This window comes from Corticium candelabrum, chromosome 1 (genome assembly GCF_963422355.1).
Source record: "Corticium candelabrum chromosome 1, ooCorCand1.1, whole genome shotgun sequence".
NCBI lineage: Eukaryota > Metazoa > Porifera > Homoscleromorpha > Homosclerophorida > Plakinidae > Corticium > Corticium candelabrum.
The window spans coordinates 3235372-3297397 of record NC_085085.1 but is presented as its reverse complement, the minus strand read 5'-3'; the positions used below and the strand labels follow the sequence as shown (position 1 = coordinate 3297397).

The window sequence follows — 62026 nt, the reverse complement described above, 5'->3', positions numbered from 1 at the left end:
TTGGGAGCTTTCTCAAGCAACAGCCACTTTCGGATAGATGGACATCAGGTTGGTTGGTTGGCGTCATTGATTTTAAATTTTATGTTTGACAGACAGACATACCAAATATTTCTAATCTTTGCTCCAGTAGCAACCATTTGGTTCAAATAGTGATACTGGCAGATCGCCATTAGGCAGAGCCAGTTCTTAGGCTCTCACAGTAAGACGGTTTGGGTCGGCCAGGCTCGGTGAGCTCCAAAGCTAAAAGGCTTTGTTCTTACTCACTCTTTCTGTGGTTAGTGATAACCCCATGCAAGAATACTATATAATGTATCTTGGAGTGTCAAATGATTTGTAGTTACATGTACACTTGTAAGATTATACTGAAATTCTCTCAAATACCAGACTTCTTTGTCGAAAGCATGGCAAAAGAGAAAACCTAAGCAAACAAATTACGTAAACCAAAGACAATGTTGCTGATTTAGAACGGTCGATCACCCAAGTATACTCCTCACTAAGAGCGGTCAATCATATTTCAATTAATTCAATTAATTGACATCCGGGAATATGCATTTCCACAGCGGAGCAAGACCGCTGTACAGCTCCCACCCACCCGAAAGTGTGCTGATCTGTGGATACTGCAAATGTATATGTATCGCCATAAATTTAGTAATCGTATCCACAAGTTGGACTCGAATCGGTTGCATTTCAGTCGAGAATAGTAGATTAGAAGCGTGCACGCTTGCATATATACTTTGCGTTAGCTATGCTAACTGCAGGAAACTCAACCGTAATGTATATATATATATATATATATATATATATATATATATATATATATATATATATATATACATACATACATATATATAACACTACACTACTATTAGGTGTAGATTCCAATGATCAACATACTGTAAACATACTGTACTTGAAGCTGGATTTTCTTGTCAATCAAACAATTCATTCTTGCATTATGTTTTCACAGTTGAATAAACAGCTGTTCCATCATACTTTAAAAAGCTTGCCTACATTTTAGACAGCTGTATCTATATAATAAGTAATAAATATGTACATATTAAATTTTAGACACTCTTGCATTATTTTTCCACAGTTGAATAAACAACTTTCAATCATAGTTTGAAAAACTTGCTTAAATTTTAGACCGTTGTATTTATATAATTAATAAATAAATATGTATATATTAAATTTTAGACACTCTAGACCGAGATATCTCAACCTTGAAAGTCAACATCACACTCTAAGTAATTGAAATCATTCTAGAGTTATGCTGTCATAAATATTCAGACAACTTTTGCACTAGTCAGTTCCTAAAAGCTACACTTTAAAACATATATCTCGTGTATATATCGCTCAAATTGTCTAGCGTGTGAAGGAACTTACTCTTCCAGCGCTTTCGTTTCTCTCCAAATTTTGATTGCATTGCACCAAATCCAACCTACACATTTTCTGAACCAAGCGCTACACTGAGAGTGTGTCGATTTCTATCGAAAAAAGCGCGTTGAGTAAGATTCGAATTCATTTAGCACATCCGGGACCCCTAACAAAGATTGCACGTGACGTGTTCACACTGCGTCAATATCTTGTTCGTACAAAGGACGGGGCATGAATGTAGTTGTATACTATAGGTGTACTGATTACACTAACGGCTTTTTTAAAGCTGCTTCTAGTCAGCGGTAGCTAGAACGGCGCAACAGCCCTAGCCTTGGGAAACGCTAGAGTGTCGACGCTAGCGACAGTACAAAACCTGTTACCGTTCCACTTAAATAGCCATTTTTGCTGTTGTTTTACAGACATTGTTAACTTTCGTTTACCTTTTATCGTTATTTGAAAGAGGAAATTGCGGTAGTTAAGAGAATTTGAGCATAATCATCGTAAACAAACGCACAAGCGATCGATAGTGGTTCAGCATCTTTGATGTCTCTAGAAATTTGCAATTTTTCGTTAGACAAATTTATGAATTACACAGAATTGTTTAAAGATTAGATTTGCAAATATGAAGACTTGTGCCCTCAATTTTTGAAGCCATTATAAAAGCTAACATATATAGAAAGTTGCACCATTGGTAAACCGGCGTGCGATAGCACGGCCAATATCTACACGTGTCAGATTAGCGCTCAAATTGAATTGAATTACAAAGTAAGAAGCTGTGTCGAGCGCTAACAGCTTCGCCATTGACAGTGAGTCAATGAGTAATTGAATGCGAATATCATTGAAAGTGAATCAATGAGTAATTGAAATAATGATCTGGCCTGCCTCATGGTGATATGCCAGCATCATTTTTGTTTCTACCGTAATTTTCGTTTTAATGTCAATCGCACATTTCTCAAGTCTTAACTTATAGTTTCATTTTTATCGATCGCGAGAATTGGTCGTGGCGTCGCTCACTCCCCGCCGATGTGACACGATCGCGAGCACTCATTAAGCGGCTCACTCTGGATGTCATGAGAAGCACCAGTGAGACTAGCTAAAACGAGATGAGTTGACACTGTCACAGCAATCAAAACTAATGCAAATGACATCCAGCCTAGCTGCTACAAACAACAACAGCAACAACCTAATTAGGCAATTTACAGTAATATATACAAAATGAGATCAGAACACAGTATCATGTACAATCAACAGAAAACACAATAGCTATGCGATCTTCTCCCCCTCCCCCCTTGGACTCAAAACACGAGGCATTCTTGAATCTTTGCGTAAGATGTAAAGTAATTTCTGTATATAGAGTACAATCTCAAAATTGATACAGTATAGAAATATAGCATAGACTTAGTATAGTACTCATATATATGAATTTCTTTGACGCCTACTCAAGGCATACAGCTAGTTCCCTCGGGGCATACGAAACAGTACCTGTATACAATTAAATCCACATACAAAAACGATTTACATATAGAATACATTCTTTTTCTTTTTGTACAAGGAAAATAGTAAGTAAAGGTAGATCAGTCCCCATCTTCAATTAATTTTCATACCCTAGATGACTTGCTGGTGCTTACAATAATCCCATTTATCAACACATTCTTGCTACAACAGCACTATACAAAAACATTAGTTGTTGTCTATTAATCACTAGCTTCTTTAATTAAACAACTCGCCAACTTTCTCTCACTGACACTGTATATCACGTACGTACTTAGCAATTTTGTAATCACACCTGGCCAATCAGAATTTAGTAGATAACACACTTCCCTGAGAGGACCTCCCTATCCAAGCACAGGGAAGACTTAGATATCATCATGTTGTCAAGCACCATACAGTATCTGAGTCCTCACTGCTGTTGTTCAGCAGGATAATGCTATTAACTAGGTTAAAGGCTCTTTAACTAATAACAAGTGACAATCTCAATAACAAGTCTAGCTCTAGTGGAGGCAGCCTTCCTTTCTTTACCATGTAATACACAGGTACTTTAAAATGCAATTTACTACTCTGAAATCGAACACAGTCGCTTTGTCCCTTGCAAAGCTGTGATATACCCCCTGTCAACCTGATCTAGTATTCCTAGAGCGTCAGCTGCCACTTGTAGCTGCCACTTGTAGCCACCGTAATCTCCGCCTATTGTGTCCTCAATAATATTCTGGGGACAGTGTAGCAATGAACCCTGAAAATATGTCCTTGCTGCTGCTGTGGTTTTCAGCTGCCCTGAAAGGTCTGACGTGACTGTCAAGGTGCAGGTCAGAAACCCATTTGAATCCTACAGAAACCTGGGTCAATGATACGTCTCTCTACAGTTATCAAACAAAACCTCACTAGTACATATTCCATCTTCCAAGTAAAAAGAAAATGACATGCCAATTCGTGAAGCTCAGCTTGCAGTATTGTAGCCATTATAGTCAACAATTTTCAGACTGAAACTGCCAAGACAGATTCAGTGGGAATGTTTTATAAGGGTACTAGAGGAATTCATGGATCTGTTTTGCAACTAAATGCGTGAATAGGGATAAGTAAGGAAGATAATATATACCATTCAGGACTTGAGCTTGTATACTGTACATTTAATCTTGCAAATAAATGTGTGACAACATCTCCAGGAATTGTGAAGTTGTGGTAGTAAACATCTGTTGTTTGTTTCTACTCTCAAGGAACACCTCATTAAACCTGGATGACATCACCCACATTCCTGTATACCAGTTATGTGGGTCTTGTGTATTCAGACTGTCAATTCCCATAAAGTCATGGATCAGAAATCCTGCAAATGTGAGACTATAGGTATGCCTAAGTCTAGATATATACACCTCATGCATTATGTTAGCCCAGATCAACTATTACCCACAGATACTCTTCCTCTCTAGTACACAGGTTCTGTGGGTGTAGTGTACTTAGACAATCAATTCCCAGAAAGTCACTAATCTGTAAACGGTAATGAAAACTCCCAGTCTTCACTCCAGCTCATACTAAACTAAAAAGTTGATACAAATTCACCTTAGAAACTGACCTCACAAAATGGAGGATAAATCCAATAGAGTATACTATATCGTCTACATGTAAATAGATAAATTACATGGCAAGGGCAGTATGTAAGTTGCTGCTGTTTATACTAAGCTACTTCCTAGTCACCCTCCCATATAATGTTTTAGGTAAGTGTGAGAAAGAAAGTCAAGATGTTAGGGCTGTCATTACTAGGTTTGCTTGAGTAGCAAAAATTCTTACTTGGCAGACCTATTCCAAGTTAAAAAGTAATGTCTCTAAGACACTGACCACTAGTTGATGCAGAAGGTATCTAAAACAAGAAAATGAGTAAGCAACGACGAGCAAAGCCAGACATGTCAAAGCAAAAAGAAGAAGATGACTTGTACGACCCATTTGATACATCATTTTTTTATCAGAGTGTTCATACTGCTGGTCCAAGTCAAGACTGGGAAGACATTCAACTCACCAACCTTGACGAGGAAGAAGCCTACCAGGCAGCGGTAGAGCAATCTCTCAGAGATGATCAGATCCAACCCACAAACCTTGAAGACAAAGAATTAAGCCTACCAGGCAGCAGAGCAATCTCTCAGAGATGATGATGATGATGTAAGGTCAATCATCTTGACAGTATCATAACTAATGCACTTGATGATGATAGCAGCTATAACAAATGTAAGAACCACAGGTAGAAAACAAGGGTCAGTCAAGCTATTGGATGCAGCAGTTTACAGCAACACAGACTCAAGAACATCAAGAGATCATTATTGTATCAAGTCCAGAATCACAGTGTTGTTCTTCACCCATGACTGTCCATGACACTGGATCGCCTCCACCTGCAAATCTTGAAAGTAAGTTGTTGCAATCACCAGTGGTTCCAATTTATACAAATTACTAGTTGGGTCTACTTGCAAGTCTAACTAATGGATCATTGTTCCTATTCCAACAAAGATGCTAAGAATCCATTTTACAACGGGGATAGAAATTACCCTGTCTGGAGTTGGCACCAAAGTGTTGCACTTTCCGCAGAAGATACGTTCAATACCATTGTAACTGCTTCTGTCCACAAATTGTACAAGTCGACACCAAAAGGAGTAGCACACAACTGCACTTTTCTCATAGACGTGACTTCTCTCTCCCACCCAAGAGACATTTTTAGTGATGATTCAGGAGCCTGGGAATGCCTAGGGTGCCCATCTACGTACTACAGCATGAAGTGCGACAGACAAGAACAAGTAATCAGCATCCAACCTTGTGGCAAGAAGAAGAGGAACATCGTGGCAGAAAATTCTACCCACCGAGTACTCAAGAACTACTCAAAAAACAAATCTTCACAAGACTTCAGAAGAGTAATCTACACTGCTTTTTCCCTTGGTAAGCCCAGTAAGAAACAAGATAATGATGGCATTCCTTTAACAAATAACCATGTCTGTTGGCAGACGACCATGGTCATGAATCTCAGCTAAGTGTTGCTATGTTGACATACTACTTCCCACACGGTGAGCATGAGATCCACGTTCGAAGACACAAAAACAGAAAACGAGGAAACATAGCCTACATCCGTACTGAAACCAGCACACTGACTGACATTCGTTAGCAACAAGCAACACCCAACCCAAGGAATTAAGTTCAAAAGTGTACTATGAACGAGGAGGAATCACCACATCATCCACAAGTAAGATGATACAATGTAGACAACAGGTAAAAGACAAGGAGGTATGGAACTGGCCATGGACGAGTGACAGGGGTCAACAAAGACCTCTTAGTCAGCATTATGATGATGGAGGGAACAGCACAGGATCCAACAAATGCGTTTGTCAGAGGAGTCAAAGCTCATCCAGAACCCATGTGCATTCTTGCTACAGACCAACAGCTTTTAGATCTCTGGCGTTTCTGTGCTGACACTTCGTTTGAATGCAGCATACTTGGAGTTGATCCAACCGTCAACTGTGGAAAGTTTTATGTGACAGTGACAACCTATGAACCTTTGATGTTGACAAATGTCAATGGTAAACACCCAGCAGTCATTGGTGCCATCCTGATTCATCAACAGAAACTGGATACCTCCTACCGCTATCTGGCTAACACCATCATAGATTGTCGCCCCTCTCTATCCGGAATTCAAGCTTTTGGTACAGATGGAGAAGACAACTTAGTAAAATGGCTGAAAAGACATTTTCAAAGTGCAATTCAACTTCAGTGTTCCGTTCACGCTGAAAAAATATCAAAAAGAAAATGAAGGACATCAGACTTTCTGTCTCTGCAACAAATGAGATACTGTCAGATGTTTTTGGCAAGAAATCCGTTGACTCAGGGCTGCATGAAAAAGGCCACATAGATGCAAAATCAACAGCAGAGTTTGAAACCCACCTGAATTCATTAAAAACAAATGGGACACCTTAGAACAAGATAATCGACAGATACCAAAATTTCATGATTGTTTCACAAACTACAAGGCAGACATCATGAAAACGACAATGATAGCACCACTGCGTGTGCAGGCAGGTCTAGGACATCCACCAGCTCGTTTCACTACAAACTGGAATGAAGCCATCAACAATATGATAAAGAAAGCTTTAAACTACAAAGAGACTGACATGGTTACTTTCTGTCAGCATATGAAGAACTTGATTCAACAGCAATATGACGACGTTCACAAGGCAATTCGAGCAGTTGGAGAGTTTCAGTTTGTAGTGGTGTTTGCATCAAAGAAGTGTATGGCTTTAAAATGCGAAAGGCTCAATCACCTACTCTCGTGTTAGTGCCAGACTTAATTTTTGCCCTATGTCAATCTTGCCTCCTGTATGAGCCACGTGGCCATCCATCTATGACTGTCGTCCTACAGGAACTAGCAACAGTCAAGGCATCTCAGTCCAACTGACTAGTTGCTGTTTAAACATAACTAGTTGTTCTTGAGCTATCTTCTCTGTTTCGACTACAGTATTATTGCATGCAGTTCTCTTAAACAGTTCTTCATAACCAGTTGGGTTTTTTCTGTTGTCTTGGCTCTCATTGCAAGCAGTTAAGTTTGTATGTTACCTGTTGTTTTTCTGTTGTGTTGACTATCATTGCAAGCTAAGTTTGTATGTTCACAAAATAGAGAAGGGATTTGCCGTGGTACAAGAAACTCTGTCCTACGAAATCATTCTTGTTTCTTACTGATAACTATTCCAATAGACTCTGAATGCCAATAAGAAAGATATAGCCAATATCACAGTCTTTGGAAATAATAGCTTTTAGTGCCTCAAAACTGTCTGGTGACCACACTCCAAGTGATTCAAGTGCTAAAGAGTAGAAGTCACTGCCCACTGATTACACATTTACAAAGGATTGTCTTTGCCCGTTTCTGCTGCCATAGCAACAACATTTTCGAGATATATAATGATTACTAAGAGTTCCATATCGTCAAATCAAAGTAAGCCAGGCGTCCAAAGAGATCTCTGTAGCGCCCTCCATGGAGTCCTGGAGTTTCTCTCACTAGCCAACAAACAGCAACATATACTATTATCCAAATCCGGTGTTCAGTTGTCCAAATCCAGCATTCAATTATCCGATTCAGGCAATCAATTATCTAAATTAGGCATTCAACTATCCAATTGAGACATTCAATTATCCATTGATTACAGCTGTGCAATTGCATGAGAAACTAAATGACCTTACATAGTCTGTGGTTAGGCAGCTGCTGAAATATCATCATTCATCAACTCTTTCTCCCTCTCTGCCTCCCTCCTTCCCTCCTTCCCTCCCTCCCTGCCTCCCTCCCTCCTTCCTTCCCTCCCTCTTTCCCTCCCTCTCTCTCTGTCTCTCTCTCTCTCTCTCTCTCTCTCTCTCTCTCTCTCTATATATATATATATATATATATATATATATTTTTTTTTTTTTTTTTTTTTTTTTTTTGACGTGCACATATATATATATATATGAAGCTTTCAATGCCTTGCTCCACCTCTCAGTTTTACATGGTGTAATATGCATACTCTGTAAGTCTGGGGAGCATCGTACCCTAAAACCCTTCCAGTTGTCAATAAAGGTGTTGCTGGCAGGTGTTCACTAATCAGAGAGCTCGAATTTCACTACTTGTTGCCTTCCCACCTCAGTTGCATTAATCAAATTGATCAGCTAAACAGTGAGTGAGCATCCTAGAAACACTTTATGAAAGAAATGTGCCCAGTTTCGACTTTATGTCAGATTGAATGAGTTATTACTATAAATTTGGTACTTTCGTGACACAACATCCGATAATTGGGATTCGGATAATTGAAAATAAAATACTATAGCAGATCCCTCTCTAGGACGTGCGTTGAAACTGGCCAGCACATCAATGGTGTCATGTTACCAACACATTTTTAGATGAATAGGAGGTCTTGTACATACAAAAAACATGTCAAACTGCCTAACTATCTCAATACAATAATGAGTGTACATTGTAAATACTGCAATACTGTAAAATAGTGATTAGAATCATGTACAAATGTGTCTTCAACAGCTATCTGACAATTCAGTTTGTACAACTGGAATGATTATGGCCATTGATAATTTGATACCTGTAAACATTTAGATGTTCAATGACATAAGAGTCAACCATCCCCAAAGATGACGTTGTGATTACAGTCACAATAACAATATTTTGATTAACTAAATCTTCTGCTCGTAAACCATCACACAGGCCTGAGGAGACAACTCAGTAAGACAAGATATCTAGGAATGCTCATACATGAAAACACATGCAGACCGCTTATCTACTAAGTATAGGACTTTCCCGTCGCCATGTCTTTTGTTTACTTCTGCAATCGACGTCTAACGAAGGCGGCATGCCAGCGTCAGCTTCGAGCACGCAACTCTGCGAACCTTGTTTGCCGTCTTCGGGTCCCCTGTGCTTTTGAGCAAAGAATCGAATTGACGTTGAGTAGAACATCTGCCTGTGGTAGAAAGTGGTCGAAAGTGGCATGGTGGCGTCACCTTCAACATGTACAGTGTACACGTTAACATGATGAATTCATCATGTTGCAAAAGCCACATGACTGATATTTGACTATTGGAGACGTGACTAATAACCACGTGACTAATACCCACGTGACTAATAACTATGTGACTGGTAAGGCGCATAGTTTAGAGAAAGTTCTAAAATTTTAGTTCTAGTAGGTTTAGGAATAAAACCACGGCAGAATGGTAGCGGAAGCGGGAAGAATGGAAGCGGAAGTGGGAGGAATAAAAGCGGAAGTGGGAAAAATGTAAGCGGAAGTGGGAAGAAGGGAAGCGGGAGTGGGAAAATGGAAGTTGGAAGTAGGATAATGGAAAGTGGAACTCGAACCGGCCATCGTAATAGTACATATACATATACATTCATACGGTATTACCTTGCATGATAGTGCATTACGTTACTAGCAGACAGAGACAGACACGACAGAGACATTTGCACACCTGATGCACGCACGCTTGACACTTGCAGTCACTGCACGTTATATACTGTGTACCTTTGATGTTATTGCTGACACATCTTTCTCTGGATTGTGCAGTTTGTCCCCTTGTGATAAATATAATTTCTATTATCTCAGAAATATGTGTCAGAGTGTGATGCCTGGTGCTTGTTCTAGAGTCTTATGGGAGCATGGACAAAAAATACTATATCTATTTGGTATATACACCGTCTACCGCACGCTAGTTATAAGCATGGCCTAACGTGCGGAGGTAGTGTGTCATGTAATGGCTTTCGATTGGCTTGCATACACTATTCATAGATTAATTATCTCAAAACCATCCACTCATTTTTCAATGTCCTCATTTTAACTAGGATCTTGCAATTAGGATCTTGCAAAGTTGCTGTGAGAGCCATTACATGCACTTCCTCAGGAATTACACTTCTGATATCACCAACGTGTGCAAAGGCAACACAAAAGTCATCTCCACAAAAGTAACAACTCTAGTACTAAAACAGGGAGAAAATCAACTGTTGATCTCATAGCATGTCTTGACACAGTGTGCTTCATCAACAACCAGTGCCACCAAATTCTCTTTATACCTTGGTTTCAGAAGCGTATTTCTGTACAAGGGGTTTCCGATAAGGTTATCAGGGCTGATGAAAACAGGCTGCACTCTGCCTGATAGCACCTCCTTTATTGCAGTTTCATTGCACTGTGCCTCACCGACAAACTCACATGAAATTCCTCTAGGAGACAGTTTTGTTTGCTGATCCATCATAAGACACAAACTACTATACTACCTCGGCAACCTATTAAAGGAACAAACAGGTACTGCCCCTACCTTTCATAATTACAATGAATTTGATAGATATTACATGAAACCAACCTTGCAGTTTGTCAAACGCTAGAGGCAGCATACTAAATATTATCGACTTCCCATAGCCTGTTGGTGTCTATTCCTCGCACAAATGCAGTGATGGCCTCTTTTTGCTTTTCTTTCAACTTTGTGTATGACATTGCTATTCTAGTTTCCTCTATGGACACCTCCAGTTGAGTATGTTTCACCAGCATTTGACCAGACATGTACATTACACTAATATAATTTAGTCCTACGGCCCACAGCAGAAATGCAGCTGTTTTCTAAGTTCCGTAGCCCCAACAGTCCGATCTAAATTTTATTAGCTAAATCGCTAGTCTAGGACTAGAATAGGCTGTTTGTTTGTCTAGAGTCAAAACGAAGTGTCCTTTCATCGAGAACGGGGGCGTCTCTAGTCGTCACCTAGTTGTCATGACAACCTACACTGCCGTTGTCTAAACCAGCTTCTCACTTGCTAAAACAGGTTGCTTCGTACTTGATTATTTATTATTCTGCTGAAAATCGAAGCTTGAAGCCGCACGTTTGCGCGAGTCAGGAGTTCCGTGTCTATTATCCGGGACATGACAAAGTGTAACTCTGTGATTCTACTGCTGTTACAACTGCAGCTGCAACGTTAACTGCTACAGCAACTACCAGAACTTATACTACTGAGTTTAGGACCAGAACAAGAGCACTGGCCATTCAGGCCAATTAAATTTTCACAGCATGCGGTATAGTCTATCTGTTAGTACTGGTGAGTCAAAAAAAACAGTCATCATCCGGTAAGTCACGTGCAGCTCGCATAGCATGCGTTGCAGTGATGATAAAGACATCCATGAATTACTTGTTGCATTACATCATCCGTATAGCACATTGCTGCTTTAGTGTGGTGCAATCTAGGAATGATGTAATAATAATATAATAATAATAATATTTATTTCTATCGCATCACCACAGTAATGCAGTTCCCACTGAGGCAGACTAACACACGTACAACACACAGCTAGAGCTGTAGCTAGACATTCTTTTTAGGGCTAAATGTGTACTGTCACTACAACCCTCACTTTTACAAGTGTTAATTTCTCTCACTGTGCCTACAACTCAACTATTCAATTGAGACGCACTACTTTCATTTTTCCAAATTGTCTTTACTTGTAAGTGTCCGGTTGAGTCACAGTCATCATCCGGTAAGTCACGTGCAGCTGTGGCTATCGTACACCAAAATGGTAGGTATTCTTCTTGATTATATTCGTTCAACTCGAACAAGTGATTGCAAGTTACACTTGCTGACAATACGAAAGATGATACCATGGTTCTTTGCTTACGACAGAGTAAATTGTAGCCGGTACCTGACGCTCTATTGGTGTGAAATGACTGTTTTACCTAGGACTCATGATCATCTACCGTAGATGCCCACAAGGAATTTCTTAAGGGCGAATTTTGTGTGCAACGCAGTAACTGGGCATCTAGGCAAATTCCAGTAGACCAAGCAATTGAACAAACTATTAATCGTGACTCGAAGACCAAGGGCGGCATTATAGGTTTTAGTAAAAAAAACCGGAGCCGTTCAGAAATGGATTGCTAGCGCTCATCGGCGTACTGAGATCCCCCGAAACTGTTTGGACATGGCAGGACTGTGCGAAAACACAAAGAGATTGCACAAGGATTGTGGAGCAAACCGTATCAAGAAAGATGAAGCTTCTGTACAGGCTGTTCTTGAATCAATCAAAACAGGAAGCAATCCATTTGCAGTTGAAGACATCACTAATCTTTTAGTACTTCGTCTGGTGTCGTTGTCAACGATGACATAGCAGCAGATATACTAAATGCTTACACCATCGGAGAAAAACGCTTTGTTCAGTTTATTAACGAAAGACTGAAGTCCTCAAAAAGTTAGCTTTTACGATCCTCTTCCCAAACTGAAGCCTAAGACATTCTCGGCACAGGTAAAAACAAAATCTGTAAAGTGAAAGGACAAGAAGTAATCGTGCGTGCTGATCGAAACCTATTTGCTAGGTTACTAATTGTAGCACAGACTAGATCTTTATATATGCGTGACGTTCTTTGCTACGAACTAGGTCCTCTCCCTTGGTCTCTAACGTCAGTGGATGGAAACTTGGCAAAAACTACAAAGTCAAAACTGCTCGATCTGTTAGAGAAAGACAGTCCTCCTGCTGAAAATGTGCCTGGCAATGCTACGTGGAGGATTGATGCCATGGCATTGCTGCAAAGTTGAGGTACAATCCCAGCTACATTTGCAGATCTTGCCATGAAGGCGTTTGATGTAGATACAGCAGTTTTCTTGTCTGGTTCTGTCCGGATCGATTTTGTGGTCGACAGATACCCTACTCATAGCATCAAACGTTGCGAACAAAGCCAGAGAGAAAAACAGTAAAAATTAACATAGCTAATCGATTGCAGAAGTGTCCACCACAGTGGAAGAAGTACTTATCGCTTGACAGTAACAAGACAAATCTCTCAGAGTTTCTCTTGCAAGAATGGATCCGACCAGAATATGCTGAACGTCTTCATCATCGCCTATTTTACGTGACTCACGATGCCAAATGCACCCTTCTAACAAGCAGTGATGGAGTTGCATTTACTGCCCTATGTGTAGCAGATCTGGAATGTTGTCATGAAGAAGCTGCCACTCGTTTGCTACTTCATGCAGCACATGCGGCTACTATGGGTTTCGGAAGTGTAGTGATACGATCATCAGATACGGACGTTACCATTCTGGCTTGCTCTTTGTGTCCTGGCATCCCCGCTCGCATATTTTTTCGAAAAAGGACTAAAACGCGCTCACGGTTTATTGACATTCAAGCTGTGAAAAATTCCGTTAGTGAAAACGTTTGCGACGCACTTTCAGGATTACACGCTCTAACTGGCTGTGATACTACATCTGCTTTCAATAGCCGAGGGAAAAAGACTGGTTTACAATTGCTGCAATCGAATTCGCAATTATGTGATGGTATTCAACGACTTGGTGGTACATTTAATGTTTCTGATGATTTGTTTACTGTATGCGAAACGTTTGTTTGCCAGTTGTATGGATCAAAGACGAATTCCATTAATGACTGCAGGTACGAGCTGTTCTCTGTAAAGGGTGCACAAGGCGACAATCTTCCCCCAACCCAGGACGCCCTACAGATGCACGTGCAGAGAGCTAACTATCAAGCCGCAGTTTGAGTAAGAGCTCTTCAAGCCAAACCGGTTGTACCCTTTCCTTGTGGGTATGGGTGGGAAATTGTGAATGATCAATTAACAATGAAATGGATGACACGGAAACCAGCACCTGATGACCTACTGGTTTTAGTCAATTGCCGTTGTCATACCGAATGTAGTTCACGTCGACGTCCTTGCGTACGTGAAGGGATGCCTTGTACAGATGCTTGTGGTTGTGAAGACTGTGACAACCAAACCGCTTCATGTAGACGTAAAACAGACAGCGAAGGGAGTGATGATAAAGCAGAGTTCTAGAGCAGCTGACTTACCTTTAGCTAGTTGTTAATTTGCTTCAAGTTTGCCGCACACATAGTAATAATATAGACTAGAAAGACACATTTAGATTATTTTACTTTATTTTGACAAAGTTAAAATACTATATAGTTAGACTACTAACTTGATTAGATAAGATGGATTAGATAAGATTGCCGTTTTGAGTAATAAACCTTGGTTGCTATGGCAACGCAGAGTATCTTTGGTTTTATCACTTTGGACACTTCTCCAGACTAGCTAATGTTAAATTCGCACTCTTCTATGTCGTCTGTCGAGATATCAATAATAAAATTTAGATCGAACCATTGGGACGACGGACTTTTGAAAAACTGACCGTGGGCTGTAGGACTAATTGACGAGAATGGTACTGCAAACTGTCCCCGACCAACAAATACAAAGCAATATATATGCAGACAACTGAAAGCAACGGTTGACAACAAAAAACCCACGCACAACATGTTACCTCGTTAGCCCACTTCTTCTCTCTCGCAAAAGTACGTCAACCCTTGTTCACTTTGGCTGCTGACGTACAGTACGTAGTCACCTGTGTCGTACTAAAGGGAAACGAACAGCATTCAACAATTACCGTCTACGTACAAGGACGACGTCTCACCTAGATAGCTAGAAAGTGCATGATCACGCAACATCCGTACGTGACAGTACGGAAGCCAATGAAAGTGTAGGACAGACTGCTCGTCCTGTTGCTAGCTCTAACGCTGTAGCTGACGTCCAACGGAAGTCAAAAGGGGGAGGGGCTGGCTGCTCGAGACTATGAGTGTAGACGATAACGCCAGTACAAAAACTTTTACCGTTTAATCTTCCTGACCATCGCTGCTGTTGTTTTACTGACATTGTTAACTTTTCGTTTACCTTTTAGCGTTTTTTGAGAGAGGAAATTACTGTAGTTAGGAGAATTTAAACCTAATCACCGTAAACAAACGCACAAGCGATCGATAGTGTGTTCAACATTTTTTATGTCTCTGGATCTCTGGAAAATTGCAATTTTTCAATAGAAAACTTTTATGGATTCCACAAAATTGTCTAAAGAATAGATCTGCAAATATCAGGCTTAAGCCCTCAAGTTTTGAAGCCACTGTCAAAGCTAACATATATATTAAGTTGCTTCACCCTTCAACCGTTGTGTACGGCCAACCGGACGTGCGCAAGCACGAGCCAATCTGCACAAAACAACCTTTGTGCACGGCCAAAACCGGAACCGGGCGTGCGCAAGCACGAGCCAATCTGCACAAAACAGCCGGCGTGCATGGCCAAACCGGGCGTGCCCCAGCACGAGCCAATCTACACAAAACAATGATCTGGCCTGCCCTATGGCGATATGCCAGCATCACTTTTGCGGTTAAGTCTAACTTTTAGCTTTATTTGTAACTACCGATCGCGAGAATTGCTCACTCCCAGACGATGTGGCACAATCACAAGCACTCGACAAGTATGGCGCGTGATACCTGCCAAAATAAGAATAATCACGCATTGGGGGTAGGGTTTTTTCTTGCATTAGAGGTAGGGTTTTTTTGGATTAGGGGTAGGAGTTTTTTGCATTAGGGGTTTTTTGCATTAGGGATAGGGGTTTTTTGCATTAGACGTAGGGGTTTTTTGCAATAGGGGTAGCGGTTTTTTGCATTAGGGGTAGGGGTTTTTTTCATTAGGGGTAGGGGTTTTTTGCATTAGGGGTTTTTTGCATTAGGGGTAGGGGTTTTTTGCATTAGAGGTAGGAGTTTTTTGCATTAAGGGTAGGGTTTTTTGCATTAGGGGTTTTTTGCATTAGGCGTAGGGGTTTTTTGCATTAGGGGTAGGGGTTTTTTGCATTAGGGGTAGGGGTTTTTTGCATTAGAGGTAGGAGTTTTTTGCATTAAGGGTAGGGTTTTTTGCATTAGGGGTTTTTTGCATTAGGCGTAGGGGTTTTTTGCATTAGGGGTAGGGGTTTTTTGCATTAGGGGTAGGGGTTTTTTGCATTAGAGGTAGGAGTTTTTTGCATTAAGGGTAGGGTTTTTTGCATTCGGGGTTTTTTGCATTAGGCGTAGGAGTTTTTTGCATCAGGGGTGGGATTTTTTGCATTAGGGGTTAGGGTTTTTTGCATTAGGGGTTGAGGTTTTTTGCATTAAGGGTAGGTTTTTTGCATTAGGGGTGGAAGTTTTTTTGCATTAGGGGTAAGGGTTTTTTGCATTAGGGGTAGGGGTTTTTTGCATTAGGGGTTTTTTGCATTAGGGGTTTTTGCATTAGGGTTTTTTTTGCATTAGGAGTAGGGCTTTTTTGCATTAGGGGTTTTTTGCATTAGGGGTTTTTTGCATTAGGGGTTTTTTGCATTAGGCGTAAGGGTTTTTTGCATTATGGGTAGGGGTTTTTTGCATTGGGGGTAAGAGTTTTTGCATTAGAGGTAGAGGTTTTTTGCATTAAAGGTAGGGGTTTTTTGCATTAGGGGTAGGGGTTTTTGCATTAGAGGTAGGAGTTTTTTGCATTAAGGGTAGGGTTTTTTGCATTAGGGGTTTTTTGTATTAGGGGTAGGGGTTTTTTGCATTAGGCGTAGGAGTTTTTTGCATCAGGGGTGGGATTTTTTGCATTAGGGGTTAGGGTTTTTTGCATTATGGGTAGAGGTTTTTTGCATTAAGGGTAGGTTTTTTGCATTAGGGGTGGAAGTTTTTTGCATTATGGGTAGGGGTTTTTTGCATTAGGGGTAGGGGTTTTTGCATTAGGGGTAGGGGTTTTTGCATTAGGGGTTTTTTGCATTAGGGTTTTTTGCATTAGGGGTTTTTTGCATTAGGAGTAGGGTTTTTTGCATTAGGGGTTTTTTGCATTAGGGGTTTTTTGCATTAGGGGTAGGGGTTTTTTGCATTGGGGGTAGGGGTTTTTTGCATTGGGGGTAAGGGTTTTTTGCATTAGAGGTAGAGGTTTTTTGCATTAGGGGTAGGGGTTTTTTGCATTAGGAGTAGGGGTGTTTTGCATTAGGGGTTTTATGCATTAGGGGTAAAGATTTTTTGCATTAGGGGTAGGGGTTTTTTTCATTAGGGGTAGGGATTTTTTGCATTAGGGTTAGAGGTTTTTTGCATTAGAGGTAGGAGTTTTTTGCATTAAGGGTAGGGTTTTTGCATTAGGGGTTTTTTGCATTAGGCGTAGGGGTTTTTTGCATTAGAGGTAGGGGTTTTTTGCATTAGGCGTAGGAGTTTTTTGCATCAGGGGTAAGGGTTTTTTGCATTAGAGGTAGAGGTTTTTTGCATTAGGGGTAGGGGTTTTTTGCATTAGGGGTAGGGGTGTTTTGCATTAGGGGTTTTATGCATTAGGGGTAAAGATTTTTTGCATTAGGGGTAGGGGTTTTTTTCATTAGGGGTAGGGATTTTTTGCATTAGGGTTAGAGGTTTTTTGCATTAGAGGTAGGAGTTTTTTGCATTAAGGGTAGGGTTTTTGCATTAGGGGTTTTTTGCATTAGGCGTAGGGGTTTTTTGCATTAGAGGTAGGGGTTTTTTGCATTAGGCGTAGGAGTTTTTTGCATCAGGGGTGGGATTTTTGCATTAGGGGTTAGGGTTTTTTGCATTAGGGGTAGAGGTTTTTTGCATTAAGGGTAGGTTTTTTGCATTAGGGGTGGAAGTTTTTTGCATTAGAGGTAGGGGTTTTTTGCATTAGGGGTAGGGGTTTTTTGCATTAGGGGTAGGGGTTTTTTGCATTAGGGGTTTTTTGCATTAGGGGTTTTTGCATTAGGGGTTTTTTGCATTAGGCGTAAGGGTTTTTTGCATTAGGGGTAGGGTTTTTTTTCATTGGGGGTAAGGGTTTTTTGCATTAGAGGTAGAGGTTTTTTGCATTATGGGTAGGGGTTTTTTGCATTAGGGGTAGAGGATTTTTGCATTAGGGGTTTTATGCATTAGGGGTAAAGATTTTTTGCATTAGGGGTAGGGTTTTTGCATTAGGGGTAGGGTTTTTGCATTAGGGGTTTTTTGCATTAGGGGTAAGGGTTTTTTGCATTAGGGGTTGAGGTTTTGCATTAGGGGTAGGGGTAGGGGATTTTGCATTAGGGGATTTTGCATTAGGGGTAGGGGTTTTTTTGTAGGGGTTTTTTGCATTAGGCGTAGGGGTTTTTTGCATTAAGGGTAGGGGTTTTGCATTAGGGGTAGGGGTTTTTTTGCATTAAGGGTAGGTTTTTTGCATTAAGGGTTTTATGCATTAGGGGTAGGGATTTTTTGCATTAGGGGTAGCGGTTTTTGCACTAGGGGTAGAGGTTTTTGTGCATTAAAACCAGAGAAAGACAACGAAAAGAGCTGAAAAGAGTCTATACCTGTTGTTTGTATACTTGGATGGCACATGTCGAGATTACACGCACTTGCGTCAGAGCAAAATTACTTTAGCAAGAGCCAATAGCGACACGCATCCCTATTACAAACATTGAACAGCACCCTGGTTGGAAAATAGAGCGCCGGCGGTTTCTTTGAGTGGCAAATGTTTTCAGCTGGTCTTTCTCCTCCAGGAGCCCAGTGGGAGAGACTACTGGCTGCATACTCGAGCCTAAATCCTTATAGGTAGGTGTTGCATACTCTTACAGGTAAGTCATTTGATATAACTCCCAACTCTAGACTAGAAAAAGCCATGCTTATCTTTCGCCTGCACTCTCGATCAGATGTCGACTTGAATGGCCACGTTGTTCGTAAGAGTCTACTTACATGAACTGTTACATGAACTGTTGCTGTAATCAGACATGCTCACAGTAAGTTTGCCAATAATCTCTTCCGCCAGGTGATTGATCTGAGAGTTTCTTGAATGAGGTATTACCATCAACGCACCGTGTGCAACGCATTTCATGGATTTCTGATGTCCTTCTATCTCGTGATCTGCAGACAATGTTTCTGCCACCATCTAGAAGTCATCAGAGACGTTGCCCGATCTTATGGTCAGCACACTGATGCCAGTGCAAATACAGCTGCAATGCTTACAGGAGCTCTCCCTATCTCGTTTCTCAAAAGCGAGTCTCTTCTTCTTCTTCTTCTTCTTCTTCTTCTTCTTCTTCTTCTTCTTCTTCTTCTTCTTCTTGGGCGGCCGAGTTGTGGAGATATATAACCGATTGTAGCTAATACCGTATATAGCACGGCATCTTACTTCAATTTGGTCCTCTTGCTGCCAAGTCTAAAACTTTCAAACAGGTCTGGCTTCCATTTCAAAGCAGTCTTCTCGAAGTGAAGGCTGCATACGCCAGTGTCTTTCCAAGCGTTTTAATGTGGCGCGGATTTAAGTTTTTATTTTTTGCGCAGTTCCGCATTTTTAGGAAATCGAAACACACTGACTCCAGATTTATTTGTTATAGTGCTGCAACCTGCTGTCACACGCCGACGTACCATATTTCAACACTACAACGGAAGAAAGCGTCACTCCAATAAAATCAAAGTAATAGGTCGGAAGTAACTTGCAAGGGCACCTTTCCTCTTGCATAATGCTTTCTAAAAATATAATACTATTTTCTCGGTGTCAGCATTGGTAAATCTTCTAATTCAGTAGATAAAATAAATTATGATTTTTGCACGGTAGTGGCCATGTAGATCATGCAAAGCAGGTGCGCCACAAGCCTACAACCCTCATTTACAACAGCATGTTGGATCGGTGCAGTGTTCAACCAAAGTAAAGAAATTTTCTGCATGCAAATATCTCGTGCACTTACACGACAAACTTTTCGCCAAATTGTTATTTGTCTCATATCCCTTTAGTTCAACAATCGCATTGTCAAGACAATACCACTTCAATGAGTTGACTAAGAATTGATCTGTCTAACGTTATAAACGGCGGATGGATCTGTTCCCAGAGAAGCGAGATCAGCCGTTCCATAAATCTGGGCGTTCCAAAATTGATAAGGAACCTTGTGTATGTTCTTCTGTCAAGACAATTTCCTGCTAACGCCCCCGTTATCTAATCACTGTGATGTCTATTTGCGTTTTATGCAATTTTTGGCACAACAGTTTATATGCCCCGGTTTTCCAAATCTGGATGATTTCTGCTCTTGCGCAGTAGGATAGTCGATCGTTGTTGCGCAGCCAAACGACGCCATATTTCTCGTACGGTTGTGCACCGCGAGGATACTGAATTTGTGTGCGCAACGATTTTCTAGTGCGCATGTCTCAAAGTTAGGCATGTCACGTGATCACAATAAATACACGAAATAAATTCTTACCGACGTCATACGGTTGCGCTGTGTCAGAATAGCCCGATGACGTTTATATAATCTCGTGTAACGTGATTTGGCAGTGTACATTCCAATGCATGTCTGGATAACGCCCTAGAATCGAACGTCAGAAGACAAGGTTGATCAATACAACGAATTGTGTTTTTGAGGTGATAGTCCACTTTCTCTTTGTTAGAGTGCCAAAAATGCACGAACGGAATCGGATCTAAAGGGAGGTGGCGTATCCAGGAAACGCGCGGCACACCTTGATGAAAGTGGTCCTTAAATGGCTTCAGACCAGCACCAAACATAGCGAAGATATTACTTGCGTACGTTTGGACACGTTTGCAGTTTCGAGATCCAACTATTCTCTATTCTCGAAGTAAATGGTTTGTTCAAAATGGTGTTGGTGGTGGTGGTGGTAGTGGTGGAGGTACGTTTTATTTGTAGATATTTGCACAGATTTTAGTTGTTACAATTTAGTTCAGAGTTTAGTTAGTAGAGTTTATTTATGGTGGAGATGGCGGTGGTGGTGGTAGTGGTGGTGGTATGTTTTATTTGTAGATATTTGACAATTTTAGTTAGTAGAATTTAGTAGAGTTTAGTTAGTACAGAGTTTATTTACGGTGGTCAGACTCATTCTACAAGCTTCGATATAATTAGTTCTGCTATACAATGGTCACTGTAAAATAATTTTATTTCCAGTACTCTTCTTTAGTGTGGTATTTATGAAAACATTGTCAGCTAGGCATGTTACATAAACTGACCTTACAAGTTTCACAATAAGTATTTACCCTAGATACTTGTCGTGCAGGTATGTTGTTGTGTTGCAGAGTCTTCGTGCATACCTTGCATACGTGTCGGTGTTCTGGATCGTCTTCATACCGAATCAGATGTCGCTGAGTTGTCAAGAGACGTCTTTCTTGTGGCACCAGACGTGGTCGTCCCACTTGTTCTCGGTACGTCCCACCCTTTAGCAGCTTGTCGAAGAGTTTGCAAGAGTTGGCATAAATCCAATTAGCGTAGGCATTGGTGTGGTTTTTCATGAACTGCCACACATCATCGTCAAATATTTTCAGAAAGATGAACAGTGGAGTTGCATTAGGGTCGTTGAAAGTTGGTCTGACAGCTGGGCCCCGAGTATGGTCGAATTTGGTGAGTATCAACTTTCACGCAGTTATACTGATATGTTTTTACGGGGTCAGATACCGAACCATAAGCTTGCGTTGCTGTTGCTGCTGCTGGTGCTGCTGCAGGTTGGATGACAGGTGCAAGAACGACAGGTTGAGTAACAGCAGGTTGAACGACAAATGCAGGAGCAGGTTGAGTAACAGCAGGTTGAGTAACAGCTAGCACATTGAACGACAGGTGCAAGAACAGGTTGAGTAAGAGGAGGTTGAACGACAGGTGCAGGAACCGGTTGAGTAACAGCAGGTAGAGTAACACCAGGAACTGTAACATTTGAACGCTGATCAAAGAAAAATGGTGGCACAATAGATTGAATAGCAGCAGATTGTACAGTAGTAACAGCAGGTATAGTAACACCAGGAACAGTAACAGTTGAACGCCGATCAAAGAAAAATGGTGGCACAAATGGTTGAGTTGCAGCAGATTGAGTAGCAGCAAATTGAGTACCAGCAGATTGTACAGTAGCAACACAAGCTTGAAATCCAGCACATGGTCCTAGAGCACGGTAGAAACGCGGGTAGGCGGCTTGACAAGCTGTAGGTAGGGTAGGTTGGTTGGTGACAGGTGGTACTGGAGATGGCAGTAATGTCGCCGATGATGATGGTGAATCAGCTGGTGCAATTGGCGATGGTGTTGGTGAACTTCTTGGTTGCGTTATTCGTCGTTTCTTAGGAGTAGACTTCTTGAGATTAGAATCTAAAAGAACATTTACTATCATTTTCTAGTGTACAATATATAAATGAAGTACAAACAGCTTACCAACTATTTCAGCATCATCATTTTCACTATCTTGGTTATCATTTTCATTATCTCCATCATCGAAAACAACTGGTGGTGGCTGTTTGTAATCCACAAAGTCTAAATCAGAGAACAGTTGGTACATGTATCATGTCAAAATAATTGTAATAGCAGAAGACCATTTGGGCAATAAGTTCTTCTGGTTGAAGGTCAGGCTCCGCTTGGGCTGGCTCCACAGGCTTATTGGTTTCTTCTGTAACACATATCAGTGTTTACCAAATGTTCAGGTAACTGTACTGTACACATTTGAATAACTGCACCTTCAATCTCACCAGTCGTGTTGCAAGAGCTTGTGTCTGTCACCATTGTCTCGTCTGTAATATTCTTTTATTTCAAGCAACAAAAGGTAAGCGGAACTGTAATACTACTAACCTAACTCTTCAGTCTGCGATGCTTGCAGATTTTGCACTGCTTCTTGGGCTGTCATGTAAATCGGAATTCAAAATTAAATAAACACTACAAGAAATGTAGTTTACAGAATACCTGTTACTTGACGCCGGGGAAGTGGATCATCTGTTAAAGCGCTGCGAAATCTTAGGAAAGGACAAATATGCTGATTGAACACGTTTTAGATGCAAACACATTATGAGGTCTAATGCTTTTGCGTGTACTTTCTCATCTCATGAAGTCATCCTAATACTACAGGTCTGGTACTTGAATCTTTGACAGAATTTCTTGATATATATCTACTATGCTAGGAAATGTAGTATGCATACCCAATTAGGATATTCCGTACAAATAAATACCTGATCTACCAAATTTTCAAAATATTACAATTTTAGTATTAAATTCTCCCTCCAATATATTGAGTATTGTACCAGATTTCTTAGCATATCAGGTATTTGTACTAGACAACACACATACCAGATTTCGTGGCCTGCTACTGACAGAGTTAAATTAAAGTACCGGATTTCCTAGAGCTGTACTTATTCTTCTAGACAGGCAGGCAGACATACATACATACATACATACATACATACAGACAGACAGACAGACAGGAAAGCACAGAGTTCGAATTACAGTATAATGATCTAGGATACCTTTCAGCTGGAGAGATTTCTGCTCTTGCTCCACTTCGGTAGGACCTTGTTGTTAGTGAAGGGGTCACTTTCTCGACAAGACCATCGCACGTCTCCTTGGACATTCTCAAAAAAACGGAAATGGCTTTCCGGGTCGTTACGGCGCAGTTCTTGTAGTAACTGGTGAAAATCACCTTGTTGGCGCCTTTGCTGAAATATTGGACGTACCCACATACGTCTTCGGTGTTCTGATTGGCCTTCTTGCGTCTATGTCGCAAGTGAAGCAGCAACAGAAGATCATCATCGGAATCGTTGTCGATAACTAGACACGCGTGCGCGATCTGACTCGATACCCCAGACCATCCTTGACGCGCAACTTCGCGACGTCCAAGATATTGTAAACAGGACGACGCTGACGTCGAGTTGACGACGACGTTGGCGTCGATGTCGATGTCGGCGTCAATATTGTGAACTAGGCCTAAGTCTGTCTCCGCTATTTCCGCGTTCCTGCTAATTAAATGACACGGGTGGTATATGACATGTAATGTAATTAGATTCACTATCCCGTATGTGTAATCGGAAATAGATCAGAACGATTCTGACTGTCACGAAGTGCACAGCTGTAACCGTTATCTTACATGGTGTCGGGAGGAAAGAACCGACAACAGCATGGCAGAAGGACTGAAACCGCCTCAAGCATTCACAACCACACTGGAAGCAGCCAAAGAATGGCCACAGTGGCGGGACCATTTTACATTCTACATGACAGCAACAAAGAAGGACAAAGAAGACGAGAAAACGAAAGTCGCAATACTACTCACGGCAATGGGAGGGGAAGCCATCTCCGTCTACCGAACATTCACTTGGGCCGCAGACGGCGACGAGGACAAACTGGACTGCGTCATTAGAGCGTTCAACAACTACTTCAAGCCTAAAAGTAATGAAATCTACGAAAGATTCCTGTTCCTGCAGAGGAAACAACAACCGAATGAGCCCTTCGACAGCTTCTACACAGATTTGCTGCGCCTGGTGGAAACCTGCGGATATCACCAAGAGGAGAAAACGAAGATCATCCGGGACCAGATTGTAATCAATATCACCGCAGACAACGTCCGCGAGAAACTGTTGGCAGAATCTGACCTAATCCTAACCAAAGCTGTAGACATGTGCAGGTCAATGGAAGCGACAACCCGTTACATTGCCAGTATGACATCAACCGCCACAGCCTTGAAAGAATGCGTCACCGACGCGGCGGCGGTACACATGGTGAAAGCCATGAAGCAGCGCCCTTGCCACTACTGCGCGACAAACCACAAACCAAAAAACTGCCCAGCATGGGGAAAACAATGCAAATATTGCGGCATTATGAATCACACGGCGGAAGCATGCAAAAAGGCAGAAAAGGACAGACTAGCCCGACGACAAACAACAAAGGAGACGGCCAATGCGATATCGCCACAACGAGCCACACCAGACACACCAGAGAACGAGGAGAGAGACCATTTCGCTTACTGCACCGGTACCACGACACAAACCAGTAAAACAAAGGCTAAAGTCTGGAACATAATACTGGACATAGGAGGGAGAGGTTTGAAAGCCAAAATCGACACAGGTGCAACGTGCAACATACTGCCATTCACTGCTTACCGCGTCCTCTGTGCTAGCCCTCCCACGCCAACAGAAGTTCAGCTAACAGCATACGGAGGAACAAAATTAGATGTCTGTGGGAAAACAACCATGGAGGCAACATTTCAAGGAGCCACCCGCAGGATGGAATTCATCATAGTACGAGAGAACGTGGAGACGCTCATAGGATTGCCTTCCATCACTGACTTGGGACTAATACAACAGACCCTAGCAGTGGATGCAACAGAGGACACACCCACAGCTATATCAGAGTTCAAAGATGTCTTTAAAGGACTGGGACGACTACCAGGAGAGTACAGCATCAAACTAAAGACAAATGCACAACCAGTCATCCAACCAGCTAGAAGAGTTCCATTTAGGCACAGGCAGGAACTGAAGTCACAACTGGATGAAATGGAGAAACAAGGCATCATAGCCAAAGTAACAGAGGCTACTAATTGGGTCAGTCCCATAGTCCTTGTAACAAAGCCAGGTAAAGACAAACTAAGGATATGCATTGATCCAGGAGCGTTGAACAAGGCTATACAAAGGGAGCACTATCAATTAAAAACACCCGAAGAGATATTCGGCACGTTGGCAGGCTCACAATATTTCTCAACCCTAGATGCTACATCTGGTTTTCTACAGATTGCCCTAGACAAGGAAAGTAGCTACTTGACAACAGTGGCAACTCCCTTTGGGCGCTACCGGTATTGCCGACTACCTTTCGGAATCAGCTCTGCCCCAGAAGTGTTTCACAGAATAGTGACAGAATCCTTTGCAGACATACCTGGGGTACACACCTATGTGGATGACATCCTTGTATCAGGCTGTAGCGTAGAGGAGCACGACAAACGCCTTCAGATGGTCCTCGAAAGGTGTAGGGAGCTGAACCTTAGACTCAACCGATCCAAATGCCAGTTCAGAAAGACTGAATTAAAGTATCTGGGACATGTGCTTACATCAGAAGGGATAAAACCTGACCCAGAAAAAGTCGAGGCCATTGAGCAATTCCCAAAGCCACAGTCCAAGACAGATGTTTCAAGACTCCTGGGCCTGGTTACATATTTGTCGAAATTTTGTCCTACTTTGGCTGAGACAGCCAGCCCACTGCGACAGCTAACACAGCAGGAGACTGCATGGGTGTGGGACTCCGTTCACGACCGCACCCTACAGCATGTGAAAGATCTAGTGACAAAGGCCCCAGTACTACGACTTTTTGATCCAGCATTACCAGTGAGATTAACTGTGGACGCATCACAACATGGCTTGGGAGCAGCTGTTATTCAAGAGGGGCACCCAGTAGAATACGCGTCAAGAACAATGTCCAGCATACAACAGAAATATGCACAAATAGAGAAGGAAATGCTTGCCATCCAGTTTGGACTAACAAGATTCCATCAGTATGTGTATGGACAAGATGTCATAGTGGAGACTGACCACAAGCCACTACTTGGAATACTGAAAAAGCCCCTTGCTGAAGTCAGTCCTAGGCTTCAGAGAATGCGCCTACGATGTCTCAAATACAACTACACGCTAGAGCACCATTCCGGGAAAGAAATGGTCCTGGCCGATTCTCTGAGCAGAATGCCATCTACAACACCCTATACAGACTATGATGAACTAACAGAAGAGCAAATCGACTCCGTCACAGAGCAAATCATTCCCACACCACTTGGACGTGAAAGATGTACGGAAGCGACCAGACAAGACCCTACAATGCAGGCACTCATCACTTACATACACACAGGATGGCCACCTACAAGGAGGAGTGTCCCGGGTCCAATCAAACCGTACTGGAATGTGAGACACGACCTAACAGAGAAAGACGGCATTGTCCTCAAAGGAAGCCAAGCTGTCGTCCCTGTGACAATGCGCAAAACGGTGATGAACAGTATACATGAGGGACACTATGGAATAGTGAAGTGTATAGAAAGGGCCAAGACGTCAGTGTACTGGCCTGGCTACACCAATGAAATACATGACATGGTAGCGAGTTGCAGCAAATGCCAAGAAAATCGAAGCCAGAACCCAAAGCCAGACACTAAACCTCATGATGTTCCACACTACCCCTACCAGAAAGTGGGAACAGACTTGTTTGAACTACAAGGGGAACATTACCTACTTACCATCGATTACTACAGCAAATGGGTGACCATAGATCACCTCCAGTCAACGAAAGCAGCTGATGTGATAACTATCCTAGACAAGCATTTTGCCAATTTTGGAATACCAGAAACAATATTCTCGGACAACGGGCCACAATACGCCAACGAAGAATTTCGCAAGTTCTCCAGGAAGCTGGGATTTCAACACACCACATCCAGTCCAGGCTACCCAGCCAGCAATGGCCAAGCGGAAAGAGGTGTCCAAACAGTCAAGAAAATGATGGCCAAGATGTTGGAGGAGGGCCGTACAATCAATGACGCTCTAAGAGTCCTTAGGAACACACCAATAGGAGGAGACCTGCCTACTCCTGCCATCCTGCTACAGGGGAGACACCTCCGAACCCAACTAACAATAAATACTGAGACTCTGGTTCCACATAACATGGATGCAGACAAGACCAGACAAAAACTAATCGCCCACCAATCCCAATATGCGTTCTATGGAGCCACAGGAAACACAACGAACTCACCTCTGCTTCCTGATGAAAGCGTAAGGACAATGAGAGGAAAAAAATGGGTACCAGCAAAAGTCATTGGACACCACACAGAGCCCCAATCCTACATCCTCAGACTAGCAAATGGACGGACAGTGAGAAGAACTAGAACACACATAAACAGGACAACAGAAGTGTGGGATGACAACACAATGTTCGCTAAGTACACTCCGACGGGACAACAAACAAACACCAGCCTGTCAGAAGGACAACCACCAAATCAACCTGAAGAGACAAACGTACTGCCAGACACGGAGATCAGATCTCCGAATACAGAAAGCCCTCCAAAATCTGCCAAGTCCCCAACTGCACCTGCAAGTCAACCTGCAGTCAAAACAACAAGGCTGGGGAGGATCTCAAGACCACCACGACGCCTACTGGAGGACTACACTACGTAATTAGCAACCATTGCTTGACACTGCACTTTTGAGTTGAAGTCACCCAGAGACAGATAGATGACATGTAATGTAATTAGATTCACTATCCCGTATGTGTAATCGGAAATAGATCAGAACGATTCTGACTGTCACGAAGTGCACAGCTGTAACCGTTATCTTACAGTATACGCCTACTTACCGGATCTAGACACCATGCACCAGGAGGCAACTTTGCGACTCAGTATCTTCGCGAATGTGACTTCAAAAATTAAACTTCTAATGTTTAGACATACGCACATTAATTAAGAACATACGAAAAATGCAATAAAATAATTTCCAATTTTGTATCAGTTACCCATCAAGCTCAGCTAGAAACAAGCCATTTCACATGCAGCACGTAATCTACAATTACGCGATAGACTTGTTGCACTCGCACACTACACCAGCACACGTTCCTTTGTAGTGGCAAGACAACTGCAACCAAGATACAAAAGGACTAACATATTCTAGGTCTGATCTATCGAACTGTTTCAGTCTTTCTACTATCCCGTTGCCCACAAGCAACAGATGACAGGCAAGGTTACGAGTTGGCAAGCAGCAGCTGTCAACGCGAGAGCCTTTGCCTCGACAACTTCTGTTCTCACTCCACCAACAATGAAAAGTATACAAGAGATAAACGGAAGTATGAGACCACATACAAAACCAAAAAGAAGCAAAACGAATGAGCAGCACACGTAGTTCTTTTTGTCATCTTTCACAGCACGCTTTATCGCAATCACCACAGTGAAACAGTAAAGAATGGCTCCGACCAAAGCAAGGTCTCCGCTTTTGGCATCTGCTTTGACCTTGCAGATCCATGCACACACTAGTCCCGTAAGCCAGATCAGGAACACGAATATCAAGCAAAAAAGTTTTGTGTCTGACATTGTTGAAGGTTCGCTGGCTGGCTCGGCCGGTACAGTACTAAAACGTCCGGATAACCCAAACAACGCCTCGTGCTAAGTAGTAGGAAGTCCGGGACTTAGAATAGCGTGCATACCAAGAGACACGCCTACTAACTCGGCCGGCTCGCTGTGGCCTAACGCCGAGTGAGCAACCCAGAGCCAGACCCAAAGCAGGTGTTAAATCCCACCAGAGACACAGAGGACACTAAAGAGAGTCATCACTGTTATCAGTGGACATGCCATCATGTATATATATATATATATATATATATATATATATATATATATATATATATATATATATATATGGCTCTGGAGCAACCGGCTGGCTCGCTTCTGGCTTGGCTCGGCGCACTTTGGAGTTGCGCTCGTGTTAATATTAATCTTGTATCACGTGATCCATGGAAGAGGCAGAACACACTCTATTTCACATTTAATTAATTATTAAGGCGTACCGTTTAGTACTTAGACATTGTAATGTCCATCTAAGTGCACTAAACGCGTATTAGCGTAGTAGGCACGGAAGTATATTTCTGGGGCGTAGCGATGTTACGGGGACTTGAGCACCCGGTGATCCTCGCGCTTTGCTCGCGATTCCAGACCGTCGACTCGATGCTCCAGACCTCATGTAGGGTGTACACATATCACCGGCCATGATGCAAGCTGCTAGTGATTTCGGACCCCGGTGATTTGTGTACGTACCCTTGTGCTTTCCTCGCCGTCCCAAACCGTGACAACGTTTCAAGCAATTGATATTACTGAATACTCGTCTCTAGGCGTCGTTTTGTGAGTGAAGTCTAGTACGTAACCATGCAATCTGTTGACCAGCCTGACGTTGTTGATGTACGAAGGAGATTCACTCCAACATTAGTTGGAGACGATTGCAGACTCAGCTGCAGGCATAGATGGGTCTACGAGCCTGCAGTTCTCAACTTGCAACTGGAGATCGCTGTAGGAGCATTGATGTGCACGCGTGTATGCCAACTAAAGACTTATGGACGACCTGGTCATGTGTACACACGGACGGACGGAAATCTTAACACAGCTGGCAATTTAAGGTAAGTCTAGAGAAGATATCGTTGTCAAATGTTTAATTAATTAAGGTTCTAGATTCTGACTTAGTTCACAGTTTCAACTTTGTATATTTAAAGTTGATGTATTAATTGAACAAATTAATACTGAAACTGTGTATAGCAAACATTTATCTACATTAAGCGCAAATCCAAGGCTCACTACTGACATTGTGACACATCTGTCATGATACAAGTTTTCACAGATGTTACACTCTACCATCTTGCCATGTGTCTTTGGCAACAAACACCTGCAGTGCAAAGAAATATAAAAATGATTTCTGTCACATGTTTGCAATGGCTTGTCTTCTTCCATTGGAAAAGGTGAGAGCTCCTCTCGATCCAAACAATAAATCAGATGTTGTCGCATTTTGGAAATATCAAAATGCATGATGGTTACATCATCTCCTAGAGCTGCATGAAATGCATATGCTATTGCAAATAGCCCGCAATCTTTACCATTTTGTTGCTGTTGCTCTGGCATTTGTTCTACCATGAGAATGTTGTCTTTGTGAGCCAATTGATAGATTTACGCCAGCTGTGTGTCCATACAAGGAGACAAGTGTAGGCCAGCATTGCTGTCGTATAGTCTTACTTGTTTGCCAAAGCAGGTTGAAGTCACCCAATGATGACTTCCTGTAAAATGAATCTGAATAGCTGTACAAAAATGCATTTGTTAATATTACAAACCACATGAATGCTTATAATATTATTTTGATAATATTACACTATTAGTGTAGTGTGGTGTAGTGTGGTGTTGTGTTCGTGGTGTTGTGTGTGTGGTGTTGTGTGTGTGTGTGTGTGTGTGTGTGTGTGTGTGTGTGTGTGTGTGTGTGTGTGTGTGTGTGTGTGTGTGTGTGTGTGTCATGTCAGTGAGAGGGGTATTTATTTCATGCCATCACTTGTTACATGAGCGAATCCGTAAGTCTGGCAAAGGAGTGTTGACTCTAGTCCACTGATGTAGGGAAACTGCTTTAATAGAAGCTGATGAGCAGCATGCATGTGCTTGTCAGTTAGAAAGCCGTTGGCACACCTGCCTTATATAACACATTTATCAGTTTTATTGAGATCCAGACTATGTACCCACTGCAGAAGAAAATTTTATAACAAATCTTCTGGTTATTGTGGCAAATTCAGTTGACTTACCCTTTGTGAACTCTCGGCAGCTGATGTTAGACTAGACAATGTTTGAGGCATACTTGCTCTCTTATTAACTACCTCAAACAAACTTCTTCCTTTACTGCTATACAGCTTTCTCATATCATATACCCACAGGCATAGGTCATCAAGTTGAGAGCTGCTGATGTTGACATACACGTTTTGATATCGAAACACCTTGGCAATGAGAGTGCTTTGTCAGTTTCCCAGACCTTAATCAAGTCCACGTCTAGTAGTAATTGCAATTCTGGTGTTATTTCAGCTTTTGCAAAATCATTGAACTCTTGATGAACAACAGGATTTACTAGCACAAAATCACTAACTCGTTTTAATGTTGGCTTTTTCTCATATGTTTGACAGTCTAGCCACAGAGCCACGTCTACATTGACACTAAGCCAACATTCTTCAACAGAGCTTGTATGTTCAGCAAGCTGCAAAACACAAAGTACATGCAGTAACCATAACATAACTAATCAATTTGTGCCAGTAGCTAGATGTATGCATACCTCTGTCTCGTCGTCTTCTTCAGCTTTCCAATCCTCCCATATTGCTCCTGTGCGCCACAGCCGTAACAGACTTTGATCAAATAGCTGACGTTCTAAATCTGAGAAATTTGGCTTGCTGTTGCCCTTAATCCTAGTAGCAGCTGATTCATCATCTTTGCTTGTCGCATTTGCCAATTCAGAAGACTTCTGTGGTGTATTGTAGATCTTCAGCTGACTATTATTAACTTTGCGCTTCATTGCTGAATTAGTTTTGATGCAACGAAGGACACAGCCACCAGATGCAGTCATTTCTATAACTTTGTATGGTCCAAGCCAGGTGTCTTTCATCTTATGACCTTTCGTTGTCCTTTTTAGCATATTTAATCGCAAAACAGTCTGTCTAACCTGGATAACGTTTACTACAGCTTCTTTTCTTTTTCTGTATTGTTGTTTCTGTCTTTCCTGATTGTTTTCAATGTTTTCTTTCACTTGAGGGAAACATTTTTTCTCATTTCCTTTAGATGATGTACTGCTTGCTGCACATCACTCAACTGACTGACAGAAGTGATCTCACTGTTTTCAGCTTCTAAAGGAAACCTAGCTTCTCGCCCATGCATTAAAAAGAAAGGAGTGAACTTGGTGGACTCTTGAACACTGGTTCGAATAGCAAAGAGAACTGGGTCAAGGAGTTCATCCCAGTCTTCTTCATGCTCTATTACCAATTTTTCAAGGCATCTATGTAGTCATAATACTCTAGTTGCAATAGAACTACGCTTATCTTCTTGTATTGTTTATCTTACTTTCTAATTGTTTGATTTGTTCTTTCATCTAGTCCGTTAGACTGAGGATGATAAGCAGCTGTTATTCTTTGCCTGACATTGAATTGACAATGGAGTACCTTGCACACCTGTTGAAGCAAACACAGTATAAACATCCAACTAGTGGTACATACACCTACAGGTGAAGCAAAGTTTACATTGGACATACATGATTGAATTAACAAGCACATAGGACATATCTCATACAACCTGGTTGACAAACTCTCTGCCTTGATCAGTGATAATATCATTTGGTGCTCCATGCCTACAGTAGGCAATGTACAAAGCCCTGGCGACTGTAACAGCAGTTTTGTCTGATATGGGGAAAGCTTCAACCCATTTACTGAAATAGCATGTCATTGTTAGTATGTATTGGTTTCCTTGACTTGTCATTGTTAGCGGTTCCATGAGATCAATTCCAACTAGACTCCACACTTCAGAACGAACAGGAATAGGGTGGAGTTTGTTTGACTGCAATTTGAGAACAGAATTCGTCCTCTGGCACCTACCACATTTTCTTATCTAGACAACATTAATTGTGCTAGTTAAATTATTTTACAAGATTAGTACCAAAAAAATTTCTACCTGATTTGCGATATCAATGTACTGGTTTGGCAAGTAATATCTGCTCCTTATTTTGTCAGTGGTTTTAGTTCTTCCTAGATGACCGCCAGTTGGATTTACGTGACACTCCTACATCAATCAACAGAGTGATTCTTTACTCATATACATAGCTATATTTCAAGTAACTGCAACTAATTATTATGATGCGCAAGCCGGAAAGGCACGCTCTTGCTCGTTTTTGCTACCAAGTGCCAGTCTGAGTAAACCTGTAGTTTTTGTGTAATACAACCTTCCATCTTGAACTGTAAAATCTTTTGCTCTTCTTCTAAATGATTTTCGTTTCCTACTTGGAATATCAGTGTAGTTTGTCCCTCCGGAGACTAGGAACTCTTTGTATGAGTTCACAATGTTTTCTGACAATTGTTCTGCTAAGTTACAGTATCTGCTTCCTACCACATCATTAAAAGCAATTGTAACGTTGCAATTGTTTAGAGCATTTCTTCAATACTAATGCATGCAGATGTCAATGCTATCTTACTACGTCTGAGTCAGCATCCGTCAACTCTGGATTCTCCATATGGCTCTATCACGCGCGTCCAGACTGAGACAACTTATTGCAAGCCAAATAGAAGCATATTAGTACGAAATCGTAGATACAGCTACAACTCTAGAGTAGATCAACTGTAGCTAACCAAAGAATCAATTCTACGTGCTATGATGCACAACTGCTCGCGACTGTAGGCACTCAACTGCACAACTGCAACAACCTGCATCTGAATCCAGCGCTAAAGCTGTGTCTCTAAATATATAGTGTACCCTCGGCATGCCGCAGTCATTATCCGATTGAGTCACATGTGACTGTGATCACAGTCATCCGGTTGAGTCACAGTCACCATCCGGCAGTTCTAGGAGTCAGTCATCATCTGGTTGAGTCACAGTCATCGTACATCTGGCTTCTTCGATTCAGTCATCATCCGGCTTCTTCATGGTCATCTTTCGGCCACGGGTGCAACTGTCACGAGACGAGATCTTCGTTCTCTAGCTAAATGCAGATGTACAATAGATGATCGGGAACAGAAAGTACTTTAGTTTTGCATTACGATCGCGAGTCCTGTAGCTTGAAAGCAGTCTGGGACGGCGAGGAAAGCACAAGGGTACACAAATCACCGGGGTCCGAAATCACCAGCAGCTTTGCATCATGGCCGGTGATATGTGTACCCGACATGAGGTCTGAAGCATCGAGTCGACGGTCTGGAATCGCGAGCAAAGCGCGAGGGTACACAAATCACCGGGTCCACAAATCCCCGTAACAGCGTCACCTCTCTAGACCCCGTGCCTCCAGGGGGCGAGTACATCTGTCATGTGACCATACACGCCTACAAACCACTTCCGTAGGGCAGAAGCCACAACGTCTATCAACACGTGTGCGATGTCAACTATTATTTTGCATCTCTGGACTTCGAATCCCGCAAGTGATACCAAAATAAGCTAAGAATAGATGGGGAAACTCTCTGACCCCTATAGTACTGGTCCAAAAACATTTTGAGAAAATGATGGGTATGTAGGGATGAGTATGTACTTACTGTATGTTATTTATTCCCATCTCCTACATCACATTCACAACTGCTGCAAGCGATATAGGTAAAAAGAGTGTGATGTAGGAGATGGGCATAAATGACATAAGTACGTACCCATCCCTACATACCCATCATTTTCTCAAAATGTTTTTGGACTTTTTTCATATATTTTTGGACTTGTTTCATACATTTCAGATGGAAAAGACAGTTTTAGTAAACGGAGTGCTTAGCATTTTGAACATGTGAGAATACTTTCATGTTCAAAACCCCAGGACAGACCACGTGGATGTTGCACTCTCTGTCCCACCCCGCCCCCTCCCACCCTAGGCCATGAATTTCAGGCTGTAATTAGACGCTGCACATCCCAGTTTAGCTACGGTACTTCTTTTCAAGTGACCTTTAGCCTGGCTGACAAAAGTGAAATGTGAAATGTGAAAGAATAGATCGGGTTTTTTACTTGCTGATAGCTGGCTTCTGAGGCGCTTAGTGTCAGCGGTGATAGTCTGTTTAGACTTGTGTAGTTTGAAATGGAAATGACAGTTCTAAAAGTTTTAGTAAACGTGTGCAGCTCGGCCGGGATTTCAATCTTTGATTGCATCTCTAGACAACTCCCACCTTACGCTCCGCATACACGGAAGTACGTAGCCACGTGACGGATGTACGTAATAACACTGATTGCATCTATAAACAACTCCCATTACCTAGGGTTCCACGAAAGAGATACACGCTTACATGCACAGAGAGTCAGACAGGACGCCGCGCCGTTGAACATAGTCGTACATGCTCAACTACACGCAACTGTAAGCAGCATGTAGCAGCAGGTGGAAGTGGCAGCTAGGCTTCCAAACGGTATGTAGTCACATGTACACACGTGACCGGAACAACATGGCGTTGTGGGAAACAGTACGTGGAATTGCATGGCAGCAGTTGACTGATACAAGGTGACTTTGCACATTTCTAGCTGGTGGATCAGTGCTGTTCTTCGGACAAAAGCGAATCGTTTGGTGTGACTCTCGTCGTTGTAGCTGCTTCGAGTGAGGCGCTAGCCTGGCTGACAAAAGTGAAATGTGAAATGTGAAAGAATAAATCGGGTTTTTTTACTTGCCGATAGCTGGCTTCTGAGGCGCTTAGTGTCAGCGGTGATAGTCTGGCTACCATTAGGAATGTTTGAAGCTGAGCGCTACGTGAGTCCGAGATCTCACTAGGGGGTTCTGAGAGATCTGGTTCGGATGCGTTTGGATACTTTTGTATGGGGCGTCATTTTAGATTCTTCGCATCCCTACATAGGGAGTGCTACCGCACTCCCTGATACCAGAAGATGAGTGGATCGACGACGTTTCGCAGTGGCCTTCACTGGAATTTGGTGACATCTACACGTATCTCATCGACACACCAGGAACGTTTACAAGAGAAACGCTTATAGCGTACAAATCACTTGAAGCTTACAACTACTACCATAATGGGTACGTAAGCACAGTATTATACTGTAAACGAGTCAGCAAACTTGCTGTCGTGAAAGCCAAAGTGAACCCAAGCCAAAAAGATCCAAACAAACATCAAGAGACTTGGATTATTGTTTGTAAGAAACGGGTACCATCAAAGCTTCTCGTTGTACATGCATGGCGGGGTAAAAAGAATTATTGATGATTTCCAAATACTAATATTCTACTTGCAAGTTAATTAATTATTGCCTTCTCACGCTTGGTAAAGTCTGTAGTCATGTTGCTGCCATCATGTCTAAAGTAGAAGCTGCCTGTATGCTAGGATATGACCAAGTGTCCTGTACATCTCTGCATGCCAATGGAATCAGACCTACAAGACAAAGGTATTTCTCAGTAAGAAAACTCAGAACTACATACATTTCATAGTTCTCTCCAATTTTGTTGTGACCAGGTTACTCCTTGCCAGATTGTTGATATCGAATTTGTCAAACCAGTTCGATTAAATCTGAAAGAAGTTACAAGTTTACAGAGCCTCTTCCAAAGAAGAGTCAGAGATTCCCAGAGGAAACAGGTCCTCAACATCAACCCCTATTGCCTCTGCAGAATATACTTATCTCTTTACAAACAGTGGTTCCCAATTTCTGCCTCTTTACAGTATTTCAAACAAGTCAGTCAACTCTTTCTACACGACACAATGTGTCAACCTGCCCTGAATCAACTACAACCAGTAACAATCTGTGCCTCTCCTTACCAACTAGAACAACAACATATGTTGTTGTTGACTGACTACATGCAGTGGAAATCAAAGTAGCCCTTCTGCATGTAACAATACAAACGACCTTCCCACTGTCAGCCAAGAAACAGCTATGTTCTTGACAATTTTCCCTACCAGTCTTTACACTATTAAACTACCCTGTAGCCCTCTTGCATTTTCTTCTTTGCCATCTACCATATCTACCATAGCTAGTCACGAAACACTTCCTGCAGAATTTCAGCAGTTGGACAAAGATGTCTTGTTTGCCTTGTTAGAAAAGGCTAAAGAGGTGTATCAATCTTTATCCATCACAAAAGACGAGGCGGTACTTGTTGAGAGAGAAACAAGAATGCAAAGGCAATATGAAGAATGGTACCATCAGAGAAAAGGACGACTAACCGTCTCGTCTTTCCATGACATTCTTGTGAGGAGATGTCTAGCCAACCCTGACTCGCTAGTCAGACGTCTTCTAACGAAATACGGGCACCGGACAAGACTTGCGCGAGAGAGTCTGGGGACGAGGCTACTACGCCCGGACATACATCCTATATTGCAGACACTCGACTACCAACAGATGATGAGCCCACTATAGTGATAATGCTCTCACGAGCAGTTGTATGCAAGCTAGTGCAGATCGCGATTGTTTCGGGCAAATGACTCAATGCAAAGTCGCGAGCGATCACGTGATACCTAGACTATATGGATCTCGCCATCGGTATCACTCTGCATGTTCTCTCGCATATCTTAACTAATTCTCAGCATTCATAGTTACGAGACATTTTCATGGGTAAACGATTTGCATCTCTTTTGCAATCTTAGTCTATATAGCTATTAGATAGCTGTGAAGAGAATTTAAATCTAATCAAACAGCGGGGTAAGACCACGTTACATCACATAGTTAAAATTTGCACGTTTTTAGTTAGTGTATTTAAGAGATATGTTAACTAATAGAAAGTGCATCAGTTATAACTAAGTTTGGCAGAAAGTAGTTGCACCCTCAAGTCTAAGTCTAATTTGGTAACCGTACATAAATACATTAGATTGACAGAGCAATCTAACGAGTTTATTGACGGAGGGAGGGATCTGGCCTGCCTTATGGCGATTTGCCAGCATCCGCTCTTCACGTTTTCGTTTTATTGCATCTGAACGCAGTCGCTCTACTATCTAGAATGCAGTAGACACACATAAACACCGGAAAAAAACTGACCAGAAGAATGAGCTAGGTACATGCCTTTTTAGATCACCATATGATCTGCCGCTATAGGTAGCTATTTTCATGCATGCACAGTAGTCGCACAGTAGTCGCTGACATGGCTGAAGACCATACTAACTATCTAGTAGTACATACTACAGGCGCGGATACAGAACTTTTCGAACGAGGGAGTCCAGTTGTTAGCCCAACCCCATAGCAGCTAGGTCTCTATATGACCTACGAAACCAGCCAACTCACTTCAATCCGTATTATGGTTCACCTAGCATATTCATGAGATAAATTCATAATTATAGTCATACAAGTCTAGAATTGAACGAATTAACCGTTCATCAGAACATTAATAATTAATTAAGGTACGTTCACTGTAATAACACAACAAGATTCATAGTACCTAAAAATCAATAAACCTAACTTCTAATTATTCTTTGTAGAATGGTGTCTAATAAATTGTTTAACTACTTCTCTAGACTCAATTTTGACATCTCTATGCATGCATCTAAGAGCTAGTCCTGTCAACCTTCCTGCACCCATGGAGGACCGCAGGTAATTCATGATTTGTCGTCAAACAGATAAGGATCTTTCAGCCTCATAGCTGCTATATAACGGGCAAAGTGCAACCAATTATAAGGAGCTGATAAATGCATGAAAAGATATCTGCGTCACACTTTTGAAGAGCATCAATCAATTTAGTTAGTAAACCGTATAGTTACGCTCATGACCAGTAGCCGCACGATCCTTCCATAGCCTAAACCTATCATGCACCTCATTCTTCAGCATAGAGGGATTAACTAAATGGTATTCATCGATCTCTAGTATCTAAACTTAATGGATTTTTAATTAAATAATTAAAGAATCTATTGAATTTACTAGTACAATTACTTTTGCATATTTAATTAGTTATAGACTAGTATAGATGTGGATATCAGACAAGTTCTCTCTTTATGCCACGTGGTTCACACTACAAGCACGTGAACTGATTAGGTGTTCGGTAAACGGAGGTACCCAGATAGAAGGAGTCAGGATAAGTGTGAGTTTGAGTGCACTTCATAGACCATGTTGTCATAGTACACTTTAACTTAAAAGTAGTATATTGATTTTACTTACAAAACACTCTCAGTCAAGCAATCTCTTCCACTATTTATTTCCAATTTTCTCTGATCTGCGTATTGGTAGTAAAATACTAGCAAGTGTAGAAAACTTGCAGTAAATTTTAACGAGTCCACAAATATATTAAGCTGTAACAAACATTAGCATATGTTACAACTACCCATCAATAAATTGATTTTGTATAAACTATGTCCTGCAAATTAGATTATTAAGATAACATTAAACATTTAGGCTTTAATATTGCAGTCACGGCACTGCAATTGTTTGCCTGATTTACTAACCTGCGTTTCAGCCATGGGCCATCCTGAAGAAAATACGTCCATATTTGATGAGTTCCTGTCATTGCAATAAAGAGACCGTTTTTGCATTGTTTTCTACTCCCTGAAATAAACAACAAACAACTCCATGTTGTAGTTCATCAACACTAATTAATTAATTATTTTATTATTTATTTATTTATTTATTTATTTATTTATTTGGTTGCATCACACAAAGAAATCTGGTGCAAACGACATACAGTTATGAACATTCACACACACACACACACACACACACACACACACACACACACACACACACACACACACACACACACACACACACACACACACACACACACACACACACACACACACAACACCAACTAAAAACTTTACAGAAATACAAAATAATAAGCATATAATATCCACATGATATCATGTTTGTCAACTACCACACCGCCCCTGCATTTGCGCAAACTGTTGTGTTCGATGCTACTTGACTGCCAAGTCATAATAAGTCAACAGATCTGCTAGCCTACATGCATTTTTCATTTCATTACTGTAGTACATTCCACTCGCCTGGTAAACTAGCAATGCAGACGTCCCAAGGAGAACTGGTGGCTTGTTTGACACCAATCTTTCCATCCTGGTGATCACCAGCTTGTTGTCCCGTCCCAACTAACGTTGTCACCTTTCGAGCTTTCAAATCAACTTTCACACAAACGATAACACCGGTCATACAAATATAAACAACTCAACGTTTCTACATTTCGATGGCATGATTCTCAGTATCAACTACATGCAACATATCATCACACCACACTAATCCTGGAGGTGCACAGAAATGTGTCGAGTTATAGTCTCCATCTTGAAATCCACGACTCGCTCCACCGATCACAAACCAGCCCATCCATTTCAATCGCTACAACTCTGTGATGTCCATTGTCGGACAGAAAGAGTCGATCACCAACCTCGCCTACACATAATTTCTCTTGAAATTTCAACGGTGATGCTAGATTTTTTAGCTAGTGACATAGTAACAGCCAACTTATTGAGTAAACGTTCACGTTCATAGCACTTCAGAGCTGCTCCGACCAACGTGAGCATTTTCTCACGATGACCTTTTCCGACAAACCGATGAAGAAGTCGACGACCAGGAGAAACAACCAACATCATCGCCTAGGATCTAACTAAGTGCACTGAACACGTATTAGCGTATATACGTAGTACTCTACGCACGCAAGTTTGTTTCCACAGTTCACGTCTATCAAGTCTAAATGTTATCTCATCACTCAAAATGATGCGACAAAATCATGACAGAGACTAGAGAGAGGAAGTTTAGCACTGCAAAAGTTAGGTCTCACTCTCCTCGCCTTCATCATTCCCCGGATTGTCAAGAAAAGGCCTCACCTGATTCAATGCATCGCTGTACGCGCTTTCAAACGCTCGAAAAGAAAACTTTTCGTCTCACGATATATTAGCATACGCGAAGGGCATCTAAACTGCATCCAATTTTACTCTTGAGAAGCAATGACGTCACTAGAGTGCCACGCCTGGAGATATGGTTAGGACAAACACTCGACTAACTTACCAACAGATGATGCGCCCACTACGGCTATTACGAGCAGTTGCATGCAAGCTGGTGCAGATCGCGATTCTTTCGGGCAAATGACTCACTGCAAAGTCGCGAGTGATCACGTGCATACCTGGTACCTATACTCTAGGGATCTCGCCAACGGTATCACTCTGCATGTTGTCGCACAAATCCTAACAAACTCTCAGCGTTCAGTTGCGAGACATTTTATGGTTAAGCAATTCGCATCACCTTTTTGTAATCTAATACAGCTAACTGTGAAGAGAATTTAATTCTAGTCAAACAGCAAGAGACTTCACGTTAGATTACGTAGATAAAATTTGCACGATTTTAGTTAATTTTTTTTCAAGGTTTGATCTAGAGTACAATTAGAAGGTGCGTCAGAAAGTAGTTGCACCCTCAAGTCTAAATCTTAATCGCTAAACGTACATAAATAGATTAGATCGACATGAAAAATTGTCCGCTCCCTTGAAGAAAGGGACGCTGGGACGGTTGGTTGTCATATATTCCCTTGTAAAAAGGGACACAAATATGGACGCTTGATTGTCATAAGATCTGGCCTGCCTTATGGCGATTTGCCGGTATCTTTTATTTTCTTGTTTTTGTTTTATGCGCTATGCGGTCGATAGTGGACAGCCGCATTTACAGCACAGTTGCCGATGTGCCCGGTTGGACTAAATGCAGTCGCTCCAGACACATACGAAAACCGAAAAGAACCGCCCAGAAGACGGTACGTGCCATTTTAGATCACCATATGATCTGCCGCTAGTTAGTTACATGCATTTAGTAGCTGACATGGCTGGTAGCTCTAGAAAATAATACAATGTATAAACTATAGCGTGTCTGCGCTGGCCACACAGCCCCAATCAATAGGAGAAAGAAAATCATGTACCGTACTTCTCGTATGCATGGACTTTACACCGAGCACACGTAGAATAGTCGTTAGTTTACACGACAATTAATTACTTAAAGTTTGCACAATTCGCGCGCTATCTGGTCTGGAAGTTCGAGGCTAGGCCAGGCCTTGCTAGGCTTCGCTCACTGGACAACTTTTGTTTAGAGCCGTAGAGCTAGGGTGGAGCCTGGCTAAAGACACCGTTACTAGAGAGTAGTCTAACTACTAGTAGTACTGTACTCTGACAATATTTAATTATTTATTGAACTGTACGCAAAAAAATTATTTCTTAGAGACTGAAAAGACCAAAAATTGACGCGTTGGTGATTAGCACTAACGAACTTACTTCCGATTTCTAAAAGGTTCATCTTATCTAGTCGGTCACTATGTACATGCAGTACCATCAGATTGTTTAATCGGCGTTGGCTCATTGTACACCTCAAGTACGTCTTCAGTTTTCTGAAAGAAATCATTCGTGGCGTCTCTCTACGACAAACAGGAAGCGCGCATCAAGACGAGCGACTGGGTTTGCGAGGCATGTTACCCCAGATTTTTTTTCGAGACTGGTGCGCTACGTAGGCGATTGAATCAGGTGACTTGACTAGGGACTTCTTCTTCACGTCATAGTCACTAAACGACTAGGAAAGATAAACTTTCTAGGAAGTATTCAGGAGGTAAGAACCACACCATGTGATCTATACGTACAACGCAGAACACACGTATCCTACTGTGAATATATCTAATGGTACGAGGCAAGTTTTGTTCCTACAATTCACATCTTCGCAGTGCCAGACTTGTCTCATTATTCACACTGACGCAACAGAGTCATCACGACAGAGATAAAAAAGATGTTTATATATTACCACAAAACACTCAAAACACACAAATCCCGGGTCCTAATGGGGCCTCGCCGGATTCAATGCATTGCTGTACGCGCCAGTAAAACTTCGAGAATTGTCGCTCACGCAAAGTACTTAATTGGTTGTGGAAAACAATGACGTCAATATAGTACCACGCCCGGAGAGAAGGTCTATATAATATATATCTTTAATTGATTGAAGTACTGTACCTACTAGCCTGGGTTTACAGTAACATTCTCAAAGACTGTAATGTACAGTACGCTTGGGAATGGGTAGCGTACTTTAGTAAAGAGTGTCAAGTAATTACCTCGTGTTCTCGGTCTGTACTTAGTCTGTAGTGATTTACTCTACAATGTAACCCGTAAGTTAGAACGGATGTTACATAGTGACAGAAGATGGCTTCTCAGCAGTTACAGTTGCCGGTCCCGATGGATTTTAGCATTAACAACCTAGCCATTAAGTGGAAAAGATGGTGTCAACGCTTTGAAATCTATTTTACCGCATCCAGTCGACAAGAAGTTACTGACAAGATAAAAAGTCTCTCTCCTTCTTCATGCGCTTGGATCTGAAGAAATCTATACATTTACTCCGACGGCGCAGAAGCAGAAGAGTTTCGCAGCTGTACTACAAAAGTTTCACAATCACAGTGTACAAAAACTGAATATCACATACGAACGTCACCGATTCTTCACCAGGAATCAGAAACCAGACAAGACATTCGATCAGAATGTTACAGGTCTTCGCGTTCTCGCGCGTACGTGCGAGTTGGCGTCACTAGAGGACTTTTTTATCAGAGACCGTATGGTATACGCGGAGTGGCGGACACTCGTCTTATGAAGACTTCTAAGAACTACTCACCTAGACTTAGAAAAGTCCATTAGCATCTGCCGTGCCGCTGAGTCGTCGCAGGAGCAGCTTATAATAGAAACATAGAAGCAGACAACGATCGTGACGACTAGGCGGTCGCGGCTCGTTCCAAGCAAGCTCAGCAGTCTGCACGTCAGCCACTTTCAGGAACTCATGGAGACACGTACGCGTGCTCTCGCTACGGCCGTTTTCACAGTCAAGGACATATTGCCCAGCAACAGGGAAGACTTGCCGGCCACAACTGTAAAGGGCCGGCCATTTCGCTAGCGCTACTATGGGTGGCAATAATTTTCGAAAACTTTATACAGTAGACACATTCGCAAGTACTCCAACTGAGATGTTACAACAAACAAATTTAGAAATTAAAAGTGTTACTAGCAGCCATGATTCCGTAAAATCTTCTTCCACTTTCTTTTTGTGTGCTATGGACAATGATCCGTTTTGGGCACCGTCTCTCATGACATGGGGAACATCAGTTCAGTATAAACTAGATACTATTACCGTCTTTACACTACGATTTGACTCGCGCGAAACTGGCCCGTGTTAATTTGGCCCCGTGGGTAAACGATGTTGGCTGTGCATTTAGCCCGTGCTATATTATTTCAAGCTAAATCATAGGGACAGGCTCGAGCTAAACCTAACCAGACGTTACATATTTTCGTGTTACTGGGCCACAAAGACTCTAGAGTGACGTTCTGCAGGGCCGCTAGACAAAGTTTAGAGATACAGCGCTTGTGGGCGAGGCTTAGTATTGTATGAACGAAACTATAAAAATGGAATTAACATAGTAGGACTTTGTTTAATTACCTTGAGTTAAAAGTATCGCTATATATACGTCACGTTTAAAGAATGTATCTAGATGCAAACCAGTGAGCAATCACGACGAATTTAATTATTTTTACATTTAGAGTTCAAAAGCTGAGATGGTTCATGAAATTTTGCGAATTGTTCTGAAAAGATGCTAGAGATTATAAAGTTTTAATTGTTGCCACTTGCTGACGAAAAGTTAACGTCTAGATAGCCGCTATTAATCTGTTCTCAAATTTCCACCGATTCTAGCATTAGCTACCTGTATAGTAAAGTGTACTGTTAAAGAATGGATTACTTACTATTTGATCTAATTAAGTTTATTAAATAACAAATGCGCGTGTTTTACATGTATAAATCAGGGAGTGCAAAAATCTATGCCGTCAAACCTTATATCAGCGCGGTAGATATTGTTGTTTGTTTAAGAAGGTAGCATTGGCCACAGCTATGGTGGAGGCAAAAGGATTTCATCAGCAATTGTCTTTGAGATGGTGGGATAGGTTCCGTCACCGTCACCAAGAGAAGTTGACCATCAAAGCGGACGAGTCTTTTGTCTCGCGCTAGGCTAGCAGCCACTGACACGGTCGTTATAGAACGGTATTACGATCTGCTTGAAGCTGCCTTACTGGAATATGATCTAATGAACAAACCTATGCAACATTATAATGCTGACGAGACTGGAATACCTCTTGGTAAAAAAGCAGGAAAGATAGTCCCTGGTTGAAAAGAAAAGTACACGTTCGTTGCTACCTCTGGAGACAAGAGTAAATTAACCGTACTAGCATGTACTAATGCAAGTCGTTTTGCGGTACTCCCTCTTGTCACATTTGACCCAGAAGGACTAAATCCCCAGTGGACCAATGGAGAGATATCCGATACAATGTATGGACTGACAGAGAAAGGTTGGATTGACACAAGGACATTTGAGGCGTGGTTCAGTCGTCATTTCTTGATGTACGCTCCTGCTGTGAGACCTTTACTTATCATGTTGGACGGCCATACAAGCCATTTTAATCCAACAATGATTCGTATGGCGGCTGAGTAAGACATTCTTGTTTTCTGTCTTCCTTCCAACAGAGCACACTTATTGCAACCTGTCGACCGTAGCGCTTTGGCTCTCTAAAAGTCCATTGGAAAGAGGAATGTCGTTCATTCAGTATGTGCACAAGAAAATTTGTGACAAGAAACACCTTTTCTTCAGTTTTTGCAACTGCTTGGTCTCGGGCAATGACAATCACCGCAAGCTTCCGAGTTACAGGTGTTTATCCCTTTGATAGAAAAGCAGCTGCAGCTACAGTTCAGTCAAGTCTTACAAAAGAGTCATTTCTAGGAAGAAAAGTAAGCCTCGCCTTTGTTCCGTTGATCACTCCAACCCCATCTAGACAGCCCAAACATCATGAAGTCACAAGTCGTCGACAGATGCGAAAAGAGAGGTGCAACAAGTCTTTTGAAGACTCTAACGCGTTATTAGAGGCCGGCAATTTTTCCAGACACGAGGCCACATCTCTTTCAATAGGAGAAGAAAGGCTGTTAGAGAACGGCATGAGAATGGATATAATCTCACACACGATCAGAAGTACAACAAATGGTTGAAAGAAAACGGATTGCAAAGACCTGGTCGGTTACCGTCGCTAAACTTCAAGGCAAAGCGGTACCACATCACGACCGACATCTTGATTGCTCCCGCTTGCCAACACTGTTACAAATACCTTCGCTGCCACAAAACCCCAAGCTTCCTGTTTCACGATCTGTAGATGCTAGAGTGCTGACGAGTGCTGAGAACATTCATCTTCTAGAATAAAAGACGAAACAATGCGAGAACGAAAGCGCAGAAAGCCTGCTTTGAAGAAGAAAGGCAACGTCCAGTCAAAGTGTAAGCCGAAGACTGCAGATCATCACAAGCAGTGGAAAGATCAGCCCCCAAAAAGCTAACCTAGACAAAACCATGCAGCGGAAGAGTTTGACGGCTCCCCTGAAGCAAGAGCACAAAACGTGCAACTACAGGAATACGCAAAGAGAAGACCAACAAGAAAAATAGAGCCACCTAAGAAATTTGACGACACAGATTTGGAAAAACTCGCATTTCTTAGTTCTCAAAAAAGTGTAACATTTTGAAGCTGATGTAGATTATGAACTCGTACGACAACAGATTAATTAAGACAGCAAACATGAGTCCAATAAGTTGATAAAATATGTTGTCTGTACCTAGAGTTAGAAAGTTTTAGTTTTTTCCTAGTTACTGGCTAGCTAGAGTTGTGCCAGTTATATATATTGTTTCGTGTGTTTTTTACTTAGCTAAGTCATTTGGTGCAAAAACCAATATAAACTAAAGAATTAGTTGGTATACGCCATTGTATTTTTGCAGTATTGGCATGAATTGCAAGTAATATAGGTATGCATTCGTTTACCTTTCTCGTGTGTGTGTCTGTGTGTGTGTGTGTGTGTGTGTGTGTGTGCGCGCGCACGTTCGTTTGTGCGTGCGTGCGTGCGTGTATGCGTGCGTGCGTGTGCGTATCTACTCACTGCATTAGTATGTTACTTAAGTGAAGTCTGCATGCTATTGCTCGTATTACAACACTTGCTAAGCTATATGCTAGTGGAACAAATGATTATTCTAGAGAGAGTTAGCTCACAAGACTAATTGCAACGTCTCCGCATCGGCACTTTTTATAATATATCTTTTTAGAGAGGTGTTAATTTATTAAGTTAAATGTCATATGTGCAAACTACTAGCCAATTTTTCACTCGTTCTTACCCATGCATGTTTAACAGTTAGACATTATTTAAAACATGAATTTTTGCGTTTATTTTGCGCATCTAATGGGCAGACATGCAGCAGAAGAGCCAAGTCAAGGTCATCTACTAGTCTCTGCAATTAATTCTTTCGATACAGAGACGAGTCAAAGGCTTTTCACTCTCGTTGGGCCTTTACAAAACGTCTGCAGTCAGCATTACTACAATTCATCGCGGTTCTTGCCTATATTGCACTCGCATCAAGCAAAATCGGGTGTCCGATACTAGAGAACAAGACCTGCTCCTCTTCTTCAGTTTCCAGGAAAGCAACGTGCAAAGCTGCTGATGTGTTGTTATCACTGCGAGTAGAAGAGACATGTGCCTATTATGTCAAGGTGCAGACAGTGAACTGTGGTACCGTCGTAAGCCAAAACCAGCGGCTGTGCGATATTTGATGGGCGTGTCCGATATACGAAAAAGCAGCGGAAGTTCTATTTTGTCACCGTGAACAGCAATACGCCAAGTAATCAAGCTGAATCTAGCACGCCGTGTTACCGTGTGACTACTCTCTACATTCATGCCTTAGATACAATAAATTTTCCTCTGGTTTCCGTACGCCATTATCCGATATTGGGGGGTGCCCATAGCAATTATTGATATTAGACTTTACTAGTAATTGACTAACAACGAATTTGATCTGGGAATGGCGTAGACTTTGCAGACTGCATGTGTATTTAATTAAATGTGAGTGAAGTGTATCTATTTCATTCAGAAAATTTAACATATCAGCCAAAGGCGAAAAGCATAACTAAATCCCATTGGGACGAAAGATTCTTCACAGTCCGATTTGAACGAACGAATCTCAGTAAAAAAATTACTCGGATAAATACAAAAGTAATTTATTGGGGGAAAATAAAGTAATTGTACTAGAAAGATGAACAGGGCGTAAAAATTTAAAATAAGAATACATAACTTAAGCGTAGTTTAATTCGAAGCATATTTTGTTTGAAAAAGGATACCAGCAGATCGCCATGTGGCACGCCAGGCACCTGGGTGGTTTTGTATTTATCGCAGGCTCTCTGCGAGCCGTGCGGATGAGCCGCACATACATGTGTAGCTCCCAACCATATGCTGGGACGTCACGTACGCGTCCAAGCGACCACCCCGAGAGCAAGGTCACGACGTTACATTTTTATTACTTCTATCAAGAGACATTATACTTGAGGGCGTAACAATACTACACACACATACACACACACACCCTCTAAAATCAAATCATCACAGTAAATCACCGCAAACTATTATTATGACTTACTCTAAGGTGTCAATCTCCTAATTTATTGTGTTACGATTATATTCAAATTCTCCCAAATACCAAATCTTTCTACAGAAAATGCTAGAAATTGAAAGAACCACAATATTTTAAGAAATATAGTAGCGCAAACCCTAACGTGCAGGCTAGAAACGGTGAAAGGCTGACATAGTCCCTGATCCAACTAATTAGCTATGTCTCAGAAAGCGAGGTTTGTTGGCCACTCTTCTTCGACTTTGGTTTGTTGATTTCATATGTTAGAACATGTCTTCAGAAGCATAGATTCACTATTCGTTAGCAATAAAACGTGGAGTATCGTGCCGAACGGCGATGAATGCTACTGTCGAACGAGTATCCATGGTAACCAATGCGCGCAATTGCGAGGCTTCATAGCAAACAAAGGGTTTCTCCAGTACAACAACAGATGAAGAACGTCTCACTGCGTTGTTGAAAAAGTCTCCTTTAAGCCTAAGTAATTTTCTGACTAGCACTATCAAAGTAGGTTTAGTCTATTGCATTATTTCCTACTGTAGATCGTAACTAGTTACACCAGGACATGTTACGACTAGATTTGTTCAAGGACAGTGTCAATCTGTCCTCTCCGGAGAAACCATCCTCTTGGGACATACAATACCTCAAGCCCCACGTGACTGCACGAGATCATCACCATGACGCCATATTCTCTCTTTTTTGAATTTGCTTGGTCTAGCACAACTACAACTTGCTCTTGACTCAAGGAACAAGCACTTGCAATTGAATTGCACAGAAAAGTGTACACCGTACCTAGCTTTGTTGGAGAAGACGAAATTGCTGGCCTAGAACCATGCAACTGCTGCATGTTAGGCTCATCTAGAGAGGCATTGAAAGCTGACCATGATGGCACTTTCTGGTCTTCTATCTGACCAAAGATGTTCCTGTGTGACAAAGAAATTCTTGCTAAAATCCATAGAAAGTTTTACTTGCTTTGACACATGCCAACTGCATGCAGATATCAGATGTCACCTCCATCATGCCCCTATCAGCCGAGTCAAGAATTTGATGAGGGACTCAAGAAGTTTGATAGCATCTTAGAGAAATCAACTGCTTTTGGTGATATAGACAATTTGGTCTGACACTTATAAGAACATATTACCGTAGCTGCAAAGTTACATTGTATAAATCCACATCTTGGATTATCTCTGAAGTCTAGCTTCAAACTTAAGTTGTGTGTGAATGTGTGTGTGTGTGTGTGTGTGTGTGTGTGTGTGTGTGTGTGTGTGTGTGTGTGTGTGTCTGTCTGTCTGTCTGTCTGTCTGTCCTTTTGTCTGTCTGTCTGTCTGTCCTTTTGTCTGTCTGTCTGTCAATACATATATTTTTAAACCTTGAACTATTATACATCATCTAAGCCAAACATTGAACTATTATACACCATCTAAGCAAAGCAACTAAATACTACCTAAGCCAATAGGGCTTGGTTCTGTGTGTGTGTGTGTGTGTGTGTGTGTGTGTGTGTGTGTGTGTGTGTGTGTGTGTGTGTGTGTGTTGTGTGTGTGTGTGTGTGTGTGTGTGTGTGTGTGTGTGTGTGTGCGCGCGCGCGCGTATGTGTGGGCATATATGTGTGTGTGCGTGTGTGTGTGTGTGTGTGTGTGTGTGTGTGTGTGTGTGTGTGTGTGTGTGTGTGCGTGTGTGTGTGTACTAGATTATCACCCTTCTCAGAGGCAGTACTTTCAGCATCATGATCCAGAGCATCTTCTGTACACTTGAGTGTCTTTTCGAGCTCTTGAATGCCAAGTCAATGATTGGACCAGACTCAATCAGCAGTAATAAGGAAGATGAACTTAGTCACATTGCAACACTTTTGGTTGATATAAAATTGGCAATTACAAAATTACGCAATTGCCAAAGTACAGCTTTAGCCTTGAGTTGAGTTGCTTAGGCCTGCATTCATTTACAACTACTTCACTGGAAAAAGCAGATTGACATGATGGTTGGGCAACGCTGACATATGATAGGCTCTGGCTAATTAGCTAATGATTTCTTCAGAATTACTTGAAGAGCATGAACTTGGACTATAGTACTATTGTAGCAAGATTCATGATAAAGAATCGATCTCTAAAGCAATAAGATTCTAGCGTTCAATTTTTAACTACAAAATAGCATCATCCCTAATCTCCAACATCCCTAATCTGTGCAGCGTTCGCCAATTTGGCCACAGACTAAAATATCGAATATCTTAATAAACCAATTTTAGTAATCATTTGGTGACTTGTCTTATTTATTATAAATATGTTTGGTAGTTATTGTGTTGAACTGCACAGCTTGAGGCTGCAAATCAGTACGAGTTCCAGACAGTGCGCATGTAAACCAATTTAATACTTTTCTAGCATTTTGTGTCTGCAAAAAGTACGTGTATATGCTATATGCATGCTGAGGCTTATCTAGAACCCAATCAAGGAAGCACAAAAACCAATCAGAAATAGTATGACGTCATATTCATTAAAAGTGACGTTGAAATTTGCTTTAGTCGTCCATTAGATTAATTAAGATGACAAATGTAAGGAAGTCTAGCGCTATTATCCTTGTTTCTCCTGCTTTGGGTTTAGTTAATTATTACTCTACTCTAGCCATGGGCAGTTGTAGCACTCTAGTTGGCGCTAACGCTGACTTAATTAAATAACGATGTCCTTCGGTGCAAGCGCTCTTTCTAGATGATCTAACTCTCTTTCAACTATTTTGTACGTCGCGGTTTAAGCCGGTTTAGGCTCTGGTGGGAACGCACCACTAGCCTCTAACCTTCCTACGTATATCTACTATACGAAAAAGATACCGGCAGATCGCCATGTGGCAGGCCACGATATCTGGTTGGCGAACGAGGCGGGCGGGTCTCAGATACAGAGCTCCCTCATACGGTGCAGTGGCTCTCTGCTCTCATGCGGGGCCGTCCGCGCGTGCGACCCTGAGTGCGGGATCTAAAACCTCATATTTTTACTAAATTTACTTAGAGACAGTAAACTTGAGGACGTAATTACAACACTCTAAATACTGCATATAACCATGTCCTTGCAGTTAATCCCGAAAATTAGGTGTGTCCTAGACTGTCAAACTTGCAATTACTTCATGATTATATTCAAATTCTTCCAAATACCAAATTTTCCTGTTACAAGGACAAAAAAAAGAGCACCAATACTTTAGGAAATGTATCAACGCGTAAACAAAACAACATGAAAAATGGTCTGGAAGCCGACAGCAGCACAAGAGTTATAAACTGGAAAGACATTACAGCATCAACAAAATATTGTTGGCTCCAATCATTCAACTTGAACTGGCAGTTAGCTTAAGAGAACTCATCAGAAGTAGCATTCACATTTTAGATAGAAATGTTGAACGTAACGTAGTATAGTACATTACTTTCCATTCAATGATTGAGAGGTTCCCCTAATGGCTGGGACCCAGACAGCAAACGCATTACCTAACTAGAAACCTTTACATACTGTAATTATATATATATATATATATATATATATATATATATATATATTGTTATAGTTGTAAGTGGATAATTTGTCTATGTAAACATTAAACTCTAAAGCAAGGAAAGAGACTAATTATAAGAACAAGCTTCTGTACTCATAGCTGTTCAAACAGATTACGCACACTTTGAGTCATTCCATGCTGTTTCACCTTCAACTTAAAATGTTTGAGCAAGATATGATCGATATCCGCAATGTGTGGAGGATTTCAGCTGCTTTCAAACAATCTTTTTCTAAGCCATTCAGGTCATAGATTGAAACTAGGACACTATGATTATATTCAAATTCCTTTAACTACCAAATCTTCCTCTAACGAAAACAAAAGAACAGCAATCATATTACATAATAACTTGTAATCAACGCGCAAAAAAATAATGTGTTGCTACAGAAAATGGTTTAGATAGTTGATGACAGAGCCATAGAACTGTTAAGACAGTACCGCATACGAAAAATTGTTGGCTCCAATCGGTCAACCTAAACTGGCAGTTATTGTTTATGGTTTCAACAGTAGCATCCAAATTTCATACAGAAATGTTTAATATAATGTACAGGTGAATACCTGCCATGCTTTGCAAACCAAATCAGAGAAAAAGATCAAGAGATATTAAATCTAGCATGTGGCAACACTCCCAATCTGTACTTGCAAAAAATTAACTTTAATTATTGGTACATTGAGTAGTGCCCTTATCTATCGAAAGCATGCGAATAGTAAACCTATTGTCATTTTATAAATATTTGTTGCATGTTTGGGTGTTTATTCCGCCGTTGCTAGGATTCTTTTTCTCGTTATATTATACTCCTACCGTAGCAACCCAACCAAATGTTGTATATTTACCGGTCAATAAACGTTTATTGAACGGTCAATATCTGTATATTACTTATTGACATAAAACACAGCTAACTTAAAACGAAAAAATTACGAAAGCAAAAGTAACTAGCAATCAATACATAGGCATACCTATTTTAGATTACAAGCTTGTTCCTTACCAATAATAATGTTCACAGTACTACAGTTTGTAAAGACCCAGTCAGAAATGACAAATGGATTCTCTCTTTCCGTTTCAGACGGCTGTTCAACCTGGACTACTCCGTGTCTCTTCCGACTCCTTGACTTTGCGTCAGTGTAATCTGTGTGTGCATGGCCATTATCCAAAAGTTTGCACGCTGCCATTTGCTGCAATTCAGATGGCTCTTGGTATTGTCTCAGTGCTTGCAGGGTTTTGTGGCCGCTTCTGCCCTTGAATGACATGTTCAGGAACTCCCGCTTGAAACAGCCTTGCCGCACTAGTAGCTCGAAGAGCGTGTTTGGTTCGAACTGGAAGACCAGCTTCAGCTGTCATCACTTTCATCATTGTAGCCAAAGTGTTACGACCGATTACTTGCTTTGAATACCAAGGACCAAATGAAGGTGTAGATAACAAAGGCTTATAATAGAAGACTTCTCGGGAAAAATCCTGCTGGTAACTTACCTAGATATAGAGATTCAAAATTTTTAGGTGGCAACCGTCACCAGCTTCTTCATTAGCATATCTGATAAACCACAAACTACAAAATGCTATTACCTTACAGAGTCACGTTTGAGCTTGACTATAATTTAACTTGTGACTTTTTTGTTTGGGTGCCGTAAATCATGCACCTAGTCCACCACCATGATTTTTGGATCCGTGCTCAACGTAAGTATAACAGACTTTGGACAATCCGTCTGTGGTTTGGCTGCATCTAGTTCTGAATCCTTCGTTGAGAAAAAGTCTGTCTGTCGGTACCTGCTCTACTTGTGGAGCATCCTTGTTTCGATTACTTCTCCCTCCTTCAAATATTCGCATCACCCAACTGTTGCAGGCAGTCGTGTTCTTGCAAATTGTACCCTTGCTGTACTCGTCTCTTCAGCAAATCTGCTGTCAAGCTGGCTAATACTAGTGGCATGCTTTTTGAAACCAACGCGACTTATCTGTCGTCGTCGTCCTGGTCATTATTACGGTCTTCTTTCTGATCCGACATCATGCTGGCAAAACACGTGGATAATGTTTTGTACTAATAATTTTGAGCACGTGACCTTATGGGGCTGACGTTCACATCAACAACACTTTACAGCTGTCAAAATGTGGTTGTTTGACATAAAACTTTAGCAGCCGTTGCAATACACAACCACTCTAATTCAACTTGAATAATCTATGAACTCTAATTACAGTAGGATGTTAAACATGCAACAAATAGGTTAATGCATGGTATGGTCGACGATATCCAGTTTATTGACCTCGGTCTTTCTGGGGCTTTCTCCTCGATAATTAGCCTCGGCTTCGCCTCGGATAATTATCTCGGGAAGCCCCTCAAGACCTCGGTCAGTAAACTGGATATCGTCTCGCTACCATGCATTAACATATATTTATAATAAAGCTCAAATATTTTTATAGTAGCATTATACATATTAATAAATAAAACTTATAAAAACTTAAAATTCATATCAACCGTCTTGGTTGGAAAAATAACACTCCTCCGTCTTTGAGTGACCTACCTACCTTTGAATGATCGATGCACATAGTTTATCTCTCAAACAAAGATGTCTTTACAACTAATGTTAGCTAATCTAACCCCTCGTGTGATTCGACTGTATATTGTAAATTGAAAACTTGGTGGCGATGCATTCACAGAGTGCAACAGCAGAATGAGAGACTAATCTATAGACACACAACCGCACATATGAATAAACAGATACTACAGTGCACGCTTGCTGAAGGTTAAAATCAAAGATGCTGCCAAACTGCCACGAGGCAGGCATGTTCTATCAACCATTTACTGATGCTTACAGCATTCATACAATGTATGAATACAATTAGGAGCGCCAAATGCTTCACCAAGATGCTGCAGAGCCTCTACAATGAGCCAACTATCCTAACCTTTATTACTTATACTTGAGGATGCAATTACCACATTTACTGGTAAACACTTTAAAACAAATTCTATCATTATATTAACAGTTTTAAGTTAGTTAAACCCTGCAAGACTATCAGAGAAGCAGTAAAATGTCAGTTTGTAAATATTAAGATTATTTCAAATTCTCCTATTGACCAAAACTTCCTATCACAAACCAAGCAAGTCGATAAACAAAATTGTGAACCAAAAGTTACATCAATAAGATAATGTGTTGTTGAAAATATATGGTTTAGGACAGTCCATCTGCCAAGTGCGCTGTTTACGGATGTGGCAGCCCTTTTTGCCGCCATTTTACAAAACAAAAATATTTGGTTTGGGGTAGCAATAGGTCATTGTCTAAACTAGAAGGGAAATCGTGTTATGGACAACATACAAAGTACTGCAGTTCCTGTAGAAACAATCATTTGTACATACAATGATGCATTCTATGATTGATAACAAACAGGACTTTGACATGTCAAGGGTCATACTTGCAATATGGTGGCATATGATTTATGAGAAGGTGATGAACCAAGAAGCGTTGTAACAGACACAATACAAGAACAAAATACAAAGAAGGCAGTACTAATTGGCAAGAGAATTAACACAGGCATGCAATCAAATATTTCAGGTTCATTTAATGAATAAATTTTCAGGCAATTCTCAAAACAAAGTCAAATAAGTTCATAAGTAATACTAACTGACTTTCTCTACTGAAAAGCTTATTCTTACACTTTACATTCAACAGTAATCGTATAATCATTATGAAAACCTGCCGATATCTCACTGCTTTCTAAAACATTGACTGGAACCTGAAACTTTGCACCCTGTACATGACACACGCCCTGACTTCTCACAGAAATATACCACAGCTTCAACCCAACATAGACACATGATGAAATAATTAAGCTAATTCATTAATTCTAAGAGATAAAGACATCTTAGATAGAACTTATTGAACTTGAGTTGTCACCCAACGCTTTGATGGAGCATCCTAGAAATAACAATGTACAATCATGAATAAATGCATAAGACAAGAAATGCCATTGAAAATCAAAAAAGACAAATACAAGTAATTCATAATTGGTGCATTTATAGAAAATATTCATTACAAATTGGTGTAAAAAATTATACGTAGTGATTGCAACAATAACAAAACTAAATACTGATTTGTCTCAAGGTTTGTAAAACGAGACATAAACTAACCTTTTGCATGTATAATCAGAAAATACTTGACAATGCAGTTAACTTAATTGAATGAGACATCAACTAAGTTTTATGTAGTTGTGATTAATATTAATAGTTGAATGTGAATAAATGATTATGTAAGCAATTGTTTAGTGATTGGATTCCGATTGTCTGTACCAAAAACTAGAGTCTACATCAAACATGACTGAGATAAGCAAGTGCTCGCATTCTACAACACACACACACACACACACACACACACACACACACACACACACACACACACACACACACACACACACACACACACACACACACACACACACACACACACACACACACACACACACACACACACACACACACACACAAACACACACTACACACACACACACGAACAAAATATACAAATAGATATGCCCTACAGTACAGTACCCAACATATCACCCCAACCTATTTCTAGATGGTCCCAGGCCCTACAGTTTGAATCCGTGATGACGTACACCTAGATGCTTGGCCAGAACATCCAAGAGCACTGACTTTGGCACACTCGGGACTAGACCTCAATCCCACATGTACACAAGCTGCATGATGTTCTGCCACGTTAGCGGTCATGTCCACCCTCAGTCAATGATCAGGTACTCATTTATACTTCTAAGACGAGAGAGGCAATTGCGTGTGAGTTCCTTGCCTAAGGAAATTACACATGTGCCCATCCTATACTTAAACTCATGACCAAAAGGTCCCGGATGTTTCTATTCTCCAAAAGCGCTCTTCAACCAATCCATTCTCCAAGCAATGCGCCACATACATGCGCGCGCGTACACACACACACACACACACACACACACACACACACACACACACACACACACACACACACACACACAACATCAAGTAAGTACGTACAACACAACCAATACTCTTAATACATTTCCAAACATTACCTTCTGGAATAACAATTTTCCAACGACTCGTAGCTTTCTCAGTGAAATGACAACCTGCAGAAAGCTCAACGTGCAACCGAATGTTCCTTGTAATTCCATCTCTTGTACATACACAATGGAGGCAGTTGAGTGACAGCAGTTCCTCTAGGTGACACACGTTCCTCTTTGACTTGACTAACTTCAGACTCAACAACAGCAGCTTCTCTGACAAACAGCTGACATCAAACAGCCAGTTCGTACAACGTCTAATACCACACAATACATATGACAAACCTAAGAAACAAGTTTCGATTCTAGGTCTACAATCTTAATACAATGATTGTTGGTGTCAGCTAGATAGAGCTTGCTGCAGTCGTGTGACACACATAAACCTCCCGGTTCAGAAAACTGTGCACTACCATATGAACCAACAGCTGCACCTGCCGATCCATTACCACAAACGGTGACACATTCACGAGTCAAAGGATTAACACGTTTAATCTAAATGTCAAGAATTTGTTTACAAAATCGAGAAAGAGAAACGTGAGCAACTTTGTGATTATAGGAGTCGGCGACATATAGATGATTGTCTTTGCTGTTCCAAGAGACTCCAAGAAGATACTGCAACTTGGCATCTACACCTTTGCCATCAACATCACCAAAAGCAAACAAATTCTAAAGAAAACAATAAGATTTGTTAGCGAATCGGTGCATGCATTCATGCGTGTGTGTGTGTGTGTCTGTGTGTGTGTGTGTGTGTGTGTGTGTGTGTGTGTGTGTGTGTGTGTGTGTGTGTGTGTGTGTGTGTGAGTGAGTGAGTGAGTGAGTGTGTGTGTGTGTGTGTGTGTGTGTGTGTGTGTGTGTGTGTGTGTGTGTGTGTGTGTGTGTGTGTGTGTGTGTGTGTGTGTGTGGATGTGCAAGAGTGTGTGACAACGAAATTGTAGATGCTTGCTACAACATTATCATGGGATGCTATGCTCCACCCACAACAGCTTTTGCTCTATCCTGAAGACTCACAGACCTGTTGCTACTGCTCTCACTGTCAGCCACTTACAAACAAAAACGGCCATCCTGACAAGCCACTGTCAGACCCGATGGCTGAGCAAATGCAGCTTTATGAATATTTGAGTTGTAGCGATTCTCTTCGGCTCCACTGCCCGAAAACCGAACACACGTGCCAGCCGAATACGAGCCAAACAGTGCAACAATACAAGATTTGCGTAACAAGCTGTATGTGACAATGATGATATACGTATGTAAAAATAATGATAAAATATGAAATTCATGTGCTGTCAACAGCAAGAACCTATTCATTGCTTAACCAAACGTCACTGCAAATGCACATGCTAATGAGTATCACATTTCCTGGTAATTGACAATAGACCGTCAATCATTGAATGCAATTATTTTCATTGTAGTCATGCTGTAAAAGCAGTAAACCACATGCCAAGTGTGACTATTCGGTACTAAAAAAATCACTAAATAACCAATCAATACCACTAAATGCCTACACAATGCGGTTACATACTATGATAGTGAAACCGATATGACAAGGGTACTTCCCTTATCCGGGTAGCTTGGAACAAAGCACTGTCCTTGACTCAGAATTTTTAGATTCTTGAAACAGTTATACTCAACAATTCTCAAAGTAGATGTTATTTATTGTACCCTTGTCTCTAGGTCTCGATCCTAATTTGAAAGAGCGCACTGGGAAACATCATATACATACACACACACACACACACACACACACACACACACACACACACACACACACACACACACACACACACATATATATATATGTATATGATGTTTGTATGTATGTATGTATGTATATGTATGTATGTCTTCCAGTAAGGTCGAATTACTTGCCTCTCCCATTTGGGGTCACATGAGTTCTTTGACAACTTTATCATATCAATAAGTCTCTGGCTGGGATTACCAATATTTCCACCAAATCCAAATGCCCAAAGATGTGTATGTGGTCATATCATTGATCAGATTGGGGACCACTCCTTGAGCTGTGGAAGTGGACCTTGTGAACAAAACGACATGACGGTTTGAGGAATATTGTCTGGCACGCCCTCCACACCGACAATAGTGGAGAAAAGAAGGAACAGAGAATAGATGGCCGAGATCTTCACTGAACAGGTGAAATTTATCATCCTGATTTTACCAATGGAAAGCCTGCTTTCTTTGACATAACTGTTAGAAATTCCCTCCAACCCAGCTATATCATTGCCGCTGCAACCAGTGCTGGTGCCGCCGCATTGGCAGGTGAAATGGAAAAAGATGCCTGCCATGATGATATCGTCGCCGCTGCTGGCGGAGAGTTCTTCCCTCTGGCTTTGGAGACCCTAGGTTATTAGACACCCTCAAGCTTGAAGACTCTAAAGATTATGGCGTTGAAGACTACCACCTGTAACACAACATCAATTTCTCAAGCCTTCCAGAACCTCATTCAACAATTATCTGTAAAACTCTGATTATTTAATGCTCGTTTAATGCATGGTTGTATGCAACTGCATTCTTGTAGTGACTCTCTTTGGGACTTGCTCACTTAGTATATGTTGAATTTTAGGACAAAAAACAAGTATTCGGCGTTTGCTGGAAAGACTTCCTCTTTATACAACATGGTCCACACTACAAACATGTGACCTGATTAGGTGTCAAGTAAACGGAGGTGCCTGGATGACAGGAGTCTGGATAAGTGGGATTTTGAGTGTACTTCATACACCATGTTCTCATAGTAAACTTTAACTTAAATAGTTTATTGCTTTTGCTTACAAGAAACTCTAAGTTGAGCAAAATGTTTCGTATATTTAATTCAAATTTTTCTCTGATCTGTGTATTGGTAGTAAAGTACTAGCAAGTGTAGAAAACTTGCAATAAATTTCAACAAGTCCACAAATTTAGTAAGTTGTAACAAACATTGACATATGTTACAACTAGTCTACCCGTCAATAAATTGATTTTGTATAAACTATTTCCTGCAAATTACATTACTAAGATAACATTAAACATTTAGGCTTATATTTCAGTCACGGCACTGCAATTGTCTGATTACTAACCTGCGTTTCAGCCACGGACCATCCTGAAGAAAATATGTCCATATTTGATGAGGCCCTGCCATTGCAATAAAGAGACCATTCTTGCATTCTCCTGTACTCCCTGAAATATACAGCAAACAACTCCATGTCTAGTTCATCAACACTAATTAATTTATTTATTTATTTAATAATTTGCATTACACACAAAAATCTGGTGCAAACGACATACAGCTCTGAACATCCACACACACAAACATCAACAAAAACTTTACAGAAACACAAAAATAATAAACATACAATATCAACATAACAACGTGCTTGTCAACTACCACACCGGCCCTGCATGTGTCTTTCTAGGCCAACTGTTGTGTTCGATGCTACTTGACTGCACGAGTCATAGTACGTCAACAAATCTGCTAGCCTACATGCATTTCATTACTGTAGTACATTCCACTCGCCTGGTAAAATAGCAATGCAGACGTCCCAAGAAGAACTAAGGGTTGTTCGACACCAATCCTAACACCCTGATGATCTCCACCTTGTTATCCAGTCCCAACTAATGTTGTCACCTTTCGAGCTTTCAAATCGACCTTCATGTGCACACAGTTCTTACAAACGGTCATGCAAATATAATCAAACCAATGTTTCTACCTTTCGAATGGCATGATTCTCAGTATCAGCTACATACAATATATCATCGCTCCACACTAATCCTTGAGGTGCATGGAAATGTGTCGAGTTGTAGTCTCCATCTCGAAATCCACGACTCAGTCCACCGATCACATCAATAACCAGCCCATCCATGCCGATCACTACAACTCTGTAATGTTCAGTATCGGACACAAAGAGTCGATCACCAACCACGTCTACACATACTTTCCCTGGAAATTCTAACGGTGATGCTAAAATTTGATCTTTAGCTAGTGACATAGTAACAGCCAACTTATCGAGTAAACGTTCACGTTCATAGTAATTCAGGGCTGCTCCGACAAACGTGAGCATGTTGTCACGATGACCATCTCCGACAAACTGATGAAGAACTCGACGATTAGGAGAAACAACCAACATCGTCGGCTCTAGAAATCATTATTATTAAGATTCAACTATTAGGTGCACTGAACAAGTATTGTAAGACTGTACGCACGCAACTTTGTTTCCACAGTTCACGTCACGTCTGTCAAGTCTAAATGTTATCTCATCGCTCAAAATGACGCAACAGAGTCATGAAAGAGATTAGAAAGAGGCTGTTTATCGCTGCAAAAGTTGGGTCTTACCCTTCAAGCCTGCCTTGTCAATTTAATTAAGGCCTCACCTGATTCAAATCGCTCTACGCGCTTTCAAATGCTCGAAAAGCAAAAATTTTCGTTCACTGTTGAGTCACAATATATTAGCATACGCCAAGGCATCGAAACTGCATCCAAATGTACTCTTGCATGGGAAGCGATGACGTCCCTAGAGTGCCACGCCCGGACATACGGTCTCTAGTACATAGTACAGACACTTGACTACTAACAGATGATGCGCCCACTATAGCTAGAATGCTATCACGAGCAGTTGCTTGCAGGCTAGTGCAGATCGCAATTCTTTCTGGCAAATGACTCAATACAAAGTGCAGAGTGATCACGTGGTACCTAGCCTGTAGGGGTATCGCCATCGATATCACTCTTCATGTTCTTGTACAAATCTTAACTCACAGCGTCTAGTTCATGGGTAAACGATTGGCATATCTTTTTTGGTTTTGGTAATCTATTACAGCTGTGAAGAGAATTTATGTATAATCAAACAGCGAGTTATTCACGTTACATCACCTAGCTAAATTTTTACGTTTTCAGTTATCGTTCTTAGTTTCGGTCGAGAGCTTAATTAATCAACTATTGGAAGGTGCGTCAGAAAGTGGTTGCACCCTCAAGTGTAAGTGTACATTGCTAACTATACATAAATAGATTAGAGTGACAAGTGCAACTGCGCCGACATTCCG

General features: G+C 41.3%; 1 protein-coding gene, 2 long non-coding RNA genes and 1 pseudogene across 3 annotated transcripts; 2 read left to right on the top strand and 2 right to left on the bottom strand.

Moving 5' to 3' along the window:
• Positions 1-24611: 24611 nt before the first annotated feature.
• LOC134192893 (uncharacterized protein K02A2.6-like) lies at positions 24612-28158 on the top strand. Its single transcript, XM_062661651.1, has one exon. It carries the CDS (start codon positions 24613-24615, stop codon positions 28021-28023), a length of 3411 nt encoding a protein of 1136 aa, XP_062517635.1. The 5' UTR covers position 24612; the 3' UTR covers positions 28024-28158.
• Positions 28159-29612: 1454 nt separating this feature from the next.
• Positions 29613-32535, top strand: LOC134196087 (uncharacterized). The gene is made up of 3 exons (XR_009972481.1): positions 29613-29732; positions 29798-30004; positions 32181-32535. It is a non-coding gene; the product is annotated as an uncharacterized LOC134196087 (long non-coding RNA).
• LOC134196079 (uncharacterized) lies at positions 32264-32713 on the bottom strand. Its single transcript, XR_009972480.1, has 3 exons — positions 32688-32713; positions 32460-32566; positions 32264-32394 (listed from the first exon to the last, which is right to left on the bottom strand). It is a non-coding gene; the product is annotated as an uncharacterized LOC134196079 (long non-coding RNA).
• A 24513-nt stretch (positions 32714-57226) lies between these two features.
• On the bottom strand, positions 57227-61118 carry LOC134176294 (NHL repeat-containing protein 2-like; annotated as a pseudogene).
• Positions 61119-62026: the final 908 nt, after the last annotated feature.

Coding starts and splice junctions, on each gene's coding strand:
- LOC134192893 (XM_062661651.1), top strand. CDS start 24,613: ATGAAGCAGCGCCCTTGCCACTACTGCGCGACAAACCACAAACCAAAA.